Source organism: Colius striatus, unplaced genomic scaffold (assembly GCF_028858725.1).
Source record: "Colius striatus isolate bColStr4 unplaced genomic scaffold, bColStr4.1.hap1 scaffold_34, whole genome shotgun sequence".
In the NCBI taxonomy this organism is placed as follows: domain Eukaryota; kingdom Metazoa; phylum Chordata; class Aves; order Coliiformes; family Coliidae; genus Colius; species Colius striatus.
Window position 1 is genome coordinate 1,352,336 of NW_026908518.1, and position 72,089 is coordinate 1,424,424.

General features: G+C 47.1%; 1 long non-coding RNA gene across 1 annotated transcript; it reads right to left on the reverse strand.

Moving 5' to 3' along the window:
• Nucleotides 1-30,117: 30,117 nt before the first annotated feature.
• On the reverse strand, nt 30,118-33,237 carry LOC133629232 (uncharacterized). Its single transcript, XR_009820985.1, has 3 exons — nt 33,045-33,237; nt 32,214-32,313; nt 30,118-30,225 (listed from the first exon to the last, which is right to left on the reverse strand). It is a non-coding gene; the product is annotated as an uncharacterized LOC133629232 (long non-coding RNA).
• Nucleotides 33,238-72,089: the final 38,852 nt, after the last annotated feature.

Sequence of the window (72,089 nt, forward strand, 5' to 3'; positions counted from 1 at the left end):
CCACAAGAAAAAGAGTCATGAGCAAAAAATGGTTTCATAAAAGTATCCAACAGCAAAATTGAGCAAGAAAACAGAAGCAGCATCATTGAGGCATATACCACCTTCCTACACCAGTATGGGTGGTAAGAAAGCTTGGCAATTCCTTACCTGCAAGCCCCAAATGTTTTAAGATGGGTACACAGTGGCCTTGACAATTTCTGGTATTCTTCATCTTTTAGCACCTTGGCAGTCAAACCAGGCAGTTCTGGGGGAACTTCAGCTTCTGCCTGCTGCAAATAGCGGAGGATCCCAAGTGCATCACACTCGTTTTCTGTTAACAGAACGACTGACTTTGCCTTTGTGATCTCTTGGTCTACAGAAGAATCCTAAAACAAATACACACGTATTTTTAACAGCTTCTGTGTATCCACTACTTTGTGATCAAATGCACTATTAACCTGGCAACGCTTTGTCAAACCTTTATCGCATTACAGAAGTTGTCAGGCATGCTGTGTACACGATGAGCAAAGATTCTTGGAGAGGAAAACTGAAATGTGTCACACAAGTGGCATCTGTAGCTTCCAAAGACTGCATGCATTCATCTGTTAAAGCTAAGCACACGGTTTATACACACTTGTAAGTGTACTACTCGAAGCATGTGAAGTGTGACATCACTTTAACAGTGGCTGTTTCCATCTCTCCATCCACTGATTTAAGCATTAAGAAAAAAGGTCCTTCCCAAACCACTTTGTCATGGTTTGCCATGACAGCCTTTTCTGGTGAGAGGGAAGGGGCTGTAAAGATGGCTCCTGGAAGAAGCTGCTCGCAGCTCTCCCCAGCTCTGAGCCAGACCCACTGCTGGGGCTGAGCCAATGAGATACCTCCACCATCACTTTGTAACAAGAAGCCTGAAGAGAAGGTTTCTTCCTCCATTCTTCTTTCTTCTGCCCTTTCTTCTTCTGGCTGGCGGTGGTGCAAGGAGTAGGAACAGTGAGAGAAACAACCACGTGGACTCCAAGGTCGGTGATGAAAGAGAGGAGGAGGTGTGCTGGAGTAGAGACCTCCCTGCATTCTATGGAGAGAATTGGTGAAGCTGAGGTTTGTTTGCATTTCTTTAAAGACCCTACAGCAGCGGTAGAGACTCATTTTGCTAAAGCTGGCCCCAGTCCAGGGGCAGCGATTCACTTCATTAATGGCCCCGAGCCAGGGGCAGTGATTTCCTTCTTTATCACTATGGCCAGAGCAGGCCGTGTCCCGAAGGAGGGACCCAATATCCACAGCTGTAACTGTGGGGAGGAACCATATTGGGATTTATCAAAATGAGACAGAACTTAGTTAAAAATGTCATCATGAATGCATTCTGTGTCAGACATTCCTGTCAGCCTTTCTTCTAGCTGGCAGAAGGGCAGGGTTTGGGCTATTTTTAGCAGAAGTAGTTAAATTACAAATTCAAAAACCTCCTTTATTCTTAGAAGTCAAGATATTTTAGTTTGTTATATCTTAATAATTAAAAACCCCACTTACCTGTGTAAAATGATGCTCACCCGATGAACCATTTCTGCCTCATCTCCTGAATTAGTGAATGTCAGCACCTTCTGAAGATTACTGTGGGTAAAAGCCAGTATTTTGAGTAACACAGCGGTTCGTTCACTGTCCATACAAGGCTGTACAACCTAAAGGTGGATACAAACCAGAGGGCTGGTAATTCATGTAATCTAGACATGCTTTACTGTGTATTTCTTCTTTTAAGAAGCACGAAGCATTGTTATATACCAAAGAATACCGGTACATTGTAAATCTCCTGTTGAACTTATAATGTACAATATACAACTCTCACAAAGGGTGTGAATTTCTGACAGCTTCCAGAAGCAAAATTAAAACCCACCACAATCAAATTCCCACATCAATATTTTCTTATACACTTAATTTTTGATGATTTGTCAGTGTTGAAGTTTCTCATTGAAGTACCACTGAAGAAGTTTCACACTCCATAAGCACAGTGCACTACCTCAGATAGTCTTAAACAAAAGCACCAAAACATGGACATTTGCAGTGCTGCCAAATCACTAGACTTTTCACAAAAAGTGATGTTTTTCCAGTTTCATGTCATGCTCAGAATGTCTGGTCTTAGAGACTTCCCAACATTCTCAATCCCCAAATGATTATGTTTTGAGTCATTGAAGAATTCAGATCATACTTGTAACATTTTATACAATTCTTCAGCTCTATACCACACTGACTGGAAGTTCCATGAGAAGACACCTCAGGATATACAGTAGCTTTCTCAAAATATTAGGTCAAATTAATTTCTGCACTGTGTGGCACAGAGCAGTCAAACAAGCATTTTACTAGCTCTGTCTTTGGAAAACTCACTTGTAGTTCTGCCACTCAATCAACAACCACAAAAATATTCGGAACATTCTGGTCACAAACAATAGCATTTGCAAGTACTTGATACCAAACTCAGGCTCATTTGCACTAACAATAAAATACTGGAGAGTGCACCTTCATCTCAGGCTTAAAAAAGACCTTCAGCTGGTTCAGTGATTAACTGACACAGGTCTTCCAAGAGTTCCCTCGCTGCACTCGCGGGACGTGCAACTGGACAGTCCATTCAGGCCTGTAGCACTGCTCATGTATACTGACCTCAATCAGTGCAAACAGCAAAACAGTGTGGTGAACAAAGAGTGACACCATCCCCAAACTCTTACCTGTTGCACATTTCCGTAGATGGAAGCTTCTTCAATGGCTGTTACCACATCACAAGGATCGTTCATGAGCTCCTTTATCTAGTGTGCTGTATGTTTATTCCAATGAGTTCCAACAGCAATAATTTGCTGTGAATACTTCCATTCTTCAGCAATAACGGGTTTCTTGTAACAATCTCATATCAAGAAAAAAGAAACACCTATCAAGAAAAAGCAGAAGTCAGTTTCTATCCTCTTATCCTGTTCCAACGAGTACGTAGCAGCAGTAAAAAGCAAACTGTTTCAGCACACTGTTCTTTCCAGTCACAAAAGATGGAAGTCTCAGGAAAAGGAGCAGTTCAAATCTGAAAAAAAAAACCAAACTAAGCCTAGGCAAAAGCAAATCCAAGAGGTCAGAGGCAGACAGCAGACTTGTTAAAAAAAAACAAACCCAAGAGCACAAATGGTGTGTGTGCAGCATTAAATTACTTCTAACAAGTGAAACCCACTTAGACAGAACTCACACATTCCTGGTGTACTGCTGACCTAAGTGACGTGCAGTTCAGCTGTGGAACAACAGCAGGATTTTTGGCAAAGCTCTACCACACTTTAAAGTAATATAGAGCTCTGGCACAGTTCTGGGAGATCTTTCTCAACCTGCCACTAAACTTACCCCTAGCTGCAATAACATACCCTTTCTGTAACAATACTTTAGAAGAGCTACAATCAAATCTTTATCAAATAGCTCAAACATTTTCAAATGACCATTTCCCACTGAAAGAGCATCTTTGTTTTTCCTATTCAAGACAGATGTTTTTGAGAAACTGAGAACTACCTCTCCCACAAGTTTAATGTTATATCCACACTCCATCTCAGTGAGTCCAATAGCAAAACAGAAAGAGCAGTCTGAAGAGAAAACAGCAATAGCCCACTGGATAAAGAAGACATATCATCTAATTTATGACTTGATATTTGCTGCTACAAAGGCACATTTAACAGCTTCACATACAGCAAATTGGGCAACCTATTTCCACTAAGGAATTTCTCTAGCTTATCACAGCTAGAAGCACAGCCCTTTAGTCTTATCACCAATTTTTTAACAGATAATTTTAGAAGGTTAATGATTTAAAAAAAATCTGATACTGATACATCCTGGTCAACATGGAACTTGATGCTGTTCCTCTTATAAGACTGTGATCAGCTCCTTCTTTTATCTGCACTGTCATTAAGACCCAAGAACCCAAGCATATGCTTCCAAGGCTATTTGATCATTCACTTCTGCCTTTCATTCTACTGTTTAAACAGCGCTGGTAAGAGGAAAAATTAAGTTTCTTACAGACAAGACCTTAAAGCAGATTAAAGACCCCTACACTGAAACCACCGCTACCAAAGGGAACAAAAAGAAAAGTCAACTGCTTTGGAAACCATCCACAGTAAAAGACAACAGCATAATGGAGCAGTAGCTTAGACCAGGGCAAGACAGGGCTCACTGATTAAAGAAAAAAACAAGGCAAAGTCTGCTTTGACTGATTACAACTCCACTTCTCCAATACTTCATCCTGCCAGAAGTATAAAAATGTGGGGTTTTCAAACTTCATTTTCTTTTCAACTCTCCCACTGGGGTTCAGGAAGGTGTTTGTTTTCAGTGGGTGACACTTGCTTTCAAGACACTTGCACAATTGAATAGTATTTTACCATCTGAACATGTAAGCTATTTACCTGTTCAGGAGCATCAGAGAACAGCACCTCAACCTCATCAAGAACAAGATGGCAAAGATTACGAAACAGCGTGTGACGTTCAGACAGTCTCAGGAGGCAATATGGTGCAGGCACTATTACCTCACCTACAAGTCGGTAAAGGACAACTGTTAACATTAATTTACATTCCACATCATGACACACTAGTTTTATGAAGAAGGTCTCAACTGCATTTCAGATGCATCATCTTGAAGTTATGGGAAGGGTTTTTTTGGTTGGTTTTGGTGGTAAGGTATTTTTGTTTGGATATTTGTGTGTGTTTGATTTTTGGTTGGGGTTTTTTGTTTTGTTTTGTTTTAAATAGGGACCATATAACTCCATGTTCTGACTTCTAGTCAACAGTCACTTTCAGTTCGCTTCTATTTCTTTACCCCTGTGTGTCCTTAAGATCTGAGTAGGCAAAACTGTGTTTCTGAAACACTGAAAAGTCTTTGTGAACAGGTTTACAGAGCAGGATGTCATTTCATTTCCCAACAGGACCATGGTAGAACCAGATCGACAGAAGGTAAATATTTAAACACATTTAGAAGTTTGGTTTTAACAACAAAATAAAGCCAATATTGTATCTTCCATATCTACACATGTATGTAAAAATACACACATGTAAAAATAAAACCACTATCGTAAAACCTGCTTCTAAATCAGGAACATCTATGATGAATCTTAATTCAGCATGAACCTCAGCAAACCCCTCCCACTCATTTGACTCAAAAAAGTGGTTATGAGACTTGCAAAAACACAGATCATTTTAACAGCTTTAATACTATTTACTGTTCAATAGCATGAATGAACTTTCATGCATCACTAGAGTTACAGCATCTAAGAAACAAAATGATCACTTGATAGGGAAAAGTAAAACTTCATTTCTTACAGTTTTGTGCAACTAAGACAGCCTACATTGCATTCAAGTGTCATTAAGACGACAGAAGTATTCTTACTTCCTCAGATTTTCACACTTTTAGCTGCTTCTTTGTTCTGCCCAAGTATTAACAACATTGGATGAAGCTGTCTGGAGCATCTCTGGTATGTTTTCAGTAGCTCAAAAACAAGTTGTGCCTTCTTCCACCCAGGACACAAGATAAGTGCTAGTGGCTAGGTGTGTATGTACAAAAGAGTTACAGTAGAGCATGAGACAACTGTTTAGAATCTTAGTCATTGTACTATTTCAGAATTTAGGGCAAAACTAAAATGCGCAAAACAGGCCTTTCAATGCTTCAAACAGAAGCTTTTAACACCATATCACCTCTTCAATGCAGATGGTACAGGCCCGAGGAACCGTGCACCAAGCTGGAGACAAATGGATGTGCAGCAACACACGGTGAAAGGTCCAAAAGTTTCATAGAAGCAGAAACATCTTGTCTTACTTGGAGCTGTGTGAGCCATTTTCAGTGCTCCCTTACAGCCTCAGTAAGTCTATGTTTCTGTGATCTAATGCATTAGAAGTACAACTGAAGTACAAATGAAGTACAACTCACACACACGTCACACAGAACAGTGCTGAGACTCCTACTGTCCCCTGACTTGGCCATTGCCTCTGTTTCTTGCTTTTTTTCGTTTTGTCTCTTCCCCTGCATTTTTTTTTGCCCTTCATATTTTCACAGAGGCACCATCAACTTTGCTGGCTTGCTGACCTTTGGTCTGGTCTTGTTGCTGATGTGGCTGGATTCAGTCCCTGATGTCCCTCCACAGAATCCCTCCACAAAGACCACTCTTGTAGCCTCGACACTACCCACATCTTCCACATATATGACACACGTTTGCAGAGGTTAAATGGAAGTTATATCCTGGAATTACCTGTTGCTCATTTTCAGTTCTATGTGTCTTCAAAGGATCAGAATTTAAGCACTGCTGAAGCCTGAGAAATATACAAATATTAAATTCAATGTAAATGCAAAAGGAAAGTGTAATCGATAAATATCACCAATATTTCTAAAATGGCACGAAACAGTTCACCTACAAAATATCTCTGATGTATCACCTGTGCCAACAAAACCCCTCAAATATGAAAGAAGAAATCAAAAAGTACCATTTTGGATGTAAAATTTACTATTAATTTTTAGGTATCTGAAAATAACCCGAAGGTTTTTTTAACCAAGACAATTGGTGGGTTCCTCAACTTCAGAAGAAAATCAGATGGGACTGCTGGAAAAAGGTTTCTTAAAGTTGCAAAACCATGAAACAATGTATCTTTGCAACAGTTAAAACTTGAATTAAAAACACCCCTCAGGTTGTTTACATATGCAGCAAGTGATTTGCAGCATAATAAAAGCCTTGCACAAGTCAACTCAGTCAGATTTCATTCAGCTTGAAAACTTTATAAATCACACTAAGAATAAAAGAAGGCAACTGAATATGCTGAGTGTGCAGAAACGTACTGCCTCATCACAGCCTTGTTTAGAAAGAATTGCTATTTTTACTGTGGTCTGGATAAGTATCAGCAGCTAATAATGGCCTCCTTCCCCAATACCATGTGCACACATCTTGTCTTACCCTCTGCCCTTTTAGCTGTCTAAGAAGAGTAACTGGAAACATACTACAGCTCCTAATTATCTGACTACACAATTGGTTCAAATATGTAACATACTGTACCATACCTGTCTGTGTGAACTGCTGGATTTTCCTTGAAAGGCAATCCTGGGATTGTTTTGACAATCTATCAAGAAAAGACAAACCCTTTTCTGGCAGTAAAATACTGTTTAAGAGCAACATTTTAGAAAAAAAAGATTACTGAGCTCAAGGTGGTTTTGTTACCTAACCGAATTTTCTTCATTAAGAATCAAGCATGCAACAAGAACATCAACCACACAGGAGAATCAGTTCATGTTCACAGCTCAAGCTATAGCTTCTGGCAGCTCTTTCTTTGAAGAATCTGCCCCTGTATTCCCCCAACAACTACCAAAAGCTGGCCACACAAAACCACTACACATCTTCACAGCACTAGAGCAAGTGAGCACAAAAGGAGACACAACCTGTTCAAAGTCCATCGTTGCAATCTAAAAAACCAAAACCACCAGAACCACAAACTTGAAGGACAACGTTCTCTTTTAACTAGATCAAGAGTTAGTCCCAGATTTGTTACAGAAAAGGACGTGATAGCTGACTACAGTATTCCTAATCCGCCTTACAGATGCTTAACTTCATTCTGACATTTGAATAGAAAATCTAACACTTACAGATGTGGTAGTTTCACTGTCATCTGTGTTGGAGCTTTGTCATGTCTTTTCATGAACAGAACCAGATACAGCAAGATCTAGAAAGACAATTTTAAAAGATGCAGAAACACGTTTGTGATTATCTGAATCTATGAAAGGCCAGTGTTTTTACAGTTGGTTGCAACTGACTTCTTTCTCTGCTTGTCTCATTTTCTAATGGCAAAAAGAACAACCAAAAGACAGTTGTATTTACATAAAGATATGCAAATGAACCGAGTGAACAAGGACAGAGGATATTTATAGTGATTCCAGTCTGTTTTAAACAAGACAACTCACAGAAAACATTCAAGTTACCTTTGTGTAGAGAAATCCCTCTAAACTCAAATCAAACAGTAAGGTATCACTGATCAATGCTACAAGTTATTTCAACAGTATCTAATGCTTTTCAGCATATCAACAAATGACCCTGCAACTCACCCTTTGTCTTATCAAGTACAAAATGCTTTAGAATATTCCTGCATCTGCTGATTTGATTGCTCTTTGTACAGTCTGATACATAGGCAGTGTTTGTTAGGATACCTTTTGTTCCACTTGTTGGATTCCAACTGATACAGTAGTTCAATATATCCAGGTAAAGACAAACGATGCACTGCATGAATGATTGCTGCCAACACACACGGTTCCCACTTGTTTCAGGATCTGTTGATACCTTCTGCTGGAGCAGCACTGTCCTCAAATCAAGTGCAGGATTAACAACTTTCATTGGAAGAGAGTCAAGATTTAATGATGTTTGGGTCTCCTGATAATCTGCTGAACTCATTGCATTCTCTTCAGCTTGCTCAAAATGAGCAAAGCTGCTTAAGACGAGATCATCATTAATGCATACCTAAAAAACCCAAGTATTTGACTGACCAGAATCAACAAGCAAGTCACCATCACATACTGCTTTAGAATTTATTTGAAGCTGGAGACAACAGGAAGACATATGCAGTATGTACAAATGCTTTCTGAAGAGTACTCATTCCAGGGCAGGAAAGTTGGTCATATCTTCCTCTATGTTCTCCAAACAGGTGTTACTTACCAGTTTCATGCTTTTGCCTAAAATTCTGTGCTCAGTTTTCTATCAGCTTTAAACATTTTTAGAAAAACTATCTTAGTTTTATGTCCCTTTGATTCAGAGTGCATCCAAACCTGGCAGGAAAAAACAATATTCAACTTCAAAGTTCTTACTGGCTCAGAGAGAAGTGACACTTGCCAACTGTGATTCTGAACAGAGAAGGTATTCAAATTAAGATGTAATCCAAGTTATTGTCTACAGTGAACACCACAGCTCTAATGTTAAAAGTCTTGGTAAAATACTCCAAATGGCAGCAGTTTTCAAACACATTTATTTTTGTCTACTAGGCAGCTGCTTAAGTCTGACAGTAGCTGCAGCAGAGATTTAGCAGGAGTTACGCACTTTGGTAAGTGCAACGAGCTTTCTTCCTTTCTCCCAACTGTTTGGGAATTCAGCCTTATGCACATATGAACTTGTATTTATTTTCATAACACCATGCAACTGCCTTCTTGAAATATCTTTAAGTGTATCACAAAGAAGGACAAGAGTACAGTAAATTCACATAGTTGTTCATCTGAAGTACTTGGGGGACTTCATTTGCTTGTCAATATCTTCCAAAGCGGTTCACAAGTTTCCACCTCACAGAATTCATTCCAAAGTTCACAAACAACAGATTTAGAAAATAAATCTTCTAGTAAGTTAATGATTGCACTTCTACTGTATATGGCAAATTACAAAATTCACTTGCAAATAACACTTTTCGGTCTTAAATTTGTCACAAAGTTACAACTTCTACAGCAGAGTGAACAAAGAGGTTTGTAGAGAGAAAAATATCTTACCTTTTCACCTTTTATTGTCACATAAAGGAAAACATCAGATGTGGTATCTTCTACAGCACATACTTTGGCTGTCGTCTGGGTAGTAGCAAAACTGAGTGATGGTGTTTCAATGACGCAGCTGCCTGTTCTTTCCTGCTCTTCTCCAGCCCAGTGTTTCCTCACTAACCCAGCATCTGGAAGAGCAAACAATGGGTGTTTTAAAAGTCTCCCTCTCACTGTAGTGGTGACAAGTTTCGGTTGATCTCCTGGGGACTTGACTTTGGCTTTGGTTTGACATTTTGGCCACCTGGACTTGAGAATTCTCCCTCCCTTTTCCACCCCCCTTTTCACATTTGTTGCCTGGGATTCTCCCTTTACAGTTCTTGCTGGACATTTATCCAGACTCTTTGCTCTGCACTTGAAACAACCAGCAGATGATTTCTGATGGAACCTGAGGCTCTCTGCACTGGCCTGATGCAAAGGCAATTTGCATCAAAACTGCTCCAAAATCCTTTTTTTTCTCTCTCAGAATTGCACCAAAACCTCATTTTATCCCTCACAACTCCCCCAAACCCCACTTTTTCCCCTCAACACGCTTCCAAAACTCCACTTTTTCCCTCAAGATGGCATTTTTTTACCCAGCAGTTCCCAAAAATCCCACTTTCTCCCTCAGAATAGCACCCAAAACCCACTTTTCCTCTGAAAATACCTCCAAAACCTCACTTTTTCATTCAGAACTCCACCAAAACACCACCTTTTCCCCTCAAAACACCACCAAAACACTTGTTTTTCCACAAATCCACCCAAACCCCACTTTTCCCCTCAAAACTCCACCCAAATCCCACCTTTTCCCCTCAGAATTGCACCAAAGCCTCATTTTATCCCACAACTCCACTGCTTTTGGCCCTCAGAAATGTACTCCATCCCCACTTTTCCCCTCAAAACTCTTCCAAACTACACTTTTCCCTGCAAAGCTGCACCAAAACCCACTTTTTCTCCTAAAACTCCAACAAAACCTCGCTTTTGCTCTCAGAAATTGTCCTGGTTTAGGCCCATCAGGGAACAAAGACCATGATTAGCCAGGAGTACCCAAGTGGCTGAGAATTGCTCAAGGGCAGGGAGAGCTTAATTACTGCTTAAGGTTCAGGACAAAGCAGACCAGGCCACTGGGTTTGGGGAAGAAAACAGAAAAAAAAACCAATTTAATGCAACATCAACTAAAACATACCCCCAAAAACCCAAAACATAACCAAAATGAAACAACACAGAGCAATACATCAATGAAGACTCCAACCAGCGTTTTGAAGAACACCTTCTTGCCACCCCTCCCCTCTTCCCGGGCTCAGAGCCCTGATCCCGGGGTTTTTACCTTGTCCCCCCCTGAACGGTTCGGGGGGGCAGGCAGTGGGGGTTTCAGTCAGTCTGTTCCCGATAGCTTCTGCCGTTTGTCCCTCCTCAGGACGGGTGAACTCCACACCAGCCCTCCCTGCGAGTCCGTGGGGTAACTCACACGCATGGCAGCCCTGCACGGGCTGCTCCGATGCCCACTGACTCCAAAGGCTGCAGCTCGTCTCTGCCTCTCGTGTGGGGCTGCTCTGCGGCATGCAGGCTCTCCAGCACGGCCTGGGCCATGGCCCCTCCCCACACAGTCCCTCTCCCGTCCGGGCTCACTCACACGGAGCTGCTGGGAACTCTCGCTCCTGCCATGGATCTCCACAGGCTGCAGGGGCACAGCTGCATTCTCGCCACGGCTTGCAGAGGGGTCTCTGGTCTGTTGCTTCTCCTTCCTTCCTCCTTCTCTGGCTGAAGGGTCCGCGTGGTCGCCTCCATCTCGTGTCACTCTTACACCTCCTGCCTCGCATTCCAAATTCCCGTCCCCTAAATAGTGCTGGCAGAGGCGCCAGATTGGCCCAGCCGGGCGGAGGTGGGTGTGAGCCCAGGAGCCGGGGGAGAGTCCGCAAACTCCTTCTCGGGTCTTCACTGCAACCCGCTCCCCCTGTTACTAAGCCAAAAGCTGCTCCTTGCTAAACCAGAACACAAATAAACAAAAACTCTACTTTTCCCTCAGAATTGCTCAAAAACACCACTTTTCCTCTATCAAATCCCACCCAAATCCCAACTGTTTTCCCTCAAAAGGCCACCCAAACCTCACTTTTCCCCTCAGATTTGCCCCCACACCTCATGTTATCCCTCACAACTCCCACAAACCTGCACTTTTCCCCTCTAAATCCCAACAGAAAACAGCTTCTTCCTTCAAACCTCCAGCCAAATCCCCACTTTGGACCTCAGATAGTTACCAAAACCTTCCTTTTTTTCTCACAACTCCACCCAGACCTCACACTTTCCCCTCAGGATTTCCCCAAAAGCTCGCTTTTCCTCTCAAAACTCTACCAAATCAAACACTTTTCCCCACAGAAATACCCTCAAAACCCCACTTTTGTCGCCTCAGAAAACCACCAAAGCCCCCACTTTTCCCCTCAGACATGCCCAAAAACCTCCTTTCATCCCTCACAACTCCACTGAAACCACACTTTTTCTCTCACAATTGCACCAAAACCTTATTTTATCCCTTCAAACACCCCCCAAACCCTACTTTTCTTCTCAAAACTCTACCAAAACCCCACTTTTTGCCACCTAAGTTCCCCAATAACCCATTTTTCCACTCAAAACGCCACCCAAACCTCACTTGACTTCAGAATTGCCCCCAACCTCATTTTATCTCTCAGAACTCCCCTAAACCCTCACTTTTCCCCTCAAAACCCCAACAAAAACCCACTTTTTCCTTGCAAACTCCACACAAACCCACACTTTTTCTCTCAGAATTGAAACAAAACCCTGTTTTAGCCCACAACTCCACCGCTCTTTGCCCTCGCAAATGTACTCAGTCCCAGCTTTCCCCTGCAAAACTGCACCAAAGCCCCACTTTTTCTCCCAAAACTCCAACAAAACCCCACTTCTCCTTTCAGAAATAAACCAAAACCCCACTTTGCCCCTCAGAATTGCTCCAAAACCCCACTTTTCCTCTCAAAACTACACCCAAATCCCAATTGCTTTCCCTCACAATTACCCCAAAACCTCTTTTCATCCCTCAGAACTCCCCCAAAACCCCACTTGCTCCTTCAAAACTCACACAAAACCCCTTTTCTCCTCACATCTTCCCCAAAGTCCCTCTTTTCCCCTCAGAACTACTCCAAAATCTCACTTTTTCCATCCAAACTCCACCTAAACCCCACTTTTGCTCTCAGAAATTTACCAAAACCCTGCTTTTTCCCTCAAAACACCACCCAAACCCCACCTTTTCCCTCAGAAATGCCCCAAAACCTCATCTTTTCCCTCAAAACTCCACCCAAATGCCACTTTTCTTTCTCAGAAATGTACTCAAACCCCACTTTACATCATCAAAACTCCTCCAAAATCCTTTTTTTTCGTCTCAGAACTGCACCAACACCTCATTTTATCCCTCACAACTCCCCCAAACCCAACTTTTCCCGTCAAAACCCCACCAACTCCCCCCTTTTTTGCATTCAAAATCCACCCAAACCCCACTTTTTCCCCTCAAAACACTTCCAAAACTCCACTTTTCCCCTCAAGATGGCACTTTTTTACCCAGCAGTTCCCAAAAATCCCACTTTTTCCCTCAGAATAGCACCCAAAACCCACTTTTCATCTGAAAAGACCTCCAAAACCTCGCTTTTTTACTCAGAACTCCACCAAAACACCACTCTTTCTCTCAAAACTGCACCAAAACCCCGCTTCTTCCCCCAGAAGTTCCCCAAAACTGCACCTTTCCCCTCAAAACTCTACCAAACCCCACTTTTTCCCCTCAAAACTCCACCAAAACCCCATTTTCCCCCTCAAAACACCACCCAAACTCCACTTTTACCCTCAGAATTTCCACAAAACCCCACTTTTCCCCTCAAAACCCCAGCAAAACATTTGGTTTTTTCAAAAATCCACCCAAACCCCACTTTTTCCCTTTAAAAATTTACCAAAACCTCACTTTTTCCCTCAAAACTCCACCAAAATCCCACCTTTTCCCACAGAAATACCCAAAACTCTCCTCTTTTCCCTCAAAACTCCACCAAAATCCCACCTTTTCCCTCAGAAATACCCAAAACTCTCATCTTTTCCCTCAAAACTCCACCAACATCCCACCTTTTCCCTCAGAAATGCCACCCAAACCTCACTTTTCCTCTCAGATTTGCCCGCACACCTCATGTCATCCCTCACAACTCCCACAAACCCGCACTTTTCCCCTCTAAATCCCAACAGAAAACAACTTGTTCTGAAAGAATAAAATGAAATAAAATGGAGCCCGTGAGGCTCAGTCACAGCAAGGCCGACTAGGCCACGAGAAAGGATGATGAAACCAACCCTGGCCATTGCATCAGAAACCGCAGGGGCTGAGAAACATTTCTCAGAGAATTGGATCCATTGTCCCCACCTTGCCAGCAGGGCACCTGGGTTAAGGGGAAGTTGTGTGCGTGTGTTGGAATTTTCCGTCCCTCATCCCCAGCATATATAAACCCCTACCTGCAAAGCCTCGGGGCCGCCTCCTCTATCTCCTGCGTGAGATACGAGACGGCCCGGAGCTCCGCAATAAAGCTCACCTCTTGCTTTTGCAACAAGCCGGTCTCTCGTCTTCCTTGGGGTGTTCGCCGTCCGGGCTTGGAGCGAAAGCCTGCAGCTTTCAACATCACGACCAACAGTTTTTACACTCGTTGAGGCAAGGGACTGAGGATGGAAAGGACGAGCCCAGCAGTCCGTGAGGGCCGGGGCCGGCGGTGTCGTCGCGGTGTGTGTGGGGGGGCTCCGGAGACACCGACCGGGCGCGGGAAGCGGCTGCGCGGCGGCGGCTGCGGATGGAAGGGGCGGGGGGGGTCTGGCTCACTCCGTGCCGGCCCCGGCGCCGGCGGCGCAGCCGCTGTTACTCTCTCCCGTGTTTTCTTTGTCTCCCCTCACATGCCCGATGGTATCGAGTGTAACACGGGGTCGCGCTCCCCCACTCTCCTCTGATCATCCTGCGCTGCATCCCCGCCCGACTCTGCCCGCTCGGCATTCCCCTGCGAGTCGTCCCAGGGGTAACTCGGCGGGTTGGGCTCGAATGGGAAGCAGCTCTCCCGCGGGGGCTCTGCTCTGAAGCCCCTTCGCCTCCCTGACTTTGTAAAACTCTTGTGTAGAGAAGAACCTTTTTCTTTTTTCTCGGTATCATCCGCCTCAGCTCCGCTCCCAACACTACTCTCGGGGCTGCTCCCGGCGCTGCTCTCAACCCCTCTCCCGGCGCTTCTCCCGGCGCCTCTCCCGGTGCTGCTCTCGGCACCTCTCCCGGCACCTCTCCCGGTGCTGCTCTCTGCACCTCTCCCGGCGCTTCTCCCGGCGCTGCTCTCGGCACCTCTCCCGGCACTACTGTCGGTGCCTCTGCCAGTTCACTCTCTGCCCCAGGGACAGGCTCACTAAGTGGGGGGGGGGGGGGGAGGCGGGGGCTCTTTAGGCCGGCACTCTTGTTCCTCGGGAGGGGCTGATGGCTCATATGGTTCTCGTACCCCGTCCGTGCCTCCAGGGTCATTTTCTACACGCGGGGTGGGGAGCATTACTTTTGAGACGGTAGGAGCCAGCGGGGTGGATTGGAACCAGTCACGCTCATCGTTTTTGTTCTTACTCTGTGCTGCTGATGCGTGCTCAGCAGCCTTCTTTTCTGCCTGATGTTGCAACAACTCATTGTGCACTATCCGCCAAAACTTCCCTAACTTTTCAGCTATCTCATCGTCCTCCAGGGTAGCTTCCCACAGCAAATCCCCAAATCTACGCCATTCGCTCAATTCATGCACTGTCTGTGGATTCTGAAACACTCCCTTAGCATACCCATAAGCTAACAACCCTGGTAGGTCTTTTTGCAGATCTATACCCTTTATCTGCCGCTTCTGCAAGAATGCAGTAAATAAATCATATGCCGCTTGCCTTTCCACACCTATTTGTCAGCGCGCTGCTGCAGCCCTTCAAGGTCCGGCGGCACGTATCGGCCGGGCTCGGCTATACGGTCACCCAGGGCACGGCGTGTTCCCAATTTTCACGCTTATTGCCGTCCTTGCTGCATAGGACCCGAACCCCTTCGTCGCTCCGCCGTGGCGCCCAGTCGGTATATCACGTCCTTTGCGTATCACGTCGGGGTCACCATTTGCTGAAGACGACGGGAGACAAGCCCACCCTGCAGTGCAACAAGTCTCAACTTTATTTGCAAAGATACAACTCTTTTATAGATACAATAATCAGGCTCATACATATTGCAAAAGCTAAGCTCATCATTGGTTCCCAGTTAGGTGCAAACCTCGCCCTTGTTTCAACATACTCCAGATACGTGTGGCTGCTTAACCCAAACTAAGCTCCTGCTTTCTCATCCTGTTATCATACAGCTCTCTTGCTCTCACGGCCTTGAGCAGGAGTCCACTATCTTATCGCTTAATGCTTACTGCCTAACCAGCTGTATTCTATCATGTCCTCTTTTCTCTAGCCAAGTCTCCACAAAACTCCCCACATAGGTGGGATCTGCCTTCCTGCTTTCTTGTAGCTCCCATACGCAGTGCTGTAACTTAACAGACACATGTATTTTTTCAATGGGAGATGAGGAGACAAAGAGTGTGGTATTGAAGATAGCTCCCACAGGAAAGCAGCTGCAAATGTGACACCGTGCTGGCTGATAGACTGCATGGGGACCTACTTACTACTGTAGCTGGGGTCTGCCTTCCTGCTTTCTTGTAGCTCCCATACTCAGTGGTATAACTTAACCGACAACATGTATTTTTTCAATGGGAGCTGAGCAGTCCAAAGGAGTGGGACTGAAGATAGCTCCCACAGGAAAGCAGCTGCAAATGGGACACAGTGCTGGCTGATAGTCTACAATGGGACCTACGTACAACTGTAGCTGGGGTCTTCCTTCCTGCTTTCTAGTAGCTCTCATACGCAGTGGTATAACTTCTACCGACAGTTTGTATTTTTTCAATGGGAGTTGAGGTTAATTATGGACGGATAAAGTTGTGATGGACCGGCTTGCACCTCCTCGTCCACATCCATAGCAAGCTTGAGCAAGGGGAAAACCGAAACAGCAGATTGTAACAGAAACAAGGTCAAAGCAAGAAGATAGGACAGGACATTAAACCAAGCGTTGTTAGAGGACTGAATATAGCATTCAATTTAGCATTGTATGATTGACTGTACTTGACTAATAAATGGTAACATATGTAACTAACAATAATATAAAGGTAACTAAACGTAAGGTAAGCATAACCATAGTGTGAGAGAAAACTAACTGAAGGCCGAACAGATGGGGTGATATTTTAGACACAATAAGGCTGATGTTTTAAGCACAATAAGGATGGTGTTTAAACACAGTGAGGTTGGTGTTTAAGTTGTTACCAAAATGAAACTTTGAGGCCTTATGCATAGTGCGTGATGCTTAGTATTAACTATTTGCCATGAATTGTAGCACGTACAAAGCATTTGGAAAAGGTATAGAAGTGATGATGATGTGACAATAAATTGGAGTTGATGCACATCAGATTGGCATCTGGTCACTCCCGTTTCATGCAACAAAGAAGAACCCCTGCACAAAGAAAAAGAAACCCTGCAGAACAGGCTGCCCAGAGGGCTTGTGGAGTCTCCTTCCTTGGAGGATTTCAGCACAAGCCTGGACACTTTCTTGTGCAATCTGATCTAGGTGAACTGAATTCTGGGGGAGGGGGTTGCTCTAGATGATCTCTAATGGTCCCTTCCAACCCCTACCACTCTAGGATTCTATGATGTCACACAGTCTAGATGCAGTACCCAGATGTGCTGTGATGTCACGGAGCACTGTTGAGGCATCCAGAGGTGATGTGATGTTATAGAGAACTGTTGCCATGCCCACGTCTGCTGTGATGTCACAGAGTCTCATTTCAGTGCCCAGATACTATGTGAAATCTCAGAGCACTGTGTGTCCAGTGTCCAGACGTCCTGTGATGTCACAGAGCACTATTGCAGTGCCCAGATGTGCTGTCATATCACACAGCCCTGCTGCAAAGCCCAGATGTGCTGTTGCGTTACACAGTCCTATTGCAGTGCAGACGTCTTATGATGTCACAGAGTACTGTTGCCTTTCCCAGATGTGCTGTGATGTCATAGAGCACTATTGCACTGCCTAGTACTAGGACGTCACAGAACCCCACGGCAGTGTCTGGATGTGATGTGATGTCAAACACTCTTGTTGCAGTGCCCAGATTTTCTGTGATGTCCTACAGCCCCGTTCCAGTGCCTAGATATGCTATGATGTCACGGAGCAGTGTAGCACTGCCCAGATGTGCTGTGATGCGACGCACACCGCACATCCTCTGCAATGCCCACGTGTACTGCTGTGCCACACGGTCCTGTTGTAGTGCCTAGATGTTCTCTGATTTCACACACCCCCTTGTAATGCCCAGATGTGCTGTGATGTCACACAGCCCTGTTGCAGGGCCCAGATGTGCTATGATGTCACAGAGCACTGTTGCAGTGCCCAGATGTGCTGTGATGTCACAGAGTACCACTGCAGTTCCCACTTGTGCTGTGATCTCACAGGCACTGTAGCAATGTCCTCTTGTGATAGGATGTTTCAGAGCACTGTTGCAGTGCCCACATCTGCTGTGATGACAGAGTCTCATTTCAGTGCCCAGATACTATGTGAAGTCTCAGAGCAGTGTGTGTCCAGTGCCCAGACGTCCTGTGATGTCACAGAGCACTACTGGAGTGCCCAGATGTGCTGTAAGGTCACACAGCCCTGCTGCAAAGCCCAGATGTGCTGTTGTGTGACACAGTCCTGTTGCACTGTGCACATGTTCTGTGATGTCACAGAGTACTGCTGCCTTTCCCAGATGTGCTGTGATGTCACAGAGCACCGTGCCGTGCCTAGTGATGCTGTTATATATCACAGCAGTGATTGAGTGCTCAGATGTCTTGTAATGTCACAGAGCACTGTAGCAGTGTGCAGTTGAGATATGATGTTATAGAGCACTGTTGCAGTGCCCAGATGTGCTGTAATGTCAGAGAGTCCTGTTTCAGTGCCCAGATATGATGTGAAGCCTTAGAGCACTGCTACAGTGCCCAGACGTCCTGTGATGTCACACAGCACTGTTGCAGTGCCCAAAGGTGATGTGACGTCACAGAATACTGCCGCAGTGTTCAGATGTGATGTGATGTCACAGAGCCCCATTCCAGTGCCTAGATAAGCAATGATGTCACAGAGCAGTGTAGTGGTGCCCAGATCTGCTGTGATGCAATACACACAGCACAACCTCTGCAATGCCCACATCTCCTGCAATGTCACACAGCCGTGCTGCAGTACCTAGTTGTGCTGTGATGTCACAGAGCACTGTTGCAGTGACAACGTCTGCTGTGATGCCACAGAAACCCGTTTCAGTGCCCAGATATGATGTGAAGTCTTAGAGCACTGCTACAGTGCCCAAAAGTGCTGTCATGTCACACAGCACCGCTGTAAAGCCCAGATGGGCTGTTGTATTACACACTCCTGTTGCAGTGCGCACCTGTGCTGTGATGTCACAGGGCACTGTTGCAGTGTTCAGTTGTGCTGTGATGTCAAACGTCTGCGGAAGAGGAAGACGGAGCACTGGAACAGGCTGCCCACAGGGCTTGTGGAGTCTCCTTCCTTGGAGGATTTCAGCATAAGCCTGGACACGTTCCTGTGCGACCTGATCTAGGTGAACTTGATTCTGGAGGAGGGGGTTGCTCTAGATGATCTCTGATGGTCCGTTCCAACCCCTACCACTCTAGGATTCTATGATGTCACACAGCCTGGATGCAGTACCCAGATGTGTTGTGATGTCATGGAGCACTGTTGCAGTGTCCAGAGGTGCTGTGATGTCACAGAGCACTGTAGCAGTGCCCAGATGAGCTGTGATATCACACAGCCTCTCTGCAATTCCCACATGTGCTACAATGATAGAGCCCCGTTGCAGTACCAACATGTGGTGCAATATCACACAGCCATGTTGCAGCTCCCAGATGTGATGTCACAGAGAACTCTTGAAGTGCCCAGATGTGCTGTAAGGTCACAGAGCACTGTAACAATGTCCATTTGTGCTGTGATGTCACAGAACACTCTTACAGTGCCATGGAGTGCTGTGATGTCACAGAGCACTGTTACAGGGCCCACACGTCCTGTGATGTCACAGAGCACTGTTGCAGTGTTCAGATGTGATGTCAAACGTCCGCGGAAGAGGAAGGTGAAGCACTGGAACAGGCTCTCCAGAGGACTTTAATCTGAATGAACAAATTGGGTAATGTCACTCACAGCAGAAAAGCAAAAGGTTGAAAACCATTGCTCCCCATGCACTGCAGCAAAAATGTGTCTTAAACATTTGACCCTTAAGGGGGAAGATCTGTTCCAATATATACACCCCCTCTCACTTACCCGCTCCCCAACATGAACCTGAACAGGGACCCAGCAACCTGACAAGGATATATCCCGGAGGGCTGGTTCTAGGGAGGGCTCCCAGCCCTGTCCAGATAGTAGTAATGTGGAAAAATGAGGACTCTGACACAGAATCTTCCTCATTGGTGTCCATGAGCACTCAATGCTGTACTCATTTAATAACCACCTTAAAGATCCCCTTAAATTCTAAAATCAAACAGCATATAATTGCCCCATTAAGGCAAGGGGTTGGGCAGGGTGAACCAGTACACATGAAAGTGCCTTTCTCACCTTCTGATTTAATTCTCTGAGAAAAAATCAACTGGTCAATACTATAAGGAGCATCCAGATAAAGTGAGAAAGATTAAAAAAAAAACAAAAAAGAGGAAAAAAACCCCACCAAAAAAAGGAAAAAAAAAAACCAACAGAGAACAGAACCCAATATAAACATGGGAGTAATGCATTCAGTTTTAAATACATGTAGAGGCACAATAGGAACTGAAACTGCAAATATTGCGGCAGCCACAGGGAAAGAGGAAAATGGTCCATTTTTGCAACCCTTAAATTTACAATTTGGCAATAAAGTGATAACATATGAATTTTTGTATGTTCCAGAATGTCCCATACCCCTGATGGGGAGGGACTTGTTGTCTAAATTAAATGCACAAATTGTCTTTGAAAATGGAGACTTGTTACTAAAAATATTTGCATCAAAGACAGGACAAATATTGATGATAAAAGAAAAACTAAAGGTGCTAGAATTACCTCCAGAAGTGGAGAATGCAGCGATCCCAATGGTGTGGGAAACTGAGATTCCAGGAAAATCACAATTGACACAACCAGTAAAAACTGAAATGAAAAAAAAAGTAAAATCGGTCAGGGTGAGACAATACCCAATAAAACCTGAGGCAAAACAAGGATTAAAAGTACCAATTGACAAATTTCTGAAATATCAAATTCTAGAAGAATGTCAGTCAGAGGATAACACACCTATTTTACCAGTACGGAAATTGAATGGAGAGTATAGGTTAGTTCAGGACTTAAGGCCCATAAATCAGATTGTGAAAGATACACATCCAGTTGTAGCAAATCTATATACCTTACTCACAGCTCTGAGAGAAAATGATCAGTGGTTTATAGTGCTTGATTTAAAAGATACTTTCTTTTGTATCCCTTTGGAAAAGGAAAGTCATAAACTATTTGCTTTTGAGTGGGAAAGCCCCCAAACAGGATGCAAGGTGCAGTCAACATGGACACGGCTACCCCAAGGATTCAAGAACAGCCCGACTATCTTTGGAAGACAACTGGCAAAAGAACTGGAACTCTGGACTAACGAAATGACAGTGAAACCGAGACCAGAGCATCTGCTTCTCCAATATGTGGATGACACCCTAATTGCCACAAGGGAAAGGTCAGCCTGGATACAGGTAACCATTGAACTTTTAAACTTTTGGGGATTAAACAGGTACAAGGTATCAAAAGAAAAAGCTCAAATAGCAGCCAAACAGTGATCTATTTGGGCCTTGAAATTTCAAAAGGAGAACGGAGGCTGGGCACAAATGGAAAGGAAGCGATTTGTGCTATTCTGGAGCCACACACTGTGCAGGAGTTATGGGCATTTTTGGGAATGACAGGATGGTGCAGGCTCTGGATCATGAATTATGGTCTTATAGTCAAACCATTATATGAAGCCCAAAAATCTACCCCTTTTACATGGGGCGAAGAACAGCAGGAAGCTTTCCGGAAGCTTAAAATAGCTCTGATGACAGCGCCAGCCTTAGACTTGCCAGATTGAGCCAAAGACTTTCAGTTATTTGTTCATGAAAACCAGCATTTGTCTCTAGGAGTTCTGACACAGAAACTAGGAAGCTGGAAGAGACTGGTGGGATATTTTTCCAAACAACTGGACTTGGCGAGCAAGGGATGACCTTCTTGCCTGCAAGCAGTAGCTGCCACTGTCACACTGATCCAAGAAGCAAGAAAGATGACCTTGGGAAGGACTGTTACAGTCTATGTCCCACATATGGTAACCACAGTCTCGGAGCAAAAGGGGGGACATTGGTTATCCCCGAGCCAAATGATGAAATACCAGGTAATTCTCACTGAGCAGGATGATGTGGTGTTGAAAACAACTCACCTTCTAAATCCTGCAGTGTTTCTGAGCACTTCACAGGAAGAGCAACAACTGGAACATGACTGCATTGCAACCATTGAACATACATATTCCAGCAGAGAGGACCTGAAGGATGATCCTCTTGAAAACCCAGAATGGGAACTGTTCACAGGTGGCAGCAGCTTCGTCATGAATGGAACTCGCCACGCAGGATATGTGGTAACAACCGAAAACATGATAATAGAAGCAAATGCATTGTCAAGCACAACTTCTGCACAGAAGGCAGAACTGATTGCATTGAGAAGTGCTTTGGAATTCAGTAAAGGAAAACGAGTTAGTATTTGGACTGATTCAAAATATGCTTTTGGAGTAGTCAGGTCCATGGCACCCTGTGGAAAGAAAGAGGACGACTGTCTTCCCAGGGAACAAACAATAAGCATCAAAAGGAAATCTTGCAACTGCTAGTGGCAGTGCAGGAACCAGTTCAAGCAACAATCATGCACTGTAAAGTACATCAGACAGGGAACTCAAGGAGAGTAAAATAGCACAACACACAGTCTCACAAATGGCAATCATCCCCACCAGAACAGTAGCGCTTCCTAGGGAGCCACCAAAACATTCCGGGGAGGATGAGAAATTGTCTGAGTTACTAAATGCAGAGAAAAATTCAGAAGGATGGTGGACGACAAGTACAGGTCAGGTAGTGTTGCCTCCCTTAGTCATGAGAGAGGTTTTGCAAACAAAGCACAGGGAGTGTCATTGGGGTGCAGAAGCTATGACTCAGCTTCTGAAAAGTGTGATATCAATACAAATGTTGGAAATGGCCAAATGAGTAATTGTGAAATGTGAAATTTGTTTAAAGAACAATCCAATAGTAAAAAAAAAGGGCACAGATGGGCAAAATAAAAACTGGAGTGGAACCAGGAGATTATTGGCAAATTGATTTTACAGAATTACCTAAATGCAATGGATATAAATATGTGTTGGTTGGGGTTGACACCTTTTCAGGATGGCCAGAAGTCTTTCCCTGACGCACCAATCAGGCTACGGAAACAGTTAAATGGCTCCTGCAAGAAATTATTCCAAGGTTTGGAGTTCCATTTGGAATATCTTCAGACAGAGGACCACATTTTGTGGCCAATGTGGTACAAGAGGTAAGCAAAGTCCTAGGAATTTCCTGGGATTTACATGCCCCTTGGAGACAGCAATTGAGTGGAAAAGTGGAAAGAATGAATCAGACCCTAAAAAGAGAGATTAGAAAAATCTGTCAGGACGCTAAATTGAAATGGCTTCAGGCACTTCCACTTGCATTGCTACAAAAATAAGAGTGAAAGCTCGAAGTGGAATGTCAGTAAGTATGTATGGAAAAGCCTATGAGGTTCCTGAACCAAATCCAAACATGCATGTGATGGGAAAACAAGATGTGTATAAGTATTTACTTCCTCTTGGAAAAACCCTGAACAGGCTCCGAAGTGCAGTATATGAACTTGATTGAGGGGGAGGGGGTTGGTCTAGATGATCTCTAATGGTCCGTTCCAACCCCTACCATTCTAGGATTCTATGATGTCACACAGCCTGGATGCAGTACCCACATGTGCTGTGATGTCACAGAGCACTGTTGCAGCGTCCAGAGTTGATGTGATGTTATAGAGAACTGTTGCAGTGCTCACGTCTGCTGTGATGTCACAGAGCATTGTAGCAGTACCCAGATGAGTTGTGATGTCACGCAGCCTCTCTGCAATTCCCAAATGTGCTGCAATGTCACTGACTCCTGTTGCAGTACCCACATGTGCTGTGATGTCACAGAGCCCTGTTGCAGTGCCCAGATGTGCTGTATGTAAGAGAGTCCCACTGCAGTTCCCAGATGTGCTGTGATGTCACACAGCCAGGTTTACAGACCTGTTGCACTTCCCAGATGTGATGTCACAGAGAACTGTTGCAGCACTCAGAAGTGCTGTGGTGTCACAGAGTCTCTCTGCAATGCCCAAGTGATCTTGGATGTCACACGTCAGTGCCCAGGTGTCCTGTCATTTCAGAGGAAACTGTTGAAGTGCCCACATGTGCTGTGATGTCACACAGCCCTGTTGCAGTGCCCACATGTGCTGTGATGTCACACAGACCTGTTGCAGTGTCCAGACATCCTGTGATGTCACACAGCACTGTTTCAGTGCCCAAATATGCTGTTATATATCAGAGCAGTGATTGAGTTCCCAGATGTCTTGTTATGTCACAGAGCACTGTTGCAGTGCCCAGTGGTGATGTGACATCACAGAACCCATACGTGATGTCACAGAGAACTGTTGCAGCACTCAGAAGTGCAGTGGTGTCACAGTCTCTCTGCAATGCCCAAATGATCTTGGATGTCACACATGTCAGTGCCCAGATGTCCTATGATTTCACAGGAAACTGGTGCAGTGCCCACATGTGCAGTGATGTCATATAGCCCTGTTGCAGTGCCCAGATGTGCTGTTATATATCAAAGCAGTGATTGAGTACCCACATCTGCTGTGATGTCACAGAGCACTGTGACAGTGTCCAGTGGTGATGTGACATCACAGAACCCCACGGCAGTGTCTAGATGTGATGTGATGTCAAACACTCTTGTTGCAGTGTCCAGATGTTCTGTGATGTCACACAGCCCCGTTCCAGTGCCTAGATATGCTATGATGTCACAGAGCAGTGTAGCACTGCCCAGATGTGCTGCAATGTCACACAGCCCTGTTGCAGTTCCCAGATGTGCTGTGATATCACAGAGCACTGTAGCAATGTCCTCTTGTGATATGTTTCAGAGCACTGTTGCAGTGCCCACGTCTGCTGTGATGCCAGAGTGTCTTTTCAGTGCCCAGATACTATGTGAAGTCTCAGAGCACTATTGAAGTGCCCAGATGTGCTGTCATGTCACACATGTGCTGTGATGTCACAGAGCATTGTTGTAGAGTCCAGTGTTGCTGATATATGTAAGAGCAGTGATTGAGTACTCAGATGTAATGTCACAGTGCACTGTAACAGTGCACATCTGTGCAGTGATGTCACAGAGCACTCTTGTAGTACCCAGATGTGCTGTCAGGTCACAGAGCACTGTAACAATGTCCATTTGTGCTGTGATGTCACAGAACACTCTTGCAGTGCCCTGGAGTGCTGTGATGTCACAGAGCACTGTTACAGGGCCCACACATCCTGTGATGTCACAGAGCACTGTTGCAGTGTTCAAATGTGCTGTGATGTCAAACGTCCGTGGAACAGAAAGAACAGGAGCAGTCTGCCCAAAGGGCTTGTGGAGTCTCCTTTCTTGGAGGATTCAGCATAAGCCTGGACACGTTCCTGTGCGACCTGACCTAAGTGAACTTGATTGTGGGGGAGGGGGTTGGTCTAGATGATCTCTAATGGTCCCTTCCAACCCCTACCGTTCTAGGATTCTATGATGTCACACAGCCTGGATGCAGTTCCCACATGTGCTGTGATGTCACAGAGCACTGTTGCAGTGTCCAGATGTGATGTGATGTTATAGAGAACTGTTGCCGTGCCCATGTCTGCTGTGATGTCACACAGCACTGTAGCAGTGCCCAGATAAGCTGTGATGTCACAGTCTCTCTGCAATTGCCACAAGTGTGGCAATGTCACTGAACCCCGTTGCAGTGTCCACGTGTGCTGTGATGTCCCCATGTCTATCAGCCAGCACTGTGTCACATTTGCAGCTGCTTTTGTGTGGGAGTTATCTTCAATCCCACTCACTTGGACTGCTCAGCTCCCATTGAAAAAATAGATGTTGTCGGTTAAGTTATACCACTGCGTATGGGACCTACAAGAAAGCTGGTACGGAGACCGCAACTACAGTGGTAAGTATGTCCCTATGTAGTCTATCAACCAGCACTGTGCCACATTTGCATCTGCTTTCCTGTGGGAGCTATCTCCAATCCCACTCACTTGGACTACTCAGCTCCCAGGGAAAAAATATATGCTGTCAGTTAAGTTATAGCACTGTGTATGGGAGCAACAAGAAAGCAGAAAGGCAGACCTCAGTTACAGTGGTAAGTAGATCTCGGTGTACCCTATCAGCCAGCACTGTGTCACAGTTACAGTTGCTTTCTTGTGGGAGCTATCTTCAATCCCACTCACTTGGACTGCTCAGCGCCCATTGAAAAAATACATGTTGTCGGTGGAAGTTATACCACTGCGTATGGGAGCTACAAGAAAGCAGGAAGGCAGACCCCAGCTACAGTAGTAAGTAGGTCCCCATGCAGTCTATCAGCCAGCACAGTGTCACATTTGCAGCTGCTTTCCTGTGGGAGCTATCTTCAATACCACAGTTTTTATCCTCAGCTCCCATTGAAAAAATACATGTTGTCGGTTAAGTTATACCACTGAGTATGGGAGCTACAAGAAAGCAGGAAGGCAGACTCCACCTATAGTGGTAAGTAGGTCCCATTGCAGTCTATCATCTTGCACTGTGTCACATTTGCAGCTGCTTTCCTGTGGGACTTATCTCCAATCCCATGCACTTGGGCTGCTCAGTTCCCATTGAAAACACACAGGCTGCCAGTAGAAGTTACGCCACTGCGTGTGGGCACTACAAGCAAGTAGGTACACAGACCCCAACTACAGTGGTAAGTAGTTCCCCATGTAGTCTATCAGCCAGCACTGTGTCACATTTCGAGCTGCTTTCCTGTGGCAGTTCTCTCCAATCCCATGCACTTGGCCTGCTCAGCTCCCATTGAAAAATACAGGCTGCCGGTACAAGTTACGCGATTGCGTCTGGGCACTACAAGAAAGCAGGTACACAGACCAAAACTACAGTGGTAAGTAGGTGTGGTAGTTTGAGCCTGGCTGGATGCCAGGTGCCCACCACACCACTCTGTCCCCCACCTCCTCAGCAAGCCAGGGAAGGGGAGAAAATAAGATGGGAATCTCGTGGGTTGAGATAAAAGCAGTTTAATAAAGAAGCAGCAAAGCCGCGCGCGGGAAGCAAAGCAGAAGCAGATAAAGCTGTTCCTCTCCACTTCCCATCAGCAGCGATGTCCGGCCACCTCCCGAGAAGCAGGGCTGCGGTACGCGTAGCGGTTGCTTTGGGAAGGCCAGAAATGAATCTCGCCTCCCCTTCCTGCTCCTCTCCCCCAGTTTATATTACTGAGCTGACATCATATGGTATGGAATATCTCCTTGGTCAGCCTGGGTCAGCTGTCCTGGCCATGGCCCGTGCCAAGATCATGCCCACCCACAGCTATTGGTGAAGGTGGGGGAAGGAGTGCTGGAGGGACAGCCCTGATGCTGTGCGAGCGGTAGTCATAATATTGATATCAACAGTAAGCACAGCACTGCAGGAGCTGCTGTGGAAAATCACTACCGTCCCAGACCCACTACAGACAGTCACAGGAATGCAGACATATTACAAACACTATTGTTTCTGTGTTCAAACGAAACACACAGTCAGTAATATCAATCATGAAAACATCTCCTTAATTGTAGCATTCTTTTTTCATAAAGTGTATGCTCAAAAAACCTTGTAAACTCTTACAAGGGCTCCAAGTTTGCTGCATGTCCAATATGTTCATGTGGCTGCACAGCTTCTGAAGTTGTGTTCTATGTTCTGCATTGTCAGTTCCCAGACCTGTAGGCAAAACCTCAGATTGAACGTCGTATTCCTTGACTGACACCTTAAAGTCTGGAAGCCTGGTAACCCGGACCTTGGATGACAAAACACACCAAGTTGAAACCATAACTCATCAGTAGTCTCTCTCTAACTCTAAGCTGCTCTAAGTAAAACTTTAAACATGTACCCATTTATTGATACCTGTAAGTAATTGGTTTTCTCCCAATGTCCCAGCAGGCACGTTCCCATGTTTAATTCTTCTCCAGATATTGCCATCTTTTTCATCATAATAGTGTCGTACGGAACTCGTAGTTAACTCCATGGAACACAACCAAGAGAGCAACCAAGTAAACAATCCGAGCCCTGATTACACAAGTTACAGCTGAAATACACACCACACAGAATAACTTCCTAGACCAAAATAGAAGAAGAAAACTGCTGGGGGGACACAGTTAGAAAAACTCTAAACAAGAACAAAAGCATGGCAATCAGAAAAAGGCTGAGATGTGCCATATAGAAAAGGAAGCTGCTAAAGAGAATTACTTCCAGTAATTCCCCGTTTCCACTTTATTTTTCATCTGAAATGGACTGAATGGTCAGATGGAAAACAGCATCACACATTCCAAAACACTAACTAACTGTACTCTTGGACAGGACCAAGCAGCCACAAGAGGCACGTCATGATCCTGAGATGGAGGGGTGGCCTTTCTGATGAACTTGTCCAGACAATTAAAAAATAACCAACTCTTTAAGCAAAACTCATCTCTAAGTCAATCTCCTACCAATAAAGTTTGGGGAGAATAGGAGAATGTTCAGAGGAAACACTCACTGCATGGAGGGCTGTTACCTTCTAGTCAGTCTTACCCAGAAGAATATTTGCCAGTGCCTTTATTACAGGCCAGGGAACTGACAGAACAATACAAACATGGCACTGACTGTAATATTTTCATTTCAGCAAAACCTGAAGAGTTGACTCTGAGAAAACCAATAATTAAAACAATTTCATCCCATGGCTGAGATTATTGCCATGAGAAGTTATCTCAGTTTACCACAGAATGGCTGTGGCTGGAATGGCCCTCTGGAGATAATTTCATCCAAACTCCCTGCTCAAGCAGGGACACCTAGAATCATGTGCCCAGGACCACATGCTGGTTGCTTCTGCTTATTTCCAAGGACAGAGACTCTACAGTCTCTGAGAAACCTGTTCCAGGGGTCAGACGCCACCACAGTAAATTATCCAACAGTATTACCTGAATACCGTGTGGAATCAAATTGAACTTGGAACGCACAGAAGCAAAGAAAAGAACAGGTGCTCTTGGTAAAGGAGTTTAGATACAAATATTTTGTAATGCTGCAATTCTATACCTCCCATTGGGTCAATCCCAGTTGTGTTTCCCAAGGTCAGTACTACTTTTGCTTTGTGTAGTTCTCCTTTAACTGTTTGATGAATAGAATTAGTTACCTAAGGAAAAAAAGTCACTGCACTTGAGGTGAATTCCAACTTAACTTTACAATAACTGCAATGAAACAAATCTTCCAAGCTTAAACATGACACGAGTATTAAACAAATAAAACCAGATTTTGTTACTCATTAAGGAAGGAGCTTCCTGAATGGGACAGTATTCAAACACAGTTTCATTTACAGAGGCTACCCTTCCCCCGTTGAATCCCCACAGATGCAAAAGCAGCAGTAACGTTTTCTGGAAGAAGATACTGAATTCAGAAGAATTGAAGAAAAAAAATCGCATAAATCTCACTTGATTTTGCAGGAAAACAAACCAAGAAAGCTGACTTCTCAGAATCTGGCCAATAGTAGATATTTCTTGTCAATACTAATGAGGAGTTAAATTTGAAAACTAAGTTTGCAGTTCATTACTGCTTTCTTACAGAAAATAACACACAAAGAGAAATAAAAGAACATGCCATTGAAAATCTGATAAATATTACCTTTGGGTTCCACTCCAGTTCATTACCAATGGGTGTCACTCTACAAATTCCCCAGCCTGAGGTGGCAGACACTGAAACTTGGCAGGTGAGGGAAGCAGCTGGTAACTTTGGACTTGACATGTTCTGCCTTCATCTATATAGTTAATTTTGACACTACAGAACATATTTTCCTTCTCTTTTGGGGAAATATCTAGCACCTGAGCCCTTCAGAGTTGGAGAGGAAACAAAGAATTATTATAGTTGTAAAGTTTCTTCACCCCCTTGTGTCTAAAAAAGATTAAACTTTCACAGCACAATGTTCAGTGGTGTGTATGTGGAGCCATTCTGGCTTCCCTTCAGCACAGGCAGCATGTGAGAGCTTTTTAAAGAACAATTTGTACAGCAGAGATTTTTTTGCTAGTTTTCATGGTGGGTTAACTTTAACTTAGCAGTAAAAGTTCTAAATTACTTTGTATTAAAAAGTGCACATGAATAATTTAAACCAAAAAAAATCCACATTTTTACCTGTGAACAACTGTTTTCTGACACAAACCATGAAATGCCAGCTTCTCCACATTTTTAACAGCAATCTTATTACCAGGTTCCTTAAAATACCCATTAATTCCTTCAGCAAGAATTGTATATTGGTCCTTCTGCTGATCTACTCTTCGACCAAAGCAGTTTGTTGCATTTACAACGTGGAGAGGCAGAATCTGAAAGCATAAAATACGTTATAAAGACAACTGATGGTTTCTTAAGTTAATGAGACGTTTTCATGTTGAAGGTGACCTACCTCTTTCCAGCCTAAAGAGATGACAAATACTGCTGTACACATGCATTTCAGAAGATGATGACCTCTTATTACTCCAAAGATTAGGAATAATCCTGAATGAATGAATCCTTATGAATGGTAACTGTCCATAGCCCAGTCCAGACTGGACACAAGTTTATAGAGCAAGATCTATAGGTCTTGGTGGTATTCCACTTAAATGAACACTAGTGAACTACAGTATTACCTGTCAAGCTACTAACCACTAAGGCATTTCACATCATCCAAGCTTAATTTTAAGTGGTCTCCAACCTTACAATGAGATTTAGAAGAACTGACTGGGGAAGCGTGACGCCTTCCCTCTTTTTGCACGGAAAATGCTTGACATAAGCTATCAAGAACACCAATTCACAAAATGCTGGGTGCATTTCATCCAAAGGCTCATGCTAGGCACAAGTACTGAGATACAGCTGAGTGTATGAGGCCAGACAGAAAAGAAGACCAGAAAGGTAATTTCCACTTACTAAAACCCTAAAACTCTCACAGTGCAACTAGAGATTCTTAAAGGAAAGCAACATGATACCGAGTTCTAAACAAAAGAGACAGTGAACACTTATCCAATTGACAACTGATTTGTAAGACATATATCCAGGCTCTGCAGTCAGCAGAAGCAGAACTAGATGAGGAAAGAGGCCACAACTGCTGTCTTGAGTGCACAAAAGGGAAGTACAAGTTTATAACAGGAGTATTATGAAATCTGTCCAGGTTTCAAGCACTCAAACTGTATCTATAGGTTATCAACGAGTTTCAACTACCAGCTGCCAACAAAAGCTTCTTTATTAGGCAGAAATGGAGTGACACCAAGGAATCCACCCAGTTTTTATTGTCTATTCTCACAACCTATGATTTTTGGGAATGGGGAACACCCATTGATTGCATGACTTGAGCGCACCTGAATTCTAGCAAAAGACAGGACAGGAAGAAAGTGTAAGCAGCTCATCCAAAAAGGAAAGCACCCAGCAGTTCTCAGATCCAAGCACTAACCTTGAAAGGAAGCACCAGTGTCTACACATCTACCCTCAGCAATCATTATCCAAGGTGGAGATGAGACAGACTCTACAGTACTGCTGTACAGGAAGACTATCTAGTAAAGTCGGGACTGAAAAGCCAAGTGAAGGGAGTTTTGACATACAAATTGTTACTGAGATGTGAAGAGCCACTATAGCAAAGTCAAACCAGTAACCAGGAAGGTTTCATGACTATTTAACTACTAAAAATGGCAGTGTGAATGTAACAGGATTCTATCAAAACTGTTTTCAAAACCACAATGACACCTTAGTAGGAAGCAACTGCTCCATCTAGAAGAGAGAATTTATATCCCATGTCTATGGACAGTGCAAATAGAGAAAATATTTGGTTCAATTGACAAGGCCAGAATATACTCATTTTTCAGGAAGTCTGCATCAACATGACAGAGAAGGAAAAATCCTCCCTTCAACTCTTGTTAAACAGGCATGATCTTCCACTGCAATGTTTCTTCACTCCAGAGGATTGTGTTTGCTCTACTACAAAAATAATGACATTTACAGGACCTTTAATCTTTGCCTATTTTGGTTTATGTTCTAAATAGATAGAGGAAAGGAATAAACAGAACAAATGCCCTCTTCCCATAGAACATGAGCCTCCAATGCAGGAGAAAACCTAAGGTAAACTCAGAACCACCTACAAAACAATTTTAGGTCAAGCTAAAGATTAAGGGAAAATCTGACACACACTTAAGCAACAGAGAAACTAAAAAAGCTAAAAATCTCCCAAATACCCAAGAGATGTGGGATATGTACTACATTAACATGAAGGTAATATGCTAAGGAGGTATTTAAGATGTGTTCCTGGTACACCAAACCAAGGGAAAAAGCAATAACTGTAACTTACCATCAGATATCCAGGTGTTTGTGTCACTGTATCTGGGATATGCTGGGGCACGTCTCTTTGTAAATTAACTTGACGACGATCCAGACACACTGTTCTGTTTCTACATATTTAAAAACTGGTTTTAGAACAAAGCCCTTTTACTTGTAAACTATTTTTGATGTGGCTTACAACATCTTTTCACACTAACATTTCATCAGCCCTCAGTATTCAATTTCTGTTTCAAGTAGCACCAATGACTGGAGATTAGACAGAAGTGGCCAAAAAGCTCCTGTTGGACAAGTTTATACAACAAAACCAAAAATCACCAGGAAACTAGTTCCAGAATAAAACAAATACTAACACTGAATTTTGTGTTACTTGCAACAAGGGTCATCCACACTAGAAGGAACATATGAGGGCTTCATCCAAGGCCCTGTTAGAATCCAGTTAGACACAGCTCAGAGAAGTCATCTACTTACCTAATCTGGAGGGACAGAAGAGAACAGAGGAGAGAGCAAAGCATAAGCCTTGGGCAATTATGGGCTAGAATACTAATAAAAAGAGCCTGAAGTTCCCTCAAGAACACTTGGGCAGGAATGATAATTATGATATCCCGTCAGGCTACATGAGATTTGTCTCCAGAAAATGTTGGTATTTTGATTTTCGTAGCAGTACCTAAGAAGAGTGAAACTGATGCAAACGTAACCACAAGAAAAAGAGTCATGAGCAAAAAATGGTTTCATGAAAGTATCCAACAGGAAAATTGAGCAAGAAAAAAGAAGCAGCATCATTGAGGCATATACCACCTTCCTACACCAGTACGGGTGGTAAGAAAGCTTGGCAATTCCTTACCTGCAAGCCCCAAATGTTTTAAGATGGGTACACAGTGGCCTTGACAATTTCTGGTATTCTTCATCTTTTAGCACCTTGGCAGTCAAACCAGGCAGTTCTGGGGGAACTTCAGCTTCTGCCTGCTGCAAATAGCGGAGGATCCCAAGTGCATCACACTCGTTTTCTGTTAACAGAACGACTGACTTTGCCTTTGTGATCTCTTGGTCTACAGAAGAATCCTAAAACAAATACACACGTATTTTTAACAGCTTCTGTGTATCCACTACTTTGTGATCAAATGCACTATTAACCTGGTAACGGTTTGTCAAACCTTTATCGCATTACAGAAGTTGTCAGGCATGCTGTGTACACGATGAGCAAAGATTCTTGGAGAGGAAAACTGAAATGTGTCACACAAGTGGCATCTGTAACTTCCAAAGACTGCATGCATTCATCTGTTAAAGCTAAGCACACGGTTTATACACACTTGTAAGTGTACTACTCGAAGCATGTGAAGTGTGACATCACTTTAACAGTGGCTGTTTCCATCTCTCCATCCACTGATTTAAGCATTAAGAAAAAAGGTCCTTCCCAAACCACTTTGTCATGGTTTGCCATGACAGCCTTTTCTGGTGAGAGGGAAGGGGCTGTAAAGATGGCTCCTGGAAGAAGCTGCTCGCAGCTCTCCCCAGCTCTGAGCCAGACCCACTGCTGGGGCTGAGCCAATGAGACACCTCCACCATCACTTTGTAACAAGAAGCCTGAAGAGGAGGTTCGTTCACTGTCCATACAAGGCTGTACAACCTAAAGGTGGATACAAACCAGAGGGCTGGTAATTCATGTAATCTAGACATGCTTTACTGTGTGTTTCTTCTTTTAAGAAGCACGAAGCGTTGTTATATGCCAAAGAACATTGGTACATCGTAAATCTTCTGTTAAACTTATAATGTACAATATACAATTCTCACACAGGGTGTGAATTTCTGACAGCTTCCAGAAGCAAAATTAAAACCCATCACAATCAAAATCTCACATCGCTATTTTCTTATACGTGTGATTTTTGATGATTTGTCAGTGTTGAAGTTTCTCACTGAAGTACCACTGAAGAAGTTTCACACTCCATAAGCACAGTGCACTACCTCAGATAGTCTTAAACAAAAGCCCCAAAACATGGACATTTGCAGTGCTGCCAAATCACTAGACTTTTCACAAAAAGTGATGTTTTTCCAGTTTCATGTCATGCTCAGAATGTCTGGTCTTAGAGACTTCCCAACATTTTCAATCCCCAAATGATTATGTTTTGAGTCATTGAAGAATTCAGATCATACTTGTAACATTTTATACAATTCTTCAGCTCTATACCACACTGACTGGAAGTTCCATGAGAAGACACCTCAGGATATACAGTAGCTTTCTCAAAATATTAGGTCAAATTAATTTCTGCACTGTGTGGCACAGAGCAGTCAAACAAGCATTTTACTAGCTCTGTCTTTGGAAAACTCACTTGTAGTTCTGCCACTCAATCAACAACCACAAAAACATTCGGAACATTCTGGTCACAAACAACTAAGACAGCCTACATTGCATTCAAGTGTCATTAAGACGACAGAAGTATTCTTACTTCCTCAGATTTTCACACTTTTAGCTGCTTCTTTGTTCTGCCCAAGTATTAACAACATTGGATGAAGCTGTCTGGAGCATCTCTGGTATATTTTCAGTAGCTCAAAAACAAGTTGTGCCTCCTTCCACCCAGGACACAAGATAAGTGCTAGTGGCTAGGTGTGTATGTACAAAAGAGTTACAGTAGAGCATGAGACAACTGTTTAGAATCTTAGTCATTGTACTATTTCAGAATTTAGGGCAAAACTAAAATGCGCAAAACAGGCCTTTCAATGCTTCAAACAGAAGCTTTTAACACCACATCACCTCTTAAATGCAGATGGTACAGGCCCGAGGAACCGTGCACCAAGCTGGAGACAAATGGATGTGCAGCAACACACGGTGAAAGGTCCAAAAGTTTCATAGAAGCAGAAACATCTTGTCTTACTTGGAGCTGTGTGAGCCAGTTTCAGTGGTCCCTTACAGCCTCAGTGAGTCTATGTTTCTGTGATCTAATGCATTAGAAAATGAATGACAATGTTTTAAAAATCAAACCAGACATTTCCATTTCACTATGTAACAGCCCCTGAAAAATCAAGCTTCATCGAGTATCAAAGTGATATGACATTAACCACTTGCTAGATATTACTTGATAAATAAGTTACAGACTCCCACACTCATGCAGTCCATCTCTGTCAATGTCTAAGCACATGGCCTAAATAACCTGGGAAGCATACTCTAAGATGACATCAGATGCACCCATTCTCAACATGCACTACCTTTTGGATCATTCATTGACATTTGCACCTTAGAACACAAAACCTGCAGTACTCTAATATATACATCCTCCACTCCTGTTTCTCAAGGTTTGTAGCAACTGCTCGACTGCAAAAGTGTAAGAACTGGTGGAATATACAAGAAAGGATTATTTCCCTGACATGAGATGGCAACTACATCACATCCTTGAGCTATTGGTGGCCAACAGTAAGATTCAGTGGAGTTAGGGCCTAAAACTTTTTTCCAAGTAAGTTCCTACAGAAAGAGAAATAAAGAGTTCTACCTGAAAATCGTGTGCTTGAAACACCAACAAGGCAACACAAAGCACTGAGCAATTTAAAAGCCTTAGACCCACTGCATAATACATTTCCTTAACACACAATATGATAAGAGTTCTTCTGGGATGAGGAGTTAAATTCTTACATCCAATTCAAATGCCATCATTTGTAGCAGTGGTTGATAGATCAGATGAAACTGTACAATTCTACAGTCTCTCTGAAGCATAATTTACTCAACCATATGAACAACCTCCTACACATTCCTCAATCAAAATTAGCTACTATAATATTTAGTATCTGAAAGTTAAGGTATGATACTAGTCTTAAAAATACTAAATGTAATGTATTACGTTAGCATTACCCTTTCCAGATCTTCAAGAAGTGGTGCTGTTTCCAGAATTGATGGTGGCTTCATTTTCTTGCCAAGAAAGACAAAGTTTCTTTCTTCAAGATTTTGAAAACTCTGAAGCCATATGAAATAGATGACAAAGGCAATACTTAGTAGATGGGTTTGAGCTTACATCCAACTTAAAAACTATTTTTTTTGAGAAGAATTAGCCAAAGAAATGTAAACACAAATGAAGTACAACTCACACACACGTCACACAGAACAGTGCTGAGACTCCTACTGTCCCCTGACTTGGCCATTGCCTCTGTTTCTTGCTTTTTTTCTTTTTGTCTCTTCCCCTGCATTTTTTTTTGCCCTTCATATTTTCACAGAGGCACCACCAACTTTGCTGGCTTGCTGACCTTTGGTCTGGTCTTGTTGCTGATGGGGCTGGATTCAGTCCCTGATGTCCCTCCACAGAGTCCCTCCACAAAGACCACTCTTGTAGCCTCAACACTACCCACACCTTCCACATATATGACACACGTTTGCAGAGGTTAAATGGAAGTTATATCCTGGAATTACCTGTTGCTCATTTTCAGTTCTATGTGTCTTCAAAGGATCAGAATTTAAGCACTGCTGAAGCCTGAGAAATATACAAATATTAAATTCAATGGAAATGCAAAAGGAAAGTGTAATCGATAAATATCACCAATATTTCTAAAATGGCACGAAACAGTTCACCTACAAAATATCTCTGATGTATTACCTGTGCCAACAAAAACCCTCAAATATGACAGAAGAAATCAAAAAGGACCATTTTGGATGTAAAATTTACTATTAGGTTTTAGGTATCTGAAAATAACCCGAAGGTTTTTTTAACCAAGACAATTGGTGGGTTCCTCAACTTCAGAAGAAAATCAGATGGGACTGCAGGAAAAAGGTGTCTTAAAGTTGCAAAAACATGAAACAATGTATCTTTGCAACAGTTAAAACTTGAATTAAAAACACCCCTCAGGTTGTTTACATATGCAGCAAGTGATTTGCAGCATAATAAAAGCCTTGCACAAGTCAACTCAGTCAGATTTCATTCAGCTGGAAAACTTTATCAATCACACTAAGAATAAAAGAAGGCAACTGAATATGCTGAGTGTGCAGAAACGTACTGCCTCATCACAGCCTTGTTTAGAAAGAATTGCTATTTTTACTGTGGTCTGGATAAGTAGCAGCAGCTTCTAATGACCTCCTTCCCCAATACCATGTGCACACATCTTGTCTTACCCTCTGCCCTTTTAGCTGTCTAAGAAGAGTAACTGGAAACATACTACAGCTCCTAATTATCTGACTACACAATTGGTTCAAATATGTAACATACTGTACCATACCTGTCTGTGTGAAGTGCTGGATTTTCCTTGAAAGGCAATCCTGGGATTGTTTTGACAATCTATCAAGAAAAGACAAACCCTTTTCTGGCAGTAAAATACTGTTTAAGAGCAACATTTTAGAAAAAAAAGATTACTGAGCTCAAGGTGGTTTTCTTACCTAACCGAATTTTCTTCATTAAGAATCAAGCATGCAACAAGAACATCAACCACACAGGAGAATCAGTTCATGTTCACAGCTCAAGCTATAGCTTCTGGCAGCTCTTTCTTTGAAGAATCTGCCCCTGTATTCCCCCAACAACTACCAAAAGCTGGCCACACAAAACCACTACACATCTTCACAGCACTAGAGCAAGTGAGCACAAAAGGAGACACAACCTGTTCAAAGTCCATCGTTGCAATCTAAAAAACCAAAACCACCAGAACCACAAACTTGAAGGACAACGTTCTCTTTTAACTAGATCAAGAGTTAGTCCCAGATTTGTTACAGAAAAGGACGTGATAGTTGACTACAGTATTCCTAATCTGCCTTACAGATGCTTAACTTAATTCATTTTGACATTTGAATAGAAAATCTAACACTTACAGATGTGGTAGTTTCACTGTCATCTGTGTTGGAGCTTTGTCATGTCTTTTCATGAACAGAACCAGATACAGCAAGATCTAGAAAGACAATTTTAAAAGATGCAGAAACACGTTTGTGATTATCTGAATCTATGAAAGGCCAGTGTTTTTACAGTTGGTTGCAACTGACTTCTTTCTCTGCTTGTCTCATTTTCTAATGGCAAAGAGAACAACCAAAAGACAGTTGTATTTACATAAAGATATGCAAATGAACCGAGTGAACAAGGACAGAGGATATTTATAGTGATTCCAGTCTGTTTTAAACAAGACAACTCACAGAAAACATTCAAGTTACCTCTGTGTAGAGAAATCCCTCTAAACTCAAATCAAACAGTAAGGTATCACTGATCAATGCTACAAGTTATTTCAACAGTATCTAATGCTTTTCAGCATATCAACAAATGACCCTGCAACTCACCCTTTGTCTTATCAAGCACAAAATGCTTTAGAATATTCCTGCATCTGCTGATTTGATTGCTCTTTGTAAAGTCTGATACATAGGCAGTGTTTGTTAGGATACCATTTGTTCCACTTGTTGGATTCCAACTGATACAGTAGTTCAATATATCCAGGTAAAGACAAACGATGCACTGCATGAATGATTGCTGCCAACACACACGGTTCCCACTTGTTTCAGGATCTGTTGATACCTTCTGCTGGAGCAGCACTGTCCTCAAATCAAGTGCAGGATTAACAACTTTCATTGGAAGAGAGTCAAGATTTAATGATGTTTGGGTCTCCCGATAATCTGCTGAACTCACTGCATTCTCTTCAGCTTGCTCAAAATGAGCAAAGCTGCTTAAGACGAGATCATCATTAATGCATACCTAAAAAAGCCAAGTATTTGACTGACCAGAATCAACAAGCAAGTCACCATCACATACTGCTTTAGAATTTATTTGAAGCTGGAGACAACAGGAAGACATATGCAGTATGTACAAATGCTTTCTGAAGAGTACTCATTCCAGGGCAGGAAAGTTGGTCATATCTTCCTCTATGTTCTCCAAACAGGTGTTACTTACCAGTTTCATGCTTTTGCCTAAAATTCTGTGCTCAGTTTTCTATGAGCTTTAAACATTTTTAGAAAAACTATCTTAGTTTTATGTCCCTTTGATTCAGAGTGCATCCAAACCTGGCAGGAAAAAACAATATTCAACTTCAAAGTTCTTACTGGCTCAGAGAGAAGTGACACTTGCCAACTGTGATTCTGAACAGAGAAGGTATTCAAATTAAGATGTAATCCAAGTTATTGTCTACAGTGAACACCACAGCTCTAATGTTAAAATTCTTGGTAAAATACTCCAAATGGCAGCAGTTTTCAAACACATTTATTTTTGTCTACTAGGCAGCTGCTTAAGTCTGACAGTAGCTGCAGCAGAGATTTAGCAGGAGTTATGCACTTTGGTAAGTGCAACGAGCTTTCTTCCTTTCTCCCAACTGTTTGGGAATTCAGCCTTATGCACATATGAACTTGTATTTATTTTCATAACACCATGCAACCGCCTTCTTGAAATATCTTTAAGTGTATCACAAAGAAGGACAAGAGTACAGTAAATTCACATAGTTGTTCATCTGAAGTACTTGGGGGACTTCATTTGCTTGTCAATACCTTCCAAAGCGGTTCACAAGTTTCCACCTCACAGAATTCATTCCAAAGTTCACAAACAACAGATTTAGAAAATAAATCTTCTAATAAGTTAATGATTGCACTTCTACTGTATATGGCAAATTACAAAATTCGCTTGCAAATAACACTTTTCGGTCTTAAATTTGTCACAAAGTTATAACTTCTACAGCAGAGTGAACAAAGAGGTTTGTAGAGATAAAAATATCTTACCTTTTCCCCTTTTATTGTCACATAAAGGAAAACATCAGATGTGGTATCTCCTACAGCACATACTTTGGCTGTCATCTGGGTAGCTGCTAAACAGAGTTATAAATACAGGAACAAGGAAAAAGATTAAACTCATACAAAATTATCAGTATTTGTCACTTCCACCTTTTGACACAGACAAAAACAGAAATCACAATTAGATGTGTACACTATCTCTTTAGAGAAGCTACTACAACTGTTGTAACTTTTAAATGAAATAAGAAAGTAACAGGGCAATAAGAAGGGTTACAAAAATGAAGTTCTCCTTAGTCTTTGAAGGAAAATTGAGAGACAAAACAGATTAATGACTTCCACACACAAACTAGTCCTAGTTCTACACTAAAAATCTTTGTCAGAGTCTAAAAGATGAGCTATTCTGTAGTACAAATGCATACTTCCCAAGCTTGACCTTTACTTTTCTTGAAAGAAGTTTTATTTGTACGTGTGTATAGCTTAGTTAGGCTCTTCATCCAAGCAAACACAGCTGATGAAGTCCACGAGTCAACTGTGAAGCACTGCTTCTGCAGACACTAAGGATGTGCCAGCAATGAAAAAAAATTATCACTGCTTACAGTACAGTCTGGGAAATGAAATTCAGTGTTATTACTGCTTCTATAGGAACCTTTCCCTTTACTCTGCATGGTGACACACAGCTGGGTGTGGGGAAAAAATAAGTAAATCACGAGAAGCATTGCTTACTGGTTACCTTGGGGAGTTGATCAGCCTAAAGACCCTTTCTCATTTTCATAAACTCATCGTCTCCTCCCCAAATACAAGTATAGAAAACTCCACATAAAAGGTAAGTAAATGGGCAGGTAGTTTTTCAGGTAGAAGAATATAACTCAAGATTAGGATACCTCAGTGAAGAGTTGCTTTTCTAGTAAGATCAAAAGCTACCACAGAAAGACTGGATGAGCCACTGAAACTTCAAGTATGGGAAAAGACAAGAAGAGATTAAAGAGAAAGCAGTTCTGGACAATAAAGTGACTGCTTAGAGCTCAATCTATTTTTTAACATGTGTAACAAAGATACTCCTCTTTTGACTGCTGCTTACATCCTCGTCAAACAACAACTGACAGGGTAAATCCGTAAGCCAGATTGTGACGTCTCCATACAAAACTACAACAATACATTTGTGATGCTGAATCAAAGATTCAGGTCAAATAGACAGAAAGGCTTCATTGTCCAAAACAACTGTTACATGAGTCCTACATTATTTAGCCTATCCAAGAGCCAGATACCCTCTAGTCAACTGTCAAAATTGATGCAGCATGGAAGCCCACAGTACTCAACATGCAGCTCCACAAGTGTTTTTGCCTTAGTCCACACAGAAACCACTAATGTAGCTTCTTTCTGTATTTTTAACATACAACATTCTTAAATAAATACAAAATACAAGCACTACAATTCTCCAACGGTTTCTTTTTCCCAAAACAGAAATACCAATGGCCATTTTGGCAGCACGTTTTATTTACCTTTGAGAAGGTTTTGAAAATACTGAGTAGCAGCACTATCCCATCTTTTAGCTGCTCTAGGAAAATAAACACAACCAACCATCCTACCTCAACAAAAACTAACAACTTTGGAAAAAGCTTTGGATACATGTCAAGAGATTACTTCAAGTCATGATAAATCTTAAGAAAGGCACCAATGAGACATAACAAAGGATTAAAACAGGTCAATAATAAAACTGGAATCACTAAGGAAGAAACATTCATTAATCACTAATCGGTTCTGTTTAAGAACTGCTCTTCTGAAACAGGTTTTGTAACCCCATTTCCTACCTTCTTCTTGAAACACAATCTCTTCTAAAAATAACTGATGTAACAAGACTTCATGCTTAGGAAACTTACTAATACAGTTATTAAACTCTACTTACACTGTTCCTGCAGTACTTCCACAGAAGTGGACATGCAGTGTCACTGGCTGTGTGCGATACAGTCTACATTTCTTTGCTCTATATGGGATCCACATGAATGCTTCCAGTGCCACCTGAATGCTTAAAAACAAAGCAGAAATAATCTCCTGTTACAAAGTAGATTTTATTCTTCAAAAGTCATTGGTCTCATATACATTCTTCCATTGTCTGCTGTCTGACAATACAGTTCTTCCAGAAGTTTAGCTCCCACTGTCATACATCCTGGAATCATCATTTTTCTCTCCAAGAGAGGTGCTACCAGGAGCAATTAATCTATAGATTTGCTCCAGGTATGAACATACTTCCTATTTAGAATCGTAGAATCATAGAGTGGCAGGGTCGGAAGGGACCTTTAGACATCATCTAGTCCAACCCCCCTGCAGAAGCAGCTTCCCCTAGATCAGACTAGACTTTACCTAGGCTTTACTTAGACTTCTTATGGCATCCTAGTCTTCTTAGACTAGACTTCACCTAGACTTTACTTAAAGTCTTTCTGATCTTTTGCCATAAAATCTGAAGTATTTTCATGGCACTTAGCCCTCATACTACTACTACATATAGCACCTGGCACCATTTATTCCCCTCTACAATAATTACTGCTGTGAGAAACCAGGTATCATTAATACCAGCAAGAAGCAATCCTGATAAATACACTAATGTGCATTTGTACTCACTTTCCTAGAAATAACTTATTCTTTGTACAGCTATCACCAGAGTGTTAATTTACCTTTTACACTTGATTTCACCTGAGACATTTCACAACCAGCAAAACACCTTGTGCAGCAAGATTTTAAGATCCATATAACTATCATTTTTGTTTAAATTTTTCTTTTGCAATTAAAAAACACCACTGGTTTACTTCTGGATGATCATATTTTAAACCTGAGGCATTGTCAACCTGGTTTCCAATACATCCAATTTAAAAACATTGTTTAACTTGAGATTTATTTTAAAATAAGCTTCATTTGCAGAATATTGAAAAAAATGGTAAAGCTTCTTGTACTCACAGCTGCATACTTTATTAGAGAAACTAACCTTAAATGTAGCTAAAAAGTCAGAACAGTTATTCTGCAAACAGTATTTCTCAAGATTTCAGGAACTGCCGGTCTCACAGTGGTTTTATTTACAACTAGGACCCTGTAAAAACTCTTTTTCTTTGCAGTATGTCAAGACAGACTGACAGCTCTTAGCAAACAAGCCAGTAAACTGCAGTGGGGAAAAGATCCACAGAACAAGACTGGTTTGCATGCACACTTGCAATGGTCTGTTACATGGCTAGAAGTTTCTCGTGGACTCGAGCCACACCTCAATTAAACCAAAGCCTTGCTACTACCAATCTTAAGAAGCCTTCAGCAGTATTTGTATGCATCAACTAATGAAAAACTGTCAAAATAATCCAAACACACACTTATCTGACTTAACAAAAATATATTTGGCATAATCCACAAGGAAACATTGTGTTTGATAATGATCTGTACAGCGTATGATTGACTTAATAACTGCTCTACACCAGCACTTGTGCTCTCCACTGAAAACCACACAAACCTGAAAGAGAAAGAACAAGACCGTACGTTCTTCTAAATGGAGTGAATTACACTCAGGTTTGTTTAGAAGCGAGACTACAGTACTGATTATACGGCCTCAACCTGCTTTTAAAACACAGGCATTACAACTTATGCAGTTCTGAAGGTTACAGATAGGAAGACACAACTCACACTGATACCATGAGCTGTTTTTATACATGACAATTTTGTTTTGTAAAAGCATCCTGGATCCTTCAGCCCCAAACCAATGCAAAGACTCTTGCTATCTACACAACAGAACGGTGCTTTTACCTGTCCTCCTTCTACCGTGACTGGTTTTACCTCATCCACATCTTTGTAAGGTGTGTGGTAGAGCTGATTCATTGCAGCAGTCAGGTTTTTATATTCTATTTCATCGACTGTGTAAGGCTCACATCCTTTCATAGAAGCAACCCGGACTTTCAACCTAGGGCAAGGAGTAGATAACAAAACCAGGTAATATTAGACTTAAAAACATCCCTTTATTTGAGCAGAAGCTATCTGAGTAGCAAATCTAAAAACAAAACTTAATCTTTAGTGAGGCCCGTTAAAAAGTACTGGGGCTGGATACTGAGCATACAGAATGTCAACAAGCAAAACAGCTTTCAACTTCAAGTCATTAGGTCATTAAATGACTTCTCAGCTTTCGAGTTTCTTCAGCACTGTAATTAATGGCACATACAATCTAAAAGGTATTGCTATTATCTAAACAATTTGTTAAACCAAACACTGTGTAAAGTTCAGAGACATAAGGCTTCCCTATTGTTTTCAAGAACTATGTATGAAAACACAGAACACACAACAAACCCCATCAACGGGCTTTTCTTCATGCTCAAGAGTCTACAGGACAGTTGCTTTCTTTATAATAGAGTCATAGCTTTCTGCTTAGCCTTTGTAACCAGTTCTATCCCAGTCTCTCCTCTGATCTGGGTCTCCTGCTCTTAGGGGTTAATCCCAGTTCAACACCACACAGCTGCTTCCTAACTCTCCTGCAGTGGGATGATTAACAGAACTGGAAGGATTAAAGTGAGAAAACTCCTAGGTTGATGGGTGAAATAGGTAAACAAGGGGCAAAACAAAAGCTAGGTGTAGAAGCAAAGCAAAATGAGGAATACATCGTTTCCCATTGGTTGCCAGATGTTTATGCATCTCCTGGAAGGCTTCAGGGTGTATTAACACTGACTTGGGAACGTCTCTACTTATTGAATTTGGCTTCCCCTTTTCTCCTCCTTCCCCACAGGTTTTATTGCTGAGAACAACATCCTATGGTATGGAACGTCCCTTGGGCAGTTGGGGTTAGCTATCCTAGCTATATTCTGGGAAAGGGACTTTTCCCTGATGCCTTGTGGAACTGAGTAGAATCCAGCACTATACTGCACTGTATTTAAGATTACGTTGCACAGCTTCCAGTTTCGATTTTAGCTGCATCCCTACTGACCACTGTTGAGATTAAACAAGTATAAACACCTCTAACACATAAAAAGAGATACCAGCACATCTATGTGAGAAACAAAACAAGCTTCCTCGTGAAAGACTCGGGTCAGACTCTGCAGGGAAGCACTTGTATGAAGCGTTCTTGCAAGAGCGGTGTCCTAGCCAGCAGCACACCTGACAGGTACAACATTCGGCTCCTTATTCCCTATCCAGGGGCCCTCCCTTGTTTCCCCACTGATCAGGTACTCCAAGGTTTACAACTTCTCCAGGCACCTACAATCCCCTCAGGGGATGGCTGGTTTTTGTACATTATGACCCATTCCCCACAGGCCTGAGATTTAAAACTCTAGTTAACGCTACAAACAAGCAGGTAACTGTCCTATGGCCAGTGCACTGATTTACACCACACAGACACAGACAGCAGTCGAAACTCCTTGTCTTAAGTTCTAATTCTGCAAAAGCAACATCAATATCTTACACCTGGGGCATCATGGCAAGGGGACGTCCCCTCCCCCCCCAAAAAACACCACCCCCCAAGCCACGAGGCAAAAAGCAAAGGGCACAAACCTCCCCAAATGACCCAAGACGCCCCCAAATGAACCCCAACCCCTCCAAATGAGCCTAAAATCCCCCCAAATGAGCCCAAAACCCGCCTAAATGAACCTGAAACCTCCTCAAATGACCCAAAACCCCCCGAAATGGCCCCAAAAGCCCCCACGAGCCCAAAACCTCCCCAAATGATCCCAAAACTCCCCTAAATGGCCCCATACCCCCCCCAAATAACCCAAAACTCCCCCAAATGAGCCCAAGACCCCCCTAAATGAGTCTGAAACCTCCTCAAATAACCCAAAACCCCCCAAAATGGCCCCAAAAGCCCCCCACATGAGCCCAAAACCTCCCCAAATGACCCCAACTCCCTCCAAATGAGCCCCAAAACCCCCCCAAATGATCCCAAAACCCCTCAAAATGGCCCCAGCTCCCTCCAAATGACTCAAAACTCCCCCAAGTGAGCCCAAGACCCCCCAAATGAGCCCAAAATCCCCCCAAATGAGGCCCAAACCCCCCTAAATGAACCTGAAACCTTATCAAATGACCCAAAACCCCCCAAAATGGTCCCAAAAGCCCCCCACATGAGCCCAAAACCTCCCCACATGACCCCAACTCCCATCAAATGAGACCCAAAACTCCCCAAATGATCCCCAAACCCCTCAAAATGGCCCCAACCCCCTCCAAATGACCCAAAACATCCCCAAATGAGCCCAAGACCCCCCCCAAATGAGGCCCAAACCTCCCTAAATGAGCTTGAAACCTCCTCAAATGGCCCAAAACCCCCCAAAATGGTCCCAAAAGCCACCCACATGAGCCCAAAACCTCCCCAAATGACCCCAACTACCACCAAATGAGACCCAAAACTCCCCAAATGATCCCAAAACCCCTCAAAATGGCCCCAACTCCCTCCAAAAGACTCAAAATTCCCCCAAATGAGCCTAAGACCCCTCCAAATGAGCCCAAGACCCCCCCAAATGAGGCCCAAACCCCCCTAAATGAACCTTAAACGTCCTATGATGACCCAAAACACCCCAAAATTGTCCCAAAACCCGCCCACATGAGCACAAAACCTCCCCAAATGACCCCAGCTCCCTCCAAATGAGCCCCAAAAGCCCCCAAATGATCCCAAAACCCCTCAAAATGGCCCCAACTCCCTCCAAATGACCCAAAACTCCCCCAAATGAGCCCAAGACCCCCCCAAATGAGCCCCATACCCCCCAAATGAGCCCAAATGAGGCCCAAACCCCCCTAAATGAACCTGAAACCTCCTCAAATGACCCAAAACACCCCAAAACGGTCCCAAAAGCCCCCCACGAGTCCAAAACCTCCCCAAATGACCCCAACTCCCTCCAAATGAGCCCCAAAATCCCCCAAATGATCCCAAAACCCCTCAAAATGGCCCCAACCCCCTCCAAATGACGGAAAACTACTGCAAATGAGCCCAAAATGCCCCAAATGACCCCAGAGCCCCCACATGGACCCAAACTCCCCCAAATCAACCTAAATGAGCCCAAAACCCCCCATAATAACCCCAAACCGCCTCAAACGACTCCAAATCCCCACAAACGACCCACACGCCCCCCTAACCTCCCCCAAATAATCCCCAACCCCCCAAACGACCCCAAATCCCCCCAGGCCCCCCAAGTGACCCCATATCCCCCCAAACCACCCCAAGCCCTCCCAAATGACCCCAAAACCCCTCCAAATGATCCCAAAGCCCCCTAAATAACCTCAATCCCCCCCAAAGGACTCCAACCCCCCAAGTGACCCCATATCCCCTCAATCGACCCTAAAACCCCCCAAACCCCCACAGACCCCCTCAAACGCCCCCAGACCACCCCAAACAACCCCAGATCACCCCCCAAACGCCCCCAAGACCGTCCCAACTCACCTCCCCCCTCTCTCCATGAGTTTCTGCTTCCCTGTGGCACCTCAGACCCCGCCCCGGATGATGGGGGGCTGTCCCTGATACCCCCCAAAGACGTAGGGAGGGTGGAGGAGGGGAAAAGAGCGTGGGGGATGGTCAAGCCGAAGCCCACCCACTTTTTGGGGGGGTAGGTGGGGTTTAGGGGGGCTCCATCCCCCTGATGGTGCAATAACTCCCCCTCCCGCCCCCAAAATGTCCCTCGGGGTAAGCTGGGAGGGGAATTGGGGCAGGGAGGGTCTCCCCATGATCTCAGACCCCCCTCAAATGACCTCAAAATCCCCCAAAATGAGCCCAAAACCCACCCAAATGGACGCCGCCATGTTGTACGGACGCCGTTACGGTGAAGGGGGCGGGTGCTGTGAGGGCGCCGCCATGTTGGGTGAGGACAGAGGCGGCCGCCATTTTGTGCCGAGCGCGCGTTTTCCCGCTTCCGCCCGGCTGAGGGGAGGGAGGAGGCGGAGAAAAAGCGGCTTTTGACGCCAAAAGCGAGGGCGAGGTACAGCGGGGAGGGGCACGGGGAGGAGGAGGGACGCGAGAGGGAGACGGAGAAACGTGTTGGGAGCTGCGGCGCTGGTAGGATCGCGGAGAGAATGCTTTAAATTGCTCCATTTTACCCCAAAAAGCGGCGGGTTGTTGACCTTAGAGGGACCGTTTTGCCCTCAGAGATTAAATTTCCCCTCACACCTTCGTTTTATACCTCAAATGATTCCCATTTTCGCCCTCAAAGCGGCGGTTTTGCCCTAAACCCGTGGTTTTTGCCTCAGAAAGGCGCTTTTCCCGCCTCAAAGGGATTTTTCCGCTCTCAGATTAACTTAATTTGCCTCAAAGCAGCTATTTTCCAAAAAAAAAGCTGTTTTTCCCCATAGAACAGCGATTTTCCTGCCTTAAAGGGATTTTTTTCCCCCCTCAGATGAACTCAGTTTTCCTCAAAGCAGCGATTTTCACCCAAAAAAGCAGTTTTTCCCCTCAAAGAGGCACTTTTCCCACCTCAAAAGGATTCCTCCCCCCTCAGATGAACTTAATTTGTCTCAAGACTGTGATTTTTACCCTAAAAGATAGGTTTTTTTCCCCTCAAAATGTGACTTTTCCCCCACATAAAGTGGCTTTTTCCCTCACACAAAGCTTGGGATCAACTTCATTTGCCTCAAAACAGGGATTTTCACCACAAAAAGCAGTTTTTCCCCTCAGGCAATTTTTCCTCCTTAAAGGGACTTTTCTCCCCTCATATTAACTCAGTTTGCCTCAAAGCAGTGATTTCCCCGGTAAAAAACTGATTTTAACCTTAAAAGGCACTTTTCCCCCTCAGATGAGCTAATTTTGCCTCAAAGCGGTAATTCCCCCCCACCAAAAAGCAGTTTTTACCCTCAAAAAGGCAATTTTCCCGTCTCAAAAGGATTTCTCTCCCCTCAGATGAACTTAATTTGCCTCAAAGCAGTGATTTTTACCCTAAACCAGAGTTTTTTTCCCCTCAAAAATGTGACTTTCCCCCACACAAACTGGATTTTTTTTTCTCACACAAAGCCTGGGATCAACTTCATTTGCCTCAAATCAGCTATTTTCACCCCAAAAAGCAGATTTTTTCGTCAGAAAGGTGCTTTTCCCGCTTCAAAGGGATTTTTCCCTCCTCAGGTGAGTCTAATCTGCCTCAAAGCAGCAATTGTCACCCCAAAAATCATTTTTCCCCCCTCAGAAAGGAACTTTTCCTCCTCAGATGAGCCTAATTTGCCTCAAAGCAGCGATTTTCACCCCAGAAAAGCAGTTTATCCCTTCAGAATTGTGCTTTTCCCGTCTCAAAGGGACTTTTCACCCTTGAGATGAACTTAATTTGCCTCAAAGCAATGTTTTTTACCCTTAAACAGAGCTTTTTCCCCTCAAAATGTGACTTTCCCTTACATAAAGTGTCTTTTTCCTTCCTATAAAGCCTGGGATCAACTTCATTTGCCACAAAGCAGCAATTTTCACCCCAAAAAAGCAATTTTTCCCCTCAAAAAGGTGCTTTTCCTGCCTCAAAGGGATTTCTCCCCCCGTCAGATGAACTTAATTTACCTCAAAGCAGTGATTTTTCCCCCAAAAAGCACTTCTCCCCCTCAAAACATGACTGCCCCCCTCACAAAGTGGCTTTTTCCCCTCACACAAAGCCTCGGATCAACTCAGTTTTCCTCAAAGCAGCGATTTTCACCCAAAAAGCGGTTTTCCCTCTCAGAAAGGCGCTTTTCCTGCCTCAGAGGGATTTTTCCCCTCTCAGATCAACTTAGTTTACCTCAAAGAAGTGATTCTTACCCCAAAACAGTTTTTTCCCCTCAAAAAATGTGAGGCAGCCGGAGCCTGGCAACCAGCTGGGCCTGTGGGGTTTGGCCTCACAGGGGGCTGCGGCCTGAGGGAGCCTCTGGGTCAGGCACAAGCAGCTCTGTCCATGTCCTGTCTGTCCTCTGCCTGGGAGCTGTGTGTCGTCTCAGTGCCCCACAGAGAGCACAGACACACTGAGGCACAGACAGTGCTGCTGGGTGGGGGAAATGAGCCGTCAGTGCCCTTGGCTGGCCGTGGGGGGCTGAGAGCTTGAGCAAGGGCGAGACACGGAGTGGTGTGAGGGGGATCCCTCTGCTCTCAGCAGGGGCTGGGGCTGTGCAGGCTCACAGGGGACGGGCAGAAAGGGGCAGGAACAGGGCGCTGGGCAGCAGGCAGGGGCACAGCCCGGCTGCCCTGGCTCTGCTCTCACCCACAGCCCATCCTCTGGCCTCGCAGCCCTCGCTCTGTGCTCCCTCAGGGCAGCAGAAATGCTGAGGGCTTCTGACATCCAAGAACACTCCCTGTTGTGATGGGAAGGAGCTGGACAAAGCCCAGAACCCCAGGAGTGCCCCATGCCCAGAGGCAGCAGATGTCCAACAGCAGCTCCATCACCCGCTTCCTCCTCCTGCCCTTTGCAGACAGGCGGCAGCTGCAGCTCTGCACTTTGGGCTCTTGCTGAGCATCTCCCTGGGCATCTCCTTGGGCATCACCCTGGCTGCCCTCCTGGCCAAGGGCCTCATCATCAGCACTGTGGCCCGTGACCACCACCTCCACAGCTCCATCTGCTTTACCAACAGCAAGGCCAGTTAGGCTGGTGCATTCAGTAGCCTTAATTCCCGCTGAACAGCATTCTCAACAGTGTGTTTTAAAGAGGCCATCGATACATCATAGTGGGGGGCAGACTTCTCCTCTGCTGTATCTGCAACTGACGCAACGGCAGCCACAACTTCACACGGGACACTTTGGGGTGGAAAAGCTTCTCTAACGTTCCCTTGGCTTCCAGGGGTGTTTTTGGACAATATCTGCCTTTATTCTGGAGGATATTTACAGGGTTGCTAGATACAGAAGAACATCATCTGCAGTTGGGCTTAGCAGGACTTTTTGCTCGTGTCTGCCTCTGTAGAGACTTGCCGAGCCATCCGGGACACGGCTGGTAGTCCAGCCACTGAGCAAATCCTCTTTCCACCAGCGCTCTGTTTACTGAGACCACCTACAGGGAGGTGAGAAAAAAGCACATCAGAACACCACCAGGAAACGTCAGCAAGTTCCTCATGAACAAGAGAAAGCCCCTAATCCTGGACGCTGACAGAGCTGCGGCAGTGGGTATGTCACACACGTACCTCATCTCCCGTCAAGCTCCACAGCTGAATCAGGGGCAGCCCCGTGGTAGGGTCATAACTGGTGATGTGAAACACAGGGAAACATCAGCATGAGGCCGTTCTGGTCTGAGTCATGGAGAATGTAAGGCTGAACATTCCCTACAGTTCAGCTACTCCATCTTGGGGCGGGCTGGAGCGAATGTCGCTACTGCCAGCAGGCAGCTGGGACACCGCGCAGGCCACTTTGCTCTAGTCGCCGCAGCCCGTGCCCTGGCTGGGATTAGTGATGCCCTTGAGCGTTGCATCAAACCAAAGGAAGCTGACAGACTGTCCCAGGTGAGCCCTGGGTCTGCTGGACAAGCGGACACCGTGGGCTCTCTCAGCCCAGGCAGGGGCCCTTCCTCCCTGCCCACATCAGGAACAGGAGGGAGCGCTCATCCCTTCCCAGCCACAGTCCTGAGCAGTGCTGGGGCTCCAGCAGGAAGATCTCAGCACCCAGATGTCTCCATGGGATCCAGGCAATCAGCCCTGGCTCTGGGCTCGGGGCTGTCCCAGGGCTCAGGGCCTGAGGGCTCCTGTGGCCACATCAGGCGGGTGGGACCCTCAGCGTGGGGCTGCTGGGCCTCAGGCGCAGGCTGTGTGCAGGGGCAGGAGGGGCTGGGTGCTGCCCGTGGCGCTTTGGGCCCTGAGCGCAGGGACAGCTCCCGGCTGCGCTCGCAGCTGCCGCCGCTGCCCCGTCCCTCTCCCGCCCCAGCGCCCGCCCGCACCGATGGAGCCCGAGGCCACGCACGGGCTGCAGCATGAGGGACACTGTGTGTGGCTGTGGGCACAGTCCCTGCTGTGACCAGCACTCCTGAGTGTGCTGAGCTTGGAGAGAAGCTCCACACTCAGCCCAGAGCTGGGGGAGGCCATTGGAAGTGTGCAGGGGGTGTAGGTTGGTGCTTTAACTGGGGCACCAAGCCCATTTCTAACGCCAGCAGAGCCAGCTGCAGCTGCCCCAGGGTGTGAAATCCTGGTCCAACATCCATCCCGAGTTCTGCTTTGCTGGTGATGGGGTGTGGCAAGAAACAACATTTTTGCCCCAGTGCAAAGACTGGTGGTGATCTGCCAAGCAGCCACTGTGATGGGGGCCCAGTCAGCTGGTGTCTGGGAATTCAGGTTCTGGTTAGTCCCACTGGCGAGTCGTGGATGGTGGCACGTAGTGAGAAATCACGCTGAAGTGCAGTTTCTCACCAAAGAAAAAAGGGGTAACTCTTCTCTTGCTCCTTTTCCAATCTACTGAGTTATGTTGTGCTGCTGGCAGCAGTGAAGCTGACACTAATAAAACACACCAGAAAGACACTGGAATCCTTGCTAATCCTTGTCTCCAGTTGTTGAAAACCAGAAGAAAATGTCATGGTGTAAACTGAACAGCTCACACACACAGGAACTGGACTGACCCCAAAACCACAACCTGGGCCCTGCAGCACCGATGAGCCAAGTGAGTTCAGGTGGAAGCACATTTCTGAGCCGTGCTCCTTTCTCCAAGACTACATGTCCCAGTCAGAGACAAACTCAAACAGGCTGTGCAAGCATCCCAAGAACTCCATCCTATGAATACATCAGGCACTTCTGACTTGGCTGAATCTTACCTCCTTGTTTTAATTGTGGTAACTCCCCTCTCCTTTCCTGAGCCATAAAGAAGAGCCAGAATGGCTGCTACAGTGAGTAAAAGTTATTAATTAGCTGTAGAAGTTGGCTTCTTCATTGTGTCACCAAACAGACTGGTGGGTACAAGTAAAGCAAAGTCCAGGTTGCTCTCAAAATCGTGGAAAGAAAGCTGAGTGACGCTGACTCAATGGCACCTTGTAGCAAATGCTTTCCATTCATGGCTGTTCATGAGAGCAGAAAAAAACCCACCTGAGATTTCCTGCAGAAGCTCAATGGAACACAAACAAAACACTCCCAACAGAGCTGACTGAAATTCCCCAAGGTTAGGAGGAGAAGCAGCACTGCAAATGTCATGTCGAAAAGACACGAACAGTGATCATGAGGAAAAGATGCAACAAGGAACAACAGGAAAGTTGTAAAGATCACTGATGAAAATAAACTCCTGATGCCTCTTATGGTCGTGTTTACCATGTGTGTCCCATCTCCCTTCCCCAAATGCACAGCTGGATTCCACACACCACACAGGAGAGTCACTGGGCTGCTGGGATCAGTCACAGATGTGACTGAGGGAAATGAAGGCTTCCGAAGGAAGGGATTTGAGCAAGGGAACCCAACACAGACAAAACCATCCCCTGTGTTGCTTTCACTAGCAAATAGAAATCATCTTCTCTTTCTTTAGCGTGGTGGGAACAGCAGCTCAGCAGCTGCACCTCAGGGCACCACAGCCAGGGTCCCTACCTGGGTGTGTGAACTTGCCCGTCTGCAGCTCAGCAGCGGGTTTGTAGGCACAAATGTGACATGGACCAGCCAGCTTGAATAAAGATGGTAGGGACAAGTTAATGCAGCTGGCAAGCTACTTCCAATTATCAGAAACAGCTGCTGCAAGGTAATCAATGGGGCCCTGGGTGATCACAGGGGTGCAAGAAGCATCTGAGGAAGTAGCTGGCAAAGGAAGAGTTTGAGTCAACACTGTTGGTGGCATTACATTGCCTGTGTGTCTCTGCATGTGCATTACCTGGCTTCTCTACATCTTTGGATGAATATTGCTTGCACCGTTACAACAGGCCTGGAGCATCTTTCTGAGCAAGTAGAGGCTCAACTCAACCACCTCCCCACCTGCATCTGCCAGCAGCTCTCTGCATGATCCACGTCCTTCTGGGCTGTGTGCAACAGCTGAAGCCTCAAAAGCTGCACTGCCCAAACCGCTCCAGCAGTTCAACCCCACGCTGCAGCCTCGGGACCCAGAAGCCAAAGACCTGCCCCGAAGGGCTTGGGGAGGCCACTGGGGAGGCAGGAGGGCTGGCAGCAGCTGCCAGAGCTCCCAAAGCACAGCCAAGCCCCAGCTGTGTGTCCCCCAGCTCCCCTCACCCAGCCCCAGGCCCCCAGCACGGCTCCAGCGGCTGCCCCCTGCTCACCATCGCAGGTTTGTGGCAGAGAGCGCTGAGGGCTCTGAGCACCAGGCACCGCATCACGCTGCTCTCGCTCCCCAGGGACCAGGCAGGGGAGTGACAGCCCTGCAGCCAATCAGAGGCGGAACAGAGACACACAAGGGCAGCATCTGCCCAGCTCCTGCTTGTGCCCTCCAAGGGGAGGCCTTGGAACCTGAAAACAAGGGCGTTTACCCAACAAGGTGTTTTAGAAAGCTAAAACAAGGCTTTGGATGCTAAAAACTGAGGTTGAGACCCGAGAATGAGGGATTGAAAGCTGAAAATGAACAGGGTAAAGCTAAAAAGAAGAACTTGGGCCACAAAGTGAGACTTTGGAATCAAAAACTGGAGGACTGTGCTCCAAGCAATAAGGTTACAAATGGCAAAAAGGAGGCTTTGGAAGCTAAAAATGAGCATCTGGGCCACAAAACGAGCCTTTTGAGGTTAAAATTGAGTGTTTGGAAGCAAAGACATGAGGGTTTGAGCACAAAAATGAGACTGAAAAGAAAGGTGATGGTTTGGACCTAGAAGAGGATGATTTGAAATCTAAACCCAAGGTCTGGAATGTGACAATCAGGCTTTGGGAATTACAGTTTGGGTCACCAAGTGAGGTTTGAAAGATTTACATGGGGGCTTAGTTCTGAAAATAAGGCATTGGAAGCTAAAAAGGAGGGTTTGGGCCCCCAGAGGAAGGTTTGGAAGCAAAAACTCTCACTTCAGATGGTGAAAATGAGGATTTGTTCCCAAAAGTACCACTTTGGAAGCTAAAAATGAGGGTTTGGATGCAAACCAGGAGATCTTGGGCCCCAGAGCGAGGACTGAGGCAGCCAAGTTCTAACTTCCCAGCCCTTTAGGTGTGGGAGCTGCCCTCAGTCGTGTGCAGTTCGTTTGCTCAGCCCAGATGAACAAATGCAGGGTGCAGGCCAGAGAGATGGGGTGGGCACTGAGGCACACAAGGAAGAACCCAGCCACAGCTTTCCTACCTCTGTCAGACAACCATGGAATTGTTATGGTTGGAAAAGGCCTCTCAGATGATGGAGTCCAAGCCCTCACCTCACACTGCCAGGCCCATCACTGAACCACATCCCTCAGCGCTTCATCTGCACGACTTGTGAATATCTCCAGGGATGGGGACTGCACCAGCTCCCTGGGCAGCCTGTCCCAGTGCTTCACAACCCTCTCAGTGACAAAATTCTTCCTCATGTCCAACCTGAACCTGCCCTGGTGCAGCTCAAACCCGTTTCCTCGTGATCTGTTATTGGGTACTGGAGAGAAGCACTCGACCCCCACCTCACTACAACCCCCTTCAGGCAGCTGTAGAGAGTGATCCTGTCTCCTCTCAGCCTCCTCTGGGCTCAACATCCCCAGCTCCCTGAGCCTCTCCTCATCAGACCTGTTCTCATGACCCTTCCCCAGCTTCGCTGTAACTCTGACACCCAGCTGAAGCCACGGTGCAGTTGCTGGCAGCAACAGGTTCCCCAGGTGCTGGTGGGCTGCTGGGGATGGACACAGCGTCTGCCAAAGCTCGTGCAGATGTTGAGGCTGCGAATAGTGCAGCAGGAGATCAGAGAAGCGACTGTGCAGGGGGATTTCTGAGCTTCCCCAGCCAGCCCTTGGCACAAGCAGCTCTGAGCCAGAGGCATCCCTGTGCAGAGAGGTGCAGAGAGTCAGAGGCAGCCTGAGCTGGAACCTTCCCTGACTGATTCACGATGGTGTCTTCCCCAACAGCCGCTTTCTTAAGCCATTTTATAGTCTCTTTCCCTTCGAGGTGGGGCTGGAGTGACTCTGGTCACACAGACCTTCATCTGGATTGCTGTGTAATGCTCTCACTTTGCTTTTAAAGGTGTGGGGTGAGGAGAATGCAGAGCACACGCTCAGTGAGGGCTGGTGACACCTTGGAGCTGTGTGGGCTTTGGGATGGAGCTGTGTTTCGGTGCTATAACCAGAGTCTAATGAGCAAAGTTCACCCAAAACCCAGCGTTTTTTCAGACAATGACAGGCTGTTGGCCCAGGTGTCAAATGGATTGCAGATGTTACAGAAACCTCAGAGCACAGAAGCGTCATTCAGCCAGAAATCTGCAAGAACACATTTGTAAGTGTTTGGTGTCTGAAATATTGGCGTTAGGAACTTGTTCCCTTGTGGCAGCACAAGCTTCAGGACATGGATGATCTCGTAGAGTCACAAGAAGCCGTCACTGCAGCACATCTCACTCCTGTTGTCATCTGGCAAGGGCAGAACTTACCTTGGACCAATCACAGTGAGAGAAGTGAAGAAGCAACTGCTCAAGCCTGTCCTGATGTCTGGACAAACACCAGGAAGCCAAAGGTGAAGAATACACTGTGAGGAAGACTCAGACCTTCATCCTCAATGGCCCCTGAGGCCCAGCGAAGGAGGCGTGAGGGAGCTGTGGCCTGGACAGACTGAGGCAGGACAATGGGGGGAACTCATGAAGAAGTGCAATGAATATGCAGATCTAGTCTGGGACATGTGGAAAGTTTTGCTCTAAGCAGGGCACACACTTGGTGGAGCCATCCCCTGTGTGCCCAGCGCTGCCAAAAAGAATCCCTGCTTGACAGTCACATTGGCTATTGAGTCCTGATTGGCACTTTCCTGGCATCACAAACATCAGAGAGGATTTCTTGCTCCCCAGCTGCCTCCTCCCTGCAGCCCTGCTCAGTGTCAGACTTTCCCTGACAGTGTGAGCAGTGCTGTGCCTTTAGTAGAAGCTGAAGTTCTAAAGTATTGCCAGGAATGATTCCAGAGGCCATCCCAGGGCAGGGGCAGCGCTGTGGCCGTCACCAAGGGAGACGGAGAATGTTGGGCACTGCTGATGTCAGGGGCTGTTCCAGACCCCACCCGGCGTTTGTGACCTCACCTGCCCAGAGTCTATAAAGCCTCCCAGCGGGACAGCCAGAGCCAGTTGGGCTGAGCTGCCCTCAGGACAACTCGACTCCTTCCCTCGCTACTCGCCTTCCTGATTTCTTCCAGACATTTCTCCGTTACTGCTCACTTCTCCTCAACTTCCATCCTCTTCCAAAGGTAAGGATGACCCAAACTCTCAGGACAGGGAAGAGGATGTAGACAGGGATGACAGGAGAGGCTGCTATGCACCTCCCAGTCCATTTCCATGCTGAGCCCTTCCACCTCCAGAGCCTGGCCAAGGCTATGGGTAGTGTTGCTGTCTGGTGATTCTTCTGTTGACCACAAGATGAGGCTTTGGAAGCTAAAAGCAATGCTTTGGGCCCAGCTCTGGTTTAGAGCACAGAGCTGGTAGAGCAGAGCTGTGAATGGAAGGAGCAGCCGGAAACCTGCTCCTAGCAATAGCTCAAGCAATTCCTGTTCCCTTGCCTGGGACTACAGCTTGGCTGCAGCTTGAGGTTTTGGTGTGGTGGTTCAGCCCTGTCTGGGTGCCAGGTGCCCACCAAGTCGCTCTATCCCTCCCCCTCCTCAGCTGGACAGGGGAGAGAGAAAACAAGAGGTTTGTGAGGCAAGGTAAGGACAGGGAGATCCCTCAGCAATTAATGTCTGGGGCAAACCAGACTCGGTGTGGGGAGAAAAGGTTTGATTTATTAATGAACCATTCAAACTGAGCAGGGAGAGGAGATCTCCTCCTCTGGAGGTCTTCAAAAGCCACCTGGACATGTTCATAGAATCATAGAATCACAGAATGGTGGGGGCTGGAAGGGACCTTTAGAGATCAACCAGTGCAACCCCACTGCTTTGACAGCCAGTGTGTGTGTGTGGAAAATGTTCCACAACCAGTGTGTGAGTGTGTGTGCAAAGGTTTTATCCGTTTTAGCCCTGCTCAGTGTCAAACTTTTCCTGACAGTGTGAACAATGCTGTGCCTCTAGCAGAAGTTCTAAATTATGGCCAGTAGTGATTCCAGAGGCCATCCCAGGGGAGGGGCAGTGTTGTGGCTGTCACCAAGGGAGAGGGAGACCTTTGGGCAGTGCTGATGTCACACAGGGGCTGTTCCAGACCCCACCCGGCGTTGTGACCTCACCTTACCAGGGGCTGTAGAGCCTCCCAGCGGGACAGCCAGAGCCAGTTGGGCTGAGCTGCCCTCGGGACAACTCGGCTCCATCTGTAGCTACTTGCATTTGTGCTTTCTTCAACGACTGCTTGTTTGCTGCCAACTTCTCCTCAACTTCCATCCACTTCCAAAGGTAAGGATGAACCAAATCTGCACCTCCAGTTCGATCTCTAGGCTGAGCTCTTGCCCGTGCCTAGGCTGGCCATGGCTATGGGAAGTGTTGCTCTGTTCTAGTTTAGATTGTGATCTAAAAAGGAGGCTACAGAGGAGGGTTTGTGCCCAAACAGGAGGGTTTGGAAGCTCGAGATGGTAGAGCAGAGCTGTGAGTTTCAGGACCAGCTGGAAAACTGCTCCCGGAAATACCTCAGGGCATTTGTGCCACTTTTGCCTTCCTGTTTCTTTCCCTGTGTCTATTTGAACGTGCTGTCTGTGTCTCCTGCTAGATCCTGCTGAGGCTGTGTGCAATGTCTCTGCGCTTCTGCAGCGTGATCCCATACGTCGTGCCCGGAGCGCTGGCACTGCTGGGCTGCTGGTGGCTCTATTCCTCCCGAAAAGCGCAGGCCAGAGACCGTGAGGAACCGGCCACAGCTGCTGAGGAAGCGCTGGAGGAAGGCGGCACAGAGAAGGAATCGTGGCCCCAGATAGAAGCCTGTGTCCCTCAGGGACTCTCTTCCTCATTGGAAGAGGAATGCCCAGAGACTGAGCTTCCAGAAGTGTCAACACCACCAGTTGTGCCGAGCACCCAGGAGGATGACAAAGACAGAGAAGAGCCAACAGGATGTGCAGGGGAAAGCAGCGTCCCTGCTGCTGTTTCTGTCCCCGTGCAGAGCACAGAGTGTCCCGGCAGCGCTGCAGCCAGCCCCGCACAGGGCTCAGGCTCAGGCGCCGACGCAGAGCAGCGGCCGGCAGCAGCGCCGGCAGCGCCAGGAGCCGGGCAGAAGCCGAGCTATGCCCAGATAGCTGCTGCGCTGCCGCCATCCCCGCAGGCAGAGCCCCGGGCTGAGGCAGCGCTGCCGGGTGCCGCGAGGGATGTGCCCGCTGGGCTCTGCCCGGCTGCAGCCGCCCCAGCTGATGCCCCTCCGCAGGCGGCCGGCGCTGCTGCCCCTGAGCGGGGGCTGGCGGAGGCGGCGGCAGCGGCTGAGCGCACGGCTGCCAGCAGGGATGCTGCGGGGCTGCTGGCGGCGGGCAGCCATGCGCGTGGCGCGGCAGGTAAGGGCTGTGCCGGGCTGCTCGGCACCTGGCTGGGCTGGGGCACCGACACAAACGGCTGCTGCTCCACTTGGGGCAGCGTTTGCTCAGCACTTCTTGGACTGTCTTGCCTCTGTTACTGGGGAAAGGGTCACTGGGTTTGAGGGGCTGCTGCTGAACTCGGGCCTCCTCCTGTTGCATTCCCAGAGGTGGGCTGGTTTCTCCCCAGGCATCAAGGGTGTGTGATGGGACTTGACCCTTCGTGACATCCTGGGGAACCTGATGGAGGAGCATCCCCATGGAATGCGTAGCAAGTGCTCAGTGTCACCTCTCTAGGAAAAGATCTCATTGCCTGGCCTGCTGTGTGGCAGCTGCACTGTGTGGGCTGTCTGAATGCTGACCTGTGTGCGTGTCTTGCAGGTGTAAATGGCTCTGACAAGCACTTGGAGGACACAGACGGTCCCGAGTGGCAGACAGTGACCCGAAAGAAGCGCGGCCAAAGAGGAAAATCCAAGGTGGTTGTCTGGGCAATAGAGGTGCCAAAGGTAAGCAGCCACTGTCCTGCTCGTGCCTCCTGCCCTGCCCTACAGAGACACTTTCAACTGCCGTGGGGACCCAACAGGAATGAAGAAGAGGTGCAGAGATGGAAAGAAGAGGCATGTTAGAGCTACACCCAGGGCTGGTGGTTGGAGTCCTTCTCCAGCACCTTCCACCCTGATCTGTCAGAGTGATGCTCTGAAAGCCCTCAGAAGTCTTTGAGGGTTCACAGCTCCTAAGAGCAGTGGATGAATTGTGGTGCTTTCCACTGTGCAGGAGGGTCACACTCCCGCTGCCTGTCCAAACCCACCCTCCAAATGAGCTGCAGGAACCAGGAAGATGGGCAAAAGAAGCCCCAGGGCTCAGTGGTGTTTGATCTACATTTCTCTCCTTGACTCTTGCTTTCTTGTCTTTCATCAAGGATACAGTCTCACGCTTGATTGGCAAGCAAGGACAGTTTATTAACAGCTTGAGGAGCGAGTCTGGCGCCACAATTTCTCTGTCAGCGCTCCCTGATGTCGAAGACTATGAAGTCTGTCACATCAAAGGTAAGAGGAATGCCTCTTTGTTCAGAGTCTAGAGCGTAGCTTGGGGGCTTTAATTAGACTAGAAATGGATTCAGTGGCTTGGCAAGACCACGGCGTTTACCCAAGTGTTCTGCTCAGGGCTGTTCCAGCAGAGGGATGTGGCAAGTGGCCTGGGCCTGGGCACGTGCAGCCTCTGTTGTAGGGCTGGGAATGCATTTGAGCAGCTTTGTCTGCTGGAGCTGAAGCAGCCCCTTTTGCAGGATCCCTTTGGGCTTGAAGCAGCAGATAGGGGATGCTTCTCAGCATCTTGTCTGGGAAAGATGTTGGAGCAATTGGGGCTGAAAAGTGCCTGTCAGTGAGTTGGGTCTATGCTGGAGGCCAAAGCCATTCCACGTGGGGCCTGGGGCTCTGAGTTGCTCATGTTGGTTTGATATCAGGGTCTGTGTCCAATCTGTTTGAACTGAACTTGTCAGTGCAGCTCAGGAGGCTTCTGGCAGCTGGGTTGCTTCCCATGGCAGGGCTGGAGGTGTCCTCAGCCTACCTGTGCTGCTGACCTTGGGTGGGATTCTTGTCTTCCAGGCCTCTCCCATGAAGTTGAAGGAGCACTGAGCCTGATTGGCAGGAGGTTCAAAAACCTGTGTCTTGACAACATCTACCATCTGCATCCCCCTGCACCGGTGACACATCCTTCTGTCCCTAGGACTGCAAAGTCCCAGACGCCTCAAGTGCATGCAGCAGAGAAAAAGAAGAGGAAATAGTAGGAAATTGTAGTAAATAGTAGTAATTGTAGTAAATAGTAGTAATTGTAGTAAATACACTACAAAATAAAGTCTAATATTGCCAAAGAAAAACACGGGAAACAAAGGAAACTTGACAGAAAGTGAAGTACAGAAACTTGAGGGAAAGCCAGAGCCCCAGGCAGCTGCTGCCACCTGGACACAGGCTCTGCTGCCCAGGGGGGCCCCTAGTGCAGGGCTTTGCAGATGGCCAGGGAGCGGCCGTGGTACATGATGGGGAGAAGATAACGCTGTCCTGAAATGAAAAGGAGAGTCCTCAATGTGTGGGCAGCACATCCCAAGTAGGAGATGTCCCAATTGTCCCAGTAGGAATTGGCCATAGCTTTGGGGACAGTGGTGAAAGTGTCCCCAGAAGGGCAGCCAGTCCAAATGCCAGCCCATCTGAGTGGGAACCACAAGTCGTCAGGTTCTCTGTTGGGGGCAACTGGTGAGAGCAGTGGGGGGAGTGTTTGTGTTTTGGGCAAAACAGACTCCAAGTGCTTGACTGAGAGAGGAAAGTAGGAAAGTTTATTCTACAAGAAATAGGAAGGTGGGAGCTCTCGTCATTTGTGTGCAGTCAGTCTGCTCGGCCCAGGCTCAAATAAAGGCAGCCCTGGGACCCCTCTACAGCAGTAGGATGGACACCTTGTGACTGGGTTTGTGGTGCCAGCTTTGACGTGAACAAACCATTCTTCAAAGCTGGCCATGGTCAGGGAATCACAGAATCACAGAATGGTGGGGTTGGAAGGGAGCTTTAGAGATCATCTAGTCCAACCCCCCTGCTAAAGCAGGTCCATCTCCATCAGGTCACACAGGAACGTGTCCATGTAGGTTCTGAGAGCTCCAAGGAAGGAGCCTCCACACCCTCCCTGGGGAGCCTGTGCCAGGGCTCCCTCACCCTTCCTCTAAAGCAGCTTTTCCTTCACTGAAACTTCTGTTCCAGCCATTGTCCATGACCCCTGGTGCTCTCACTGGGCACTACCATCCCACCCCATCCCCTTGCCATGCAACTGTCAAAGTGCGAAAGTGCCGAGCTGCTGGCTTCAATCTTCTTCCTACGGCGTGTCCCCCCTGGCCAAGCCCCAGTGCCAGGGACACCCAGCCCAGGGCTGCGTCATGGGCTCGTCTTTATTGCAGGAGCCGTGGCGGCGCCGCTGCGGCGGCATCCTACAGGGACCAAAGGGAAACCCCCTGAAACAGGAACAGAAAGGATTGTGCAGGGCACCCGTGTTTTCTTTCTAATCTGCTCAGGAGAGACTGAAAAAGCCCAGATGCAGCCAAGAGAGATTCAGGGGACAGGGTGGACACTGAGGGACACCCGAAAGCCCCCAGCCCCAGGTTTCTCACACTTTTCAGCAGTTCCATGGCAGCCTGTCTGCCAACAAACGTCTGCCTTCATCCTACTCTTGCTGTAGGAACTCTCCTCATTCGTGTGCATTCAGTCTGCTCAGCCCAGACTGAAAAACGGCTGCCCTGGGACCCCTCTACAGGAGTGGGATACCTGAGGCTGGGGCCTTTCTGCTGTCCCTCGGGATCTATCCTATCTCTTTCTCAGCTGCAGCCTGGCTTTTTCAGGCTGGGTTAAGCAGACTCCCTGCATACCATTGAGGAGAGCTCCCACAGCAGTAGGGCTGGGAAGGTCGAAGTTTGCTGGCTGACAGGCAACCCTGGGGCCTCTCTTAAGGAGATGAAAACCTGAGGCTGGGACCTTTCTTGTGTCTCTCCCTACCAAGCACATCTTTCTCAGCTGCAACTTTCTTGGCTTTTGGGCTCATGTGATGGTTTTGCCCTGACTGGCTGCCTGGTGCCTACCAAGTTGTTCTACCACTCCCTGTGCAATGATGACTGGAAAGAATTGAGGAAGAATGTAGCAATGACACTTCTCTGGCAGAGATGGCATTGTATCAGAGGGACACACGGCAGTGCCGGCTCGTTTCTTTGAGGCTGAGAGGCCGGTTGAGGGTATCTGGGGGTTCCTGGAGCACGGGGAGCAGAGCAGTAGGGAGGAGTCCTGCCAGGAGCCAGAAGGTCTCACAAGAGGATGCTCCTGGTGAGTGTTGGAGCCGCTGCAACCACAGGGGTTTAAACATTCCCCAGGGAGCTCAGTGACCAGGATGGGCAAACAGAGCCTGGGCATCAGCCAGGGCCTGGCACAGCAGCTTGTGCGGCAGGTGGCACAGGCAGGGCGAGCAGGGAGGACGGGCAGGCAACGATTTCAGTCCAGCATCTGACACCATCTCCCACAGCATCCTGGCCGCAAAACTGAGACAGTGTGGGCTGGATGATCAGGTGGTGAGGTGGGTTGTGAACTGGTTGAAGGGAAGAAGGCAGAGAGTGGTGATCAACAGGTCAGGATCTAGTTGGAGGCCTGTGACTCCCGCAGGGGTCGGTGCTGGCACCAGTACTGTTCAGTATCTTCATTAATGACCTTGCTGAGGGAACAGAGGCACTGTCAGCAAGTTTGCTGATGATACTAAACTAAGGGCAGTAGCTGCCAGCCCAGAGGCTGTGCTGCCATTCAACCAGACCTGGACAGACTGGAGGGTCGGACAGAGAGAAATCTAATGAAGTTCAACAAGGGCAAGTGTGGAGTCTCGCATCTGGGCAAGAACAACCCCATGTACCAGTACAGGTTGGGGAATGAACTCGGAGAGAAGTGTAGGGGAAAGGGTGCTGAGGGTGCCAGTGGGCATCAGGATGAGCATGAGCCAGCAATGGGCCCTCGTGGCCAAGAATTCCAATGGCGTGTTGGGGTGGATTAGAAGGGCTGTGGGCAGTAGTTGGAGAGAGGTTCTGCTCCCCCTCTCCTCTGCCCTTGTGAGACCACATCTGGAATATTGTATCTGGTCTGGGCCCCTCAGTTCCAGAAGGACAGGGAGCTGCTGGAGAGAGTTCAGCACAGGGCCACAAAGATGATGAAGGGAGTAGAGCATCTCCCTTGTGACGAAAGGCTGAGGGAGCTGGGTGTCTTCAGCTTGGAGAAGAGGAGACTGAGAGGTGACCACAGGAATGTTTACAAATCCATCAAGGGTGGGTGTCAGGAGGATGGAGCCAAGCTGTGCTCAGTGATGACCAACGATAGGACAAGGGGCAATGGCTACAAACCGGAAGAGAAGAGGTTCCAAAGAAACACAAGGAAAAACTTCTTCCCTGTTGAGGTGAGGGAGCACTGGAAGGGGCTGCCCAGATGGGCTGTGGAGGCTCCTTCTCTGGAGACATTCCAAACCCACCTGAACAAGTTCCTGTGTAACCTACTCTAGTTAGCCCTGCTCTGGCAGGGCAGTTGGACTGGATGAGCTTTCGAGGTCCCTTCCAACCCTTAAGATTCCTTGTAACTACAAATAAGTGTGAGGCAGTGGTGGCAAGGGACTTGGATGAGCAAGCTCAAGAAAGGGAAACCCCAGCAAACAATTCACCACCAGCTGCTCCACCAGCAACAGGTAATGGGCACCGTAGCAAGAAGCGACGGGTGCTCATGATGGGTGACTCATTACTAAGAGGCATTGGGTGGTGGTTTAGCCCAGTGCCCACCAAGTCCAAAGTGGACAGGAGAGAGAGAGAGAGATAACAAATGGCTTGTGAGTTCAGATAAGGATGGAGAGATCACTCAGCAATGAGCATCACAGGCAGAACAGAAACAACTTGGGGAGAAAAAGGTGTGATTTATTAAAGGAACAATAAGAGCAGGGAGGTGAGAAATGAAACCATCTTAAAAAAACCTCCTCCCACCCCTCCTCTTCCCAGGACTCTCCTTCCTTCCCCACCCAGCAGCACAGGGGATGGGGAGTGGGAGTTGGGGTCACTTCATTACAGATGCACTTTGATGCTGCTGCTTCTCAGGGGGAGGCCTCCTGACACTTCCCACTGCTGCACTGTGGGCTCCCTCCCACGGGAGACAGCTCCTCCCCAACTGCTCCAGCGTGGCTCCTTCCTGTGGGCTGCAGCTCCTCATCAACTGCTCCAGCCTGGGGCCTGCCACAGGGGCAGCTCCTCACACCCTGCCCCAGCGAGGGTCACGCAGCAGGAGAGCAGCCCTTCAGGGACAGACTGCTCCAGCCTGGATCCATCACAGGGTCACAAGTCCTGACAGCAAACAGGCTCTGTCGTGGTGTCTTTTCCCTGCGGTCCCTGTAGGATGCCCTGTGGTCAGCACCATCGTTGCGCTGGAGCCCACGCGCAGCCCGGCGGGTGCAGCCCTGGTGACGTCAGTGCTGAGAGAAGGTGCCCGAGAGCGTGGATGGGCCAGAGAAGGTGGCGCTGTCACAAAGGGCCCGGCCCCAGCAGCCCTATAAAAGCGGGCCGGGGGCAGGGAGCCGGCAGCGCGGGCAGCGGCTGAGCAGCACGCTCGGGCAGCGGCAGCATGGCCCGGGCCCGGAGCCACAGAGCGCGCAGCAGGAGCCGCAGCAGGAGCCGCAGCAGGAGCCGCTGCTCGTGGGGCCCACGCCGAGCCAAGAGAGCCCGCAGGGCCGGGCAGCCCAGGCGCCCGCGGCCCGTGAGGAGCCGCCGCCGCCGCGGGACGCGCAGCCGCCGCCGTGGCGGAGCCCGGCCGGCTCTGATCCGCCGCGCGGCTGCTGGGCCTGAGCCTCCCGGCCACCGCCAGCACCGCTGCTGTGCCGCCGCAGCAGCGCCGCCACGGCTCCTGCAATAAAGACGAGCCCATGACGCAGCCCTGGGCTGGGTGTCCTTGGCGCTGGGGCTGGGCCAGGGGGGACACGGCCTAGGGAAGAAGACTGAAGCCGGCAGCTCGGCACTTTGGCACCTTGACAGTGTCATGGCAAGGGGATGGGGCGGGATGGGAGTGCCCAGGGAGAGCACCAGGGCTGATGGACAAGAGCTGCAACACAAGTAGTCTCACCGAAGGAAAAGCCTCTTTAGAGGAAGGCTGAGGGAGCCCTGGACAGGCTGCCCCAGGAGGCTCTGGTGGCTCCTGCTCTGCAGGTTCTCAGGCCCGGCCTGGACACCTTCCCGTGTGACCTGATATAGTTGGGAGCTTTAGCAGAAGGCTTGCCTAGATGATCTCTAGAGGTCCCTTCCAGCTCCTACCACTCTGTGATTCTGTCATAGCTCCCACATCACAGGAGCTGGCAAGGGAGCACTTTGCTGGCTGACAGGCTCCCCTGGGACCTCTCTAGAGGAGTAGGAGAGCTGTGGCTGGGGACTTTCTTCTGATCTGGGGCTGTTTAGTCTGGAGGAGACTGAGGGGGGATCTCATTGACAGTTACAAACGTCTACATGGTGGGTGTCAGGAGGCTGGGGTTTCCCTTTTTTTCCTGTTGTAGGCAGTGACAGGACAAGAGGTCATGGAAAGAAGCTGGAACAACAAAAGTTCCATTGCAATGTAAGGAAAACAATGTTTCCCTGTGAGGTGAGGGAGCCCTGGCCCAGGCTGCCATGGGAGGGTGTGGAGACTCCTTCCTTGGAGCTCTCTCAACCTATATGGACACGTTCCTGTGGGACATGACAGAGATGGACCTGCTTTAGCAGGGGGGGTTGGACTAGATGATCTCTAAAGCTCCCTTCCAACCCTACAACTCTGTGATTCCGTGATTCCCTGACCATGGCCAGCTTTGAAGAATGGTTTGTTCACGTCAAAGCTGGCACCACAAACCCAGTCACAAGGTGTCCATCCTACTGCTGTAGAGGGGTCCCAGGGCAGCCTTTATTTGAGTCTGGGCTGAGCAGACTGACTGCACACGAATGACGAGAGCTCCCACCTTCATATTTGGTGATCATTTTACTGCCATTTTGCTGGGGCCTCTGCCATCCTAACGAGGGTGGGGGTAGATTGGGGAACCGAGCGAGAGACTGTCGTTCTGCTGTTGGGCTGGTTGGGCCAATCCACGACAAACACACCCCAGTGTTACACACACCCCCACTGCTCTCACCATTTGCCCCAGCAGAGAACACTAGACCTGACGACTTGTAGTTCCCACTCAGATGGGCTGGCATTTGGACCTTCATCTGTACCTAGAGCAGAGAGCAGGTATTAGGTATTAGGAAAGCAGAACAGGCTGTGGAGATCAGCTGCAAGGCAAGGCCACAGAAGTGGACTGATTAGCCCCATGTTTACATATGACCTGCTCCTTTCAACACCTTTTCTCTCTGTTTTCCCAACTCTGTCCTCCAGAAACCACCTGATCTCACCCTTTGCCTTGGTTTGGTCCTTTCCTACACATCCCATGGCAAGATCCGCGAGGCAGCAGCACCCATCCTGAGTTGCCATGGCCGTGCTGGGAAGCTCTCCCCTTGCCCTCCTCGGTGAATCTTTCACACAGACGTGTTGGAACTGTTTTTCATTCCTCTTTTCAATGATTTCTCAGGAAACACAGCAATTCCCCTCCTACACCTGGCAATTCTGTCTTTTTAAGAAAGCACTGAAAGCCATTCAGAGCTCCAGACCAGCCCCGGGACATTTCCCAGTGCACATATTCAAGCAGGGGCTGTCTGAAAGGGAAGGATCCTGTTCTAACAGTCTTCACCTCTGGGTTGTCTGGCTGGGCAATGGGACATAGAAACTCGTCTCATTTGAAGAGCAGACAAATCCCTCATTTGTGCCACTGAGAGGAGGATAAAGCAGGGAGTGTCAGGACTCAGCACACTTTGGCTTGCAGACAGAGTCAGGGTCACTTCCTCAGCCTCATTACGATTGGTCTGATATTCTGATTGTTGTGATCCTGTTCCCTTTGCTTCTCTGGAGCAGGAGTTGTGTCCTGTTTCTCCAGGACAGCTCCATCTCAAGGGTGAGACAGAGAAGAGTCTGCAGAAGTGCCCTTTGCAACAGGACTGTCCTGCTTGACTTACAGCCCAGATGCTTTTTGAGGAGTTACTTGTGTGTGAAGTCATCTTCAAGGCAGCATGAGGGAAAACACAGGGCAGAGAGGAAAAAGACTAATGGGCACTGCAGCTCTCCTGACTGCACTAAGGCACGGAGAGAGGAACCTTTCCAAGTCCTGTGCCAAGATTCCTCCAATTTTCAGTGATAAAAGTGAGTTCTATCCGAAAAAAGAGCACCCCTGACACAGAAAAGCTGACTCCTCAGCAGCACGGGAGCAGAGCTCCTGCCCCTCACAGCCAACACACACCACAGCAGAGAAATGCATTCCATTGGGAGAGTGATTACCTGAAGAATGGACTGGCTTTGCTCAGAGGAGTCTGTCTTCTATTTTCCCTGCACTTTGCTGGTTTTAAAAGTCTCTCCTTCAAAGGAACAGCAAATGTCCAACAGCAGCTCCATCAGCCAGTTCCTGCTCCTGCCCTTTGCATACACGGGGGAGCTGCAGCTGCTGCACTTTGGGCTGTGCCTGGGCATCTCCCTGGCTGCCCTCCTGGCCAACGGCCTCGTCATCAGCGCCGTAGCCTGTGACCACCCCCTCCCCACTCCCATGGACTTCCTCCTCAGCCTCTCCCTCTCGGACCTGGGTGTCACCTTCACCACTGTCCCCAAAGCTATGGCCAATTCCCACTGGGACAATTGGGACATCTCCTACTTGGGATGTGCTGCCCACACATTGAGGAGTCTCCTTTTCATTTCAGGACAGCGTTATCTTCTCCCCATCATGTGCTACGGCCGCTCCCTGGCCATCTGCAAAGCCCTGCACTAGGGGCCCCCCTGGGCAGCAGAGCCTGTGTCCAGGTGGCAGCAGCTGCCTGGGGCTCTGGCTTTCCCTCAAGTTTCTGTACTTCACTTTCTGTCAAGTTTCCTTTGTTTCCAGTATTTTTCTTTGGCAATATTAGACTTTATTTTGTAGTGTATTTACTACAGTTACTACTATTTACTACAATTTACTACTATTTCCTCTTCTTTTTATCTCCTGCAAGCGCTTGAGGCGTCTGGGACTTTGCAGTTCTAGGGACAGAAGGACGTGTCACCGGTGAAGGGGGATGCAGATGGTAGATGTTGTCGAGATACAGGTGTTTGAACCTCCTGCCAATCAGACTCAGTGCTCCTTCAACTTCATGGGAGAGGCCTGGAAGACAAGAATCCCACCCAAGGTCAGCAGCACAGGTAGGCTGAGGACACCTCCAGCCCTGCCATGGGAAGCAACCCAGCTGCCAGAAGCCTCCTGAGCTGCACTGACAAGTTCACACAGACCCTGATATCCAACCAACGTGAGCAGCTCAGAGCCCCAGGCCCCACGTGGAATGGCTTTGGCCTCCAGCAGGGACCCAACTCACTGACAGACACTTTTCAGCCCCAATTACTCCAACATCGTTCCCAGACCAGATGCTGAGAAGCATCCCCTATCTGCTGCTTCAAGCACAAAGGGATCCTGCAAAAGGGGCTTGTTCAGCTCCAGCAGTCAAAGCTGCTCAAATGCATTCCCAGCCCTACAACAGAGGCTGCATGTGCCCAGGTCCAGGTCACTTGCCACATCCCTCTGCTGGAACAGCCCTGAGCAGAACACTTGGGTAAAAGCTGTGGCCTTGCCAAGCCACTGAATCCATTTCTAGTCTAATTAAAGCCCCCAAGCTACTTTCTAGACTCTGAACAAAGAGGCAATCCTCTTACCTTTGATGTGACAGACTTTGTAGTCATCGACATCAGGGAGCGCTGAGAGAGAAATTGTGGCCCCAGACTCTCTCCTCAAGCTGTTAATAAACTGTCCTTGCTTGCCAATCAAGTATCTGACTGTATCCTTGATGAAAGACAAGAAAGCAAGAGTCAAGGAGAGAAATGTACATCAAACCCCACTGAGCCCTGGGGCTTCTTTTGCCCATCTTCCTGGTTCCTGCAGCTCATTTGGAGGGTGGGTTTGGACAGGCAGCGGGAGTGTGACCCTCGTGCACAGGGGAAAGCACCACAATTCATCCCCTGCTCTTAGGAGCTGTGAACCCTCAAAGCCTTCTGAGGGCTTTCACAGCATCACCCTGACAGATCAGGGTGGAAGGTGCTGGAGAAGGACTCCAACCACCAGCCCTGGGTGTAGCCCTAACATGCCTCTTCTTTCCATCTCTGCACCTCTTCTTCATTCCTGTTGGGTCCCCATGGCAGCTGAAAGTGTCTCTGTAGGGCAGGGCAGGAGGCACGAGCAGGACAGTGGCTGCTTACCTTTGGCACCTCTATTGCCCAGACAACCACCTTGGATTTTCCTCTTTGGCCACGCTTCTTTCGGGTCACTGTATGCCACTCGGGACCGTCTGTGTCCTCCGAGTGCTTGTCAGAGCCATTTACACCTGCAAGACAGGCACACAGGTCAGCATTCAGACAGCCCACACAGTGCAGCTGCCACACAGCAGGCCAGGCAATGAGATCTTTTCCTAGAGAGGTGACACTGAGCACTTGCTACGCATTCCATGGGGATGCTCCTCCATCAGGTTCCCCAGGATGTCACGAAGGGTCAAGTCCCATCACACACCCTTGATGCCTGGGGAGAAACCAGCCCACCTCTGGGAATGCAACAGGAGGAGGCCCGAGTTCAGCAGCAGCCCCTCAGACCCAGTGACCCTTTCCCCAGCAGCAGAGGCAAGACAGTCCAAGAAGTGCTGAGCAAACGCTGCCCCAAGTGGAGCAGCAGCCGTTTGTGTCGGTGCCCCAGCCCAGCCAGGTGCCCAGCAGCCCGGCACAGCCCTTACCTGCCGCGCCACGCGCATGGCTGCCCGCCGCCAGCAGCCCCGCAGCATCCCTGCTGGCAGCCGTGCGCTCAGCCGCTGCCGCCGCCTCCGCCAGCCCCCGCTCAGGGGCAGCAGCGCCGGCCGCCTGCGGAGGGGCATCAGCTGGGGCGGCTGCAGCCGGGCAGAGCCCAGCGGGCACATCCCGCGCGGCACCCGGCAGCGCTTCCTCAGCCCGGGGCTCTGCCTGCGGGGATGGCGGCAGCGCAGCAGCTATCTGGGCATAGCTCGGCTTCTGCCCGGCTCCTGGCGCTGCCGGCGCTGCTGACGGCCGCTGCTCTGCGTCGGCGCCTGAGCCTGAGCCCTGTGCGGGGCTGGCTGCAGCGCTGCCGGGACACTCTGTGCTCTGCACGGGGACAGAAACAGCAGCAGGGACGCTGCTTTCCCCTGCACATCCTGCTGGCTCGTCTCTGTCTTTGTCCTCCTCCTGGGTGCTCGGCACAACTGGTGGTGTTGACACTTCTGGAAGCTCAGTCTCTGGGCATTCCTCTTCCAATGAGGAAGAGAGTCCCTGAGGGACACAGGCTTCTATCTGGGGCCACGATTCCTTCTCTGTGCCGCCTTCCTCCAGCGCTTCCTCAGCAGCTGTGGCCGGTTCCTCACGGTCTCTGGCCTGTGCTTTTCGGGAGGAATAGAGCCACCAGCAGCCCAGCAGTGCCAGCGCTCCGGGCACGACGTAAGGGATCACGCTGCAGAAGCGCAGAGACATTGCACACAGCCTCAGCAGGATCTAGCAGGAGACACAGACAGCACGTTCAAATAGACACAGGGAAAGAAACAGGAAGGCAAAAGTGGCACAAATGCCTTGACGTATTTCCAGGAGCAGTTTTCCAGCTGCTCCTAAAACTCACAGCTCTGCTCTACCATCTCGAGCTTCCAAACCCTCCTGTTTGGGCACAAACCTTCCTCTGTAGCCTCCTTTTTGGGCCACAATCTAAACTAGAACAGAGCAACACTTCCCATAGCTACGGCCAGCCTAGGCAGGGGCAAGAGCTCAGCCTAGAGATCGAACTGGAGGTGCAGATTTGGTTCATCCTTACCTTTGGAAGTGAATGGAAGTTGAGGACAAGTGGGCAGTAAACAAGCAGTCGTTGAAAAAATCACAAAGGCAAGTAGCTACAGATGGAGCTGAATCCTCCCGAGGGCAGCTCAGCCCAACTGGCTCTGGCTGTCCCGCTGGGAGGCTCCACAGCCCCTGGCCAGGTGAGGTCACAACGCCGGGTGGGGTCTGGAACAGCCCCTGTGTGACATCAGCACTGCCCAAAGGTCTCCCTCTCCCTTGGTGACGGCCACAGCGCTGCCCCTGCCCTGGGATGGCCTCTGGAATCACTACTGGCCGTAATTTAGAACTTCTGCTGGAGGCACAGCATTGTTCACACTGTCAGGAAAAGTCTGACACTGAGCAGGGCTAAAACGGATCAAACCTTTGCACACACACTCACACACTGGTTGTGGAACATT